Source organism: Varanus komodoensis, unplaced genomic scaffold, assembly GCF_004798865.1.
Source record: "Varanus komodoensis strain SLA01 unplaced genomic scaffold, ASM479886v1 scaffold15, whole genome shotgun sequence".
In the NCBI taxonomy this organism is placed as follows: Eukaryota; Metazoa; Chordata; class Lepidosauria; order Squamata; family Varanidae; genus Varanus; species Varanus komodoensis.
Genome location: NW_025335440.1, coordinates 3,603,821 through 3,664,155, shown reverse-complemented (window position 1 = coordinate 3,664,155; position 60,335 = coordinate 3,603,821). Strand labels below are relative to the sequence as shown.

At 49.7% G+C, this 60,335-nt stretch overlaps 1 protein-coding gene across 1 annotated transcript; it reads right to left on the bottom strand.

Moving 5' to 3' along the window:
- Positions 1-3,397: 3,397 nt before the first annotated feature.
- On the bottom strand, positions 3,398-48,517 carry DLGAP3 (DLG associated protein 3). Its single transcript, XM_044424998.1, has 10 exons — positions 47,492-48,517; positions 30,198-30,403; positions 28,550-28,664; positions 26,166-26,409; positions 21,150-21,490; positions 13,862-13,947; positions 10,435-10,859; positions 6,515-6,606; positions 5,912-6,055; positions 3,398-3,616 (listed from the first exon to the last, which is right to left on the bottom strand). Exons 1-10 carry the CDS (start codon positions 48,515-48,517, stop codon positions 3,398-3,400), a joined length of 2,898 nt encoding a protein of 965 aa, XP_044280933.1.
- Between the last annotated feature and the right edge of the window lie 11,818 nt (positions 48,518-60,335).

The window sequence follows — 60,335 nt, the reverse complement described above, 5'->3', positions numbered from 1 at the left end:
GCAGTTCTGACATTCAAGTGTCATCCTGGCCTTATATGAAGTCTGGTCATGCACACAAACCCATGCTGCTCGGATTGTTTGTCATGCTGTTATTTGTTTCCTTTCTTTTTTTCATCTCACCAAGTTGGCCCACGGAAAGATATCTACTTCACTTACTTCATGTTTCCTACCCACAGCAAGGTGCCAAGATGGTGGCTGGATGGGTAGACATGGGAAGCATGTGATGATCTGGCTGGATCAAGCCAACAACTTGTCTAGCTCCCTGTTTTCCGCGGTGTGCCTGGAAAACTCAGAAGCGGAAAGGTAGCAGGGCTTCTTCGCCTATTTTCCCTCACAACAGGCATTTAGGGGAATGCTGCCGAACGAGCCAGGAAATGCAGCTGTTTGTTTTTCCTGTGCTTTGTGCTAGTTTTAGAGTTGAAAGTTTGGAAGAGTCCACCCCATTCCCTGCTCGTCTATACTTCTCCCTAATTTTCCAAGCATCTGTCTTCAGGATCTCTTCCATCTTGTCCCACAATGCAAGTCCTAAACCACGGAGGGTGTGGCCAGCAGCCACGTGCCTTTGGGCCCGCTGGGGCAACCACCCCTTGAACAGGGACACGCTCTTCTTTTTTGGTCACATGATCTCACATGAGGTGGGAAAAATTAAAGCTGAAATGGTCCAGTGTCAGAACATCCGATCCCGCCAGGCCAGCCAGAGCGGCTGTGTCCAAATGGAAACTGGCAAAGACCTCGTGCCGTCTACCCCATAGCTGAAATTTGCATAGGGAGGATGGAACAGACCTAGCAATGGCTTTAGCTCTTACAGCTCACCCCTTTTTTAGCATTGTGAAATCAGCCCGAGTTTCTTTCCCCTCCCGCTAATGACTCTGAGGGGACTTCACTGCGCTCGGCTAGGCTGAGTGGTGCTAAGCTACCTTGACTGTGGCACTTGCTGTTTCCTCTTCCACTCTCCTTTTGAAAGCTTTCTCATGTCATGGCGGTCCTGATCTTGCCATGCATTGTGAAATCCTGCCCCTTCCTCCCAGAAACCATGCCTAGACTTGGGAGTCTCAGCTGACCACCCACGAGAGCTCCCCCTACCCCGAATGCCTCTAGAGATGTTGAAATGCAATTCCCATCTTCCCCCACAAACATGCTACTTGGCCAGGCATCATAATTGCCGTCCCGGTGAGGTCATTGCCATTCTGCCACCCCCCCGATGTGTCCTTTGCCTCCGCTGTGGTCTCTCCCACACTCCCCTCTCTTTCCATGGGGTTTCTGCATTGCCAAAGTGATGTGGGATGCACCAGCCATGCTGTTTTCACATTGTAAAAATCGGCCCCTCACTGCGAGATCTCCTCCACTGTCAAAATCCCAGGGAGGTGCCATCTGGGTTTTTTTGGAAAGCTCTACAACTGAGATCCCCCGACCGTCCTCAACAGCTTGCTTTTGCTGATGGCTTTTCCTACTTCTGTTCTCAGTGGAGAGGGTAAGAATTGTACTCTCTCCTTTCCCGTGGGCACCACCACCACTGCCACTCCTACGAATGCTCCCGTCCATGGACCAGGGCCTCCAGAACTGCCTCTTCACCTGGACCTTTGGGGTTTCTGGCTATGAACTGGGATTCCCACTTGCCCACCAGCACCACACCTTCTCTCTTGCAACATGGAAATGCTGGAGAGTGTTGAGCTTGTTCTAGCACAGCCTTTCCCAGCCTGACTGCCCTGGATGTGTTGGAGTGCAGCTCCCCAGGCAGTATGGCTCGTGGGTTCAGGAAGGCTGTATAGCACACACACTCCATTCCAGCGGGTGAAGCTGAAGCCTGGGGTCCCTTGCCTGTGTGAAATGAATGTGTCTGTGTACTCCGGAATCTGATCGGATGGGCAGGGGGTTCATTGGAAAGGTGAGAATGGAATGCTCCCTGACAGTTCGGGGTGTAAAACTCACTGCTCTAAGCTCAACATTTCTAGCAGCTCCTTTAGGCTCTTTTCAGCCCACTCATCTTGTAGAACAGGTAGGGTTGAATGTACTCCAGATATTTGGGACTTCAATGCCCCAAAGCCCCTCTCCACATCGTCTATGGTCAGGAATAGTGGAAACTGAAGTCCAAAACATCTGGCATTCTACCTTCTGTCCATCCATCCTGCTTTAGAAGACCGTGGTAGCTTTCCACCAAATCCCTGTCCTACTTCCAGACATCTTCCTTCTTGAATGGTGAAGCCCAAAGAGGAACATGTCAATCCAACATATTGAGCAGGGTGGAAAGAGTCTTCCCCAGCCCTGAGGATGATGCTCCTTGGATGCAATGCAAGGTGATGAGCCACTGACCATGGGAAACGTCCCTCGAACACTAGGCTCTGCGGAACGACACTCTCTGGGGCTCTTTCCACAGCAGCATGGTCTCCAGGACAGGGAAATCTGCGTTTGCGCTGCTCCATCCCAAAGCCACCTGGAACAACCCACCCAAAAGCCAACGGAGCGAAGTTACTAGGATGGTGGCCGACAGATTTTGGCAGCATTTGGAGGCTGCAGCAACAGCCTTCCAGACCTGTCCTGGAGCCGCATGTGTGCGCGCATGCATGTGCGCGCACATGTGTGTGTGTTTATGCAAGGGGCAGACCTTTCTATTTTTGTGCATGTGGGGTGTGGGGCATGGGGACTGCTGACATGGGATGGGGTGGTGGGGGGGGGTCTCCTGAGGAGACGAGAAGCCTCTCGCCATCAGAAACACAGCTGTGGTCTCAGGCAATTTCTGCCCTTTCAGCTATATTTATAGAAGTATATACATACATATATATATATATATATATTTATATATAAATATTAGTGGGCCTAGATCCCATGGAGGCAGAGTGACGGGGTTGTCAATGGGAGCCCCGAGCCTGCAGGACGGTGAGAAAGCTCGTGTGAAAGGGGGCAGACCAGTGGGGCACAGGCTAGCTCCAAGCAGAGCAGGGGACAAAGGGGATACAGCAGACAGAGGAATAGAAGGGGGACAGGTCTGGCTCAGCTTTCCCCGGCCTGGTGCCCTCCAGAGTCATCGGACTACAATTCCCCGCATGCCTCGATGGCTGGGGACGAGGGAGGAGGTGGTCCAACACTTGTGGAAGGCACCTGGCTTGGGAAGGCTCGTTCGGGGGGACAGGAGGAGAGCAACTGGTGGTGGTTGTTCACCACCAAGTCCTGCTGCAGAGATGGGTCAATGAGCCAGAAGCCCCGTTTGCGCATCTGCCTGGCGTGAGGTCCGCAGAGGGCAGGAGTTTCCTTTCCTTTCCTTTCCTTAAAAAAGTGGTTTCAAAGACTGTGGCTGGGCATCGAGTTGCCCTCCCTGGAGAGACGGTGGGGCAGAGCCTCGCGGTCACAGTGTGCTGTGTGTTCTGCACAGACAGGATGGTTAGAAAAGCTGGCCCCAGCCTCACAGTCTGGTCTGGGCCTCGGGGATGTAGATCTCAATGCTATCTGCGCTCTCGGTGGCGGAGCTCTGGCGGAAAGAGGCCGCCCGCTTGGCAGCCAGGAGCCTCTTGCGGGCCTCCTGCCGCTGCCGGTCCACAGAGTCCAAGGACCGGTCCTTCACCGGGTGCAGCCGGGAGCGCGACGGCTTCTTTGGTATCGGTGGAGGCACCTTCTTTTCCTCCTGCCAGGAAGACAGAGGGAGGGTGTTAGTGCCAGAGACCCCCTTGACCGAGAAAGAAGCGGGTTTGCTGGGGGAAGCCAGAGCATGGCCCTTCTCCTTGCCCGGGTATCTTCACAGCAACCCTGAGAGGTAGGCGAGGTGGAGAGTCTGTGACTGGCCCAAAGGGACCCAAGGGGTCTCGTGGCTGAGTAGGGACTAGAACCCAGGCCGCCTGAGTCTCAGTCTGACCCTCTGTGCCACACTGACTCTCCTCAATTGGAAAGATAGTCTTGATGTGTGCTTTATTAAAAACCTGTAAGAATAACAGCAATTATTTCATTTATATCCTAGCATAACCACAGGGTATGTTAAAACAGTGAACACAAGACGGGTTGCACAGAGCAATAACCTGTGGTCTATTTCATGCTAGGTTGGTCACGCTGCCCAAGATAACAGAACAAATGCATGTTGTTTACTCAGTCCACGAACTCTCCCTCATCCTTCACTCACACTCTCCTTGTTTATCAAACACCCCTTCAACGCTGCAGCACTGTCACGTAGAATTGTTTTTCTTTTTCTTTTAATCCACTCTTGCCTGCAGTCCCTGCAGTCTGCTAAGACACGCCACGAACAACACACAACTCTGGTTTCACACATAATGACAACCTATGGAGTTTATGACCCAAAAAGCCGTTGGTTTTCTTTCTGGCTTGTTCACAGTTTACAAACCAGTATCTGTTAGTGGGGTTGTGTTCCCACATCAAAACAACCTAGAATCCAACAGCCCATGTTGTAGGCTAGCAAGACGAGCGACCCGGGCCTGGTGCAAGCTCCTTGTTGCACGCACGCTCCTGCGGTCCAGTGCCTGCTTGCACATGATGGTTGGGCATGTCGTCTCCACTGACGTTCCCATACTGAAAGCACAGGGGGACTTTGATCGCATTTTCAAAGGGCCAGTTCTCATTCTTGGTGCTGAGCGGTACAGTACTGTCCTGAGGGTTACTGCATGAATGAAAAGGAAGGCTTAGGGAGAAGCTTCCAGTTTGGGTTCAACATTCATGCACTCTTGACATAGTCAGAGGCTAGTGTTCAGCTTGCTAAGTTGCACTGTCTTTTAGCTATGAAGTGACAATAAAGATCTGCATTGCAAAGCCTGCCTGATGTTTTGGAAGCCTAAAGGCAAGAAGGGAAAGGTCGGCTGGGACACAGGGAGGCAGGAGAGACTGTTGTGGGAGGAATGGAGGAAGGAATATTCCTTAGTGACATCTATTGCTGCTCATACACAGTTTGATTGGTGGATAAGCTAATCATGCTTACTGGAGGCACAAACCCCTTTCTTTAGTTGGTTTAGATTTTTTGCTTGCAATCCTCCCACCCAACTTTTCTTTTGGTTTGCTGTGATCATCTCATTATTATAAAGTATATAAAACAACAAAACACAGGAGAGAATCTTAAAACACACTGCTCCATTGCTAACTTTACCTTATCGTAATTATCATTATGCTATTTATACTGCTTTGAGTGATGGGGAGAATGTAGAAGAAGGGGGAAGGCAACATTTTGGCTGGGGAATTGTTACTGTATATTTACAAAGCGACTTTTATGTCCGGTCAAATCTTAAAATATGTAAAAGATGAAGAGCTTAATAAAAGCACACACCATGGTGAGTTTTTTAATTTTGCAGTTCTTTTTCAAGAATTGCTGAGGTCAAGCCTTTGAATATTGCTGCAAATTTATCTCCTTCCCACCCCCTGATGACAGAGGGGCCTTGCACATGATGCAGCAGGGAAGTGCAGGACTGGACCTCGGACTCCGGCTGAGCCGTGGGGTCATGGCTGCCATCAGTTCATCCAGGCCACATGGGAATTAAGTACCTTCCAGGAGGAGGCTGCGGTGGAAGGGTGCAATGAGGCACTGTGTGGGAATTCAGATTCCAGGTAAAGCCAACTTCCACTTTTAAGCAGGGCAACTGTCTAGTTCTTATGGCTGCTAATATGTCCCTGAAGGCGCCAGTCCTGCTGAATATTTTGGAAGAGTGCCTGAATAAAATTTCTTGTGCTTGAGGTCTCCCTGCATAACCCCTCCCCTCCCGACAAAATAGGAATAAAGTCAGCCATCACCAAGCATTGCAGAATAAATCAGACGACATGCCACTCAGATTTGCAGAATGCATTACAAGCTGCAGAAATAACTTATCTTGGTGCAGCACCTTGTTAGGCGAGGCCTGAAATTTTATGTATTGAAACTCTCTGTTATCATCCAGGCTACCTGGCAGCCCATTCCATTATCATCCCTGCCTGCCCTCCTTTCTCTTACCTTGGGCTCAATGGGTTTCCACCCATTGGCTTTGAGCTGGTGAAGTTCAGCAAACTTCATGCTGACGTCTTCAATGGAGAGCTGCAGAAGGTCCCAGAATCCAGCCAGGTCCTGGAAAGTTGGCATGGGAAAAGCATTGGGGTCCTGATGGGGAGCGGGTGGAGAAGGAAAGGAATAGGTGGTCAAAGGCCTCCTTTCGGGACTCAGGACGGATGTGGTCAAATTAACTTGGATAAGGATGGATAAGTAAGGCCTGAATTTTGTGGTGCCGAAGCAGATCTGAACACTTCTTTGAGTGACTTCTTCCATGAGAAGAGAGTAGAGACCATCAGGCCCATGGAAAGGTGTGAGTCTGTGTCACAAAGGGCATCCCCCTGCCAATTCCCCTCCTTCACATACTACACTGCTCTGTCCTGATGTGCTTCCATGCCCCACCAGTGATTGCCAGTCACTCAGATATGGTTTCATGCTGTGGAGAAATGCAGCATTTTGTCCCAAGGAAAAAGGCCAAACTCACAGGCAACATCAAAAAGCAACTTCATTTTAAACCTACTAAAATGGGTTTCAAAAGCATCTTATGCACACACAGAGAGATTTTCTCACCATATTCTGCTGGCAAAGTCGATAAAACTGCTGGACTTTCTGGGACATCAGAAGCTGGGCGCTACCCACTGCGCTACGGATCTTCTCAAGGACTGAGGAGATGCACAAAGAAAATGAGAACAACAGGGGTGAAATGACCTCTGGTGGAATCACTCCAAAGCCTACTCAAGACTGGAAAGTCTCTGTTGGTTCTCTCAGCTTGAAGGACAACCTGTGCCTTGTGTCTCCTGGAAGAATCCTTCTCCCCACCAGATGAGGGAAGCTTTGCTTCTGAGATGGAGGCTGGGTGATCACCTGGCCTTCCAGAGAGTTGTCCTCTCAAGAGGTAGGCCAGTAGGGTTCCAGTAAGAAGGTGTGCTTGGTTATAAAGGAGGATTCCTCACTAAAGCCAAACATGGGATTGGTATCTGGGTCCAGGAGGTCATCAATGCCTCACCGAGGCAGGGCCAGGTCCCTGCACCTTTAAAGGAAGCAGTGATCAGGCCCATCCTGAAGAAGGCATCCCTGGAACCAGAGGTGGCTGCCAATTATAGACTGGTGGCCAACATCCCGTTTCTGGGCAAGGTGTTAAAGCGGGTGGTGACGGGACAACTCCAGGCACTCTTGGATGAAACTGATTATCTGGACCTATTTCAATCCGGTTTTCAGACCTGGTTACTGTACCTAAATTTGCCTTGGTTGCCCTGTACAATGACCTGTGCAGGGAAAGGGACAGGAGGAGTGTGTCCCTGTTGGTTCCTCTGGACCTCTCAGTGGCTTTTGATACCATCGACCATGATATCCCTCTGGATAGGCTGACTGGGTTAGGAATAGGAGCCTCTGCTTGGCAGTGGTTCCGTTCCTACCTGGTTAGCCGATTCCAGGAGGTGGTGCTGGGGGACTATGGATCTGCGCCATGGCAACTCTGCCATGGAGTCCTGCAGAGTTCCATTTTGTCCCCTTTGCTATTTAACATCTACATGAAACCACTGGGAGAGGTCATCAGGAGCTTTGGGCTGTGGAGTCACCAGTATGCTGATGACACCCAGCTCTACCTCTCTTTTTCAACTAGTCCAGGTGAGGCAGTGGTTGCCCTGAACTGGTGCCTGGCCGAGGTAATGAGCTGGATGAGGGCCAACAAACTGAGACTCAATCCAGATAAGACAGAGGTCCTTTTGGTAGGTGGTCCAGGTTTTCAGGTAAGTGACTTTGGCCCTGTCCTGGATGGGATTGCACTCCCTTCTAAAGGACAGGGTCCGCAGCTTAGGAGTGCTTCTCGACCCAGAGCTGTCCCTGGAAGCCCAGGTGACGGCAGTGGCGAGTAGCACTTTCCTTCAGCTTCAGCTGATCCATCAGCTGCGTCCTTACCTAGACGAGAACTGCCTAGAAATGGTGACACATGCTCTGGTAACCTCCCGGTTACTCCCGGACTATTGTAACGCGCTCTACCTGGAGCTGCCCTTGAAGACAGTCTGGATACTTCAAATGGTGCAAAACAGAGCAGCCAGGTTGCTGTCAGGGGTCAGTCATTGCTCTCATATAACTCCAGTCCTCTATCAGCTTCACTGGCTTCCCACTGAATTCTGGGCCCAATTTAAGGTGCTGTTAATGACCTATAAAGCCCTAAATGGCTTGGGACCAGGATACCTAAAGGAACGTCTCTTTCCCTACATGCCCTCCTGCCCTTAAGATCTGCAGCAGAGGCCCTGCTCCAGGAACCCTCCTTGAAGGAGATCAGGAGACAGAGTACCCAGAGGAGGGCCTTCTCTGCAGTGGCGCCCCGGCTATGGAATGCACTCCCTAGAGAGGATTTCCTGGCTCCATCATTATATGCTTTTCGGCATCAGGTCAAGACCTTTTTATTTACCCAATATTTTAACATTTAAAGGATTTTAATTATTTTTTATTTCAGTTGTGGGTTATTAGTTTTATCTTTGTTGGGTTATTTATGATCTTTTATATCGTTGCATTTATTGAACCTGTTTTGTAAGCCGTCCAGAGACGCACAGTGATTGGACAGGTTAGAAATATCCCAAATAAATAAACAAATAATAAATAAATTCCTCAAGAAGAAAGGACTCAGAAGTAAGGCCCTCGTCATGAGTAGCAACATTGTTAAAAGAGCTCTAATGAATGGCAGCTGAGCCCTGGATGGGCATCCAGCCATACAAGCCTTTGGTATGAACCTGACGGTGGCCAGGTATGACACTCTGCCTTCAGCTTTGGTGCCTTGTCTTTGCCTGTGAACTGATCTGCTGCTTGACTCCAATCCTGCGTTTCGACCTTGGGTGAGTCCCAACTTGCTTCTGGGAGCAAGCTATTGGCCCAGCAATATTGGGATTGTCTATTGCCTCTGCCTTGGCTATTCCTGCCTTGAACTGATGCTATGCTGGACTGACACCTTTTGTGTGTAACTCTTTGCATGCCTACTGGGCTTGTCTCTGGCTTTCTTTAAGGCCGCAGAACCCAGACAGAGCAGCATAAACCACGTATGGCATTAACGGTGTTTCTGTTTGAACGCGCAGCCTCTTTTCCTTCTCAAACTGTGGGAAAATGACCCTGGAGTGGGGCTAGGTTGGGATTGTAGCAGGTGTGGAGGAGGTCTAACGTTCTGCTAATGTCATCCTGGCTGTTATCCCACTGGTAAGAAAAGCAGGGTGATGGAGATCAAGAGTTGTTAGGCGGAGCTGGAGATCTACACCATCAGCCACTCTTTCAGACAGCAGATCCTCTGGGATCTGGGGTGGGAATGTTCTCAGCACGAGACCTTTAACCCAATGCTTTACTGAGGCATGTTCTTACTTTTTTATGAGAAGAGTAGAGTGCCCCTTTTTCCTGGGGGTTTTCCTTTCCACCTTTCCATTCCTTGTATTACATAGCACAGGCTGCTGTGGTGTAGAGCAGACCTTACATAACGTTTCCATAGGGAATCATGGCAGTGCTCAGGATAACATGATGTTATTCTTGTTCTAAAAATTGTGAAAGTAGCTAGAAAAATGGGAGAAAGGCGGTATCATCTAACAGACCTGCAAAATTGCATGAGTGTGTAACCCTAGGAAATATTGGTGCAGCCCAAAAGGTTGGGGCAAAGGAAAAGCAGGACGGGAGGAGGTTTAAATCAAAAAGTGGGACAGCTGAAGAGGCAGGAACTGCTGTGGCCAGTAAGGCCCTTGCCAGCTTGGTGTAGGCATAATTCCTACGTTTGTGTTGCGAGGTGAATCCACATAGTGAATCCGTGCATGTACAATTGGATTGACATTTTTTTCCAGCATTTTGGAGATTCTCTGTGTGGAGCTGACTGTTTTGTGTTGGGGATACTCAGACCAGTTGAAGAGGGCATTTTGGATTCTTTTGTCTGATTCTGGATTTCAAAGGACACTGGACCTCTGCAGCTGTACAGGCAGTTTTTGTATTGGTGCTGTTGCCAGGGACTTGGGTACGCAGCTTGTAGCATTTTCCTATTACTGTAATGGTTTTGCTGTTTTTTAATATAATTCTTCATAAGAAGAGGTTCATTTTGAAGGTAAGATTGCGCTGCAATGTTCATTGGAGAGCAAATAGCCCCATAGCGTTTACCAGTGTCACCAGTGCCCACTAAATGCCTAGCATAGGAAAAGGCAGGTCTCTCTGAGCTGCAGGCTTCGGAGCTGCCACATATGGCCAAAACCCCGGGACTCTCCCTCGCCTCTTGCACTGCTTGGCCTGGAGCAAGTGGGACTGCTTAACCACATGTCTGTTTCCGGCTTAGCCTTGCTCAGAGCTCCCTGGAGCAATGCCTCCCTCCTAGTTTCTGACGGATTTCTACCTTGTCTGCTGCACCCTGAACTCTGTCTCACACCTGATCCACAGAAAGGCCCTGCAAAGCCAGAGCACAAAGCGTCGCGAGAACCCACAGCCCAGAGCGATGCGACCCGCAACCCACCATGTCCTCAGAGACTCACTCTCTTCCGGCAGGTCATAATCTTCAGCCTCCCGCTCCATCTGCTGGCACCAGCCTTCCATCTTTTCCACCTCTGCTTGCAGCAGCTTGATGAACCATTCGCCGTCCCGGTGGCAGGGCGATGCCCGGCCGGAATCGGGGAGGCTGCGCGAGCCTCTGTCCATCCAGGAATCCTGGCGTGGCACCTCCACCGTGTCATACTGCATCTGGTAGTCTTCCCGGTAGGCCCAACGGCCTTGCGTGTGCACCGTCTTGTAGACCGAGTACTGCCGGGTTGACTCTGGCTCCGACGCGTGTCGCTGGAAGGGGCGCCCGAACTGAAGGGCCTTGTCCTCTTTGGCCACGGCCAGCCCCGCCAGCCCCTCCAGCTCCAGGTCAGCCTGCACGCCGGCCGTCACGCTGTTGGACCGCTTGAAGCGAGCACGCCTGCCAGGAGGAGGGGGCAGGTTAGAACCCTCGAGTTGGACCCCTCCGTGGGGGACGCGGAGGGGCCTGGATGGGTGGAACAGCCTCGACTGTGGTCGGACATCGGCCCGCCCGCCCAGCTCAGCATGGCCTACTCTGGCTGGTAGCGGCTTTCCAGGTTTTCTTTCCCAGGCCGACTGAGAGATGCTGTTATGTGCCCTGAAGTCACCTCTGATTTATGGCAACCTTACAAATGGGAGCCCTCCAAAATGTCCCACCTGCTCAGTTCTTGCATGTTCCAGGCTGTGGCTTCCTTTATCCCGGGGGTTAACCTGAGACCTAGATGTCAGCCCCCCAAATCTTCTCTTTCCCCATATATATAACTGATGGGTCAGATCAAAGGCCGGTCTAGCCCAGCAGCAGCCCAGTGGCCAATGTGCCAGCGGGACGTGAGTGCCAGAACGCCCTCCTGCCCATGGACCCCAGCAGCTGGTGCAGTGCCTCTAAGAGTGGAGGCACCTACAGCCATCAAGTCTAGCAGCCTGGGGGGCCATCTTCATGGCTCTGCCCAGTCCCGTCTCAGGGATCCGCCCAAGATGTGAGCAAGGGGAGAGTTTCTGAAAGCAGTTGTTTAGACTGGGTTCAACAAACCACTCTGTGCATGCTCAGAGATAACATCCTGTGGTGACTGAGTTTATTGGGCATACTTTAGTGAATAAAGAGCTTTTTGCAAAGGAATGGTTTGCTGCCTTGAGTGTGTGAAGGTGGAAAATTCTCCTGACATGGTGGATTTGGGAGGAGTTTCTTGAACTAGCTCCCCCCAGTCCATTATTTCTTGACTTACGTAGCTTTATCTTCGCCATCTACCCTACAGGGGGGAAAAGCAGGAACTGCTTGCTCCTGAGGGGCTGTCAAGACTAGGAAATGAGTCCAGCCCTCCCTTTCCTGGCACAGTGGTTCTGACCCAACAGCACTTGCTCGTCTGGCAAATGTTAACTCTAAATGAGTGCCCAGTTGCTCTTGTAAACAGATCCCTCACTACTCAGCCTGCTTTTGCACAGCTTTACTCACCCTTAGGTCCCCCAGATGTGCTGGAATATAATTCCCAGCATCCCCAGCCACCCCGGCAATTACATGTTGTACTTGGAGAAAACTGGGAATTGTAGAAGGGAAGTTTTCCTCGGATTTCCAATGGGAGGCTTTTTTCTTCTTTTCTGTTACTAATTACAGCAAATGCAGGGGGAATTTTTGCTAGAATGGTGGCGGGGAAGGAGCTCCTCCATGCACTGCCATCCTGATCCAAAACAAACCGTATTTACAATTAAATAACTTCTTTAAAAAACCGGTATGATGCTGAGGGAGATGCCATTAATGTCAGGCATAGTTAGGCTTTTAGTATTCAGAAGGAAAGAGCCCAAGGGAACCAGCGGGGCTAATTAGCACAAGGAATTAGGCTCCGGGTGCGTGTTTGTTTATGTTTTGTTCCGATTCCAATCACCGAGCAGGAGTTAGCAAAGGGCTTGGCCCATGCCACTGTGCAGCTGGAACCCGTCTATGCGCAGGACTTGGGGAAAGGTCATTTGGGCCCCGGTACCTGTCCGTGCGCAAGAGCGACCACTGGGGTGGAGAGAGGAGCCCGCTCTCAGACCACCAGTCAGAAGCAGTGGCATCCGCACCCACATTCCCACGCCTTGCTCTCCCACCCTCCTTTTCCCAGCCTGTTTCTATGGCAACCCATTTTGGATGGATGCTGAAGGAGCAGAGCGCACTGCACAAGTGTGTGCGCAGGGGGAAATGTGCCAGCCAGCCCCTCCCTGAGCAGAGACAAGGGCCAGATGGGGGTTTGCCACCTCACGGCCCCCAAGATGGACGCATCCACGGGAGGAGGCACTGTGGGGAGCCCCAGTGGGCCTGGTGTTCGTGCGGATCAGGCCCCTGAGGCCCATCTTGTTCCTGACTACAGACCTCGTAGAGCCCTGCCTCCTCTCACACACTCCTGTCCTCCTGCATCTACTGGCAGTGTCTGAATGGCGATGACCAAAGTCTGATCCTACACATGACCCACACAACAATTTGACAGGTTCACGTTTGTAAATTTTGTTCTGTGATCTTGGAATGTGATGAACTTGAACTCAAACTGATTCTTCATTCCCGCAAGCTGCAGTGGAGGGAGACGAGCGGAGAGGCAAGGCCATTCCGCCTGTTCTGCTGGGACAGCCCTTGCTTTCCCCTTTTCCTTCTGCATATCATTTCCCTTTTGTGCTGTGTCTATTAAGACCGTTAACAGTGCAGTCCAGTGTGTCTGACCATGAGTCTTGGAACTGAAGGGGCATCTTATGGAGGGCAGGAGGAGTGCAGAGGGAAGACCTTCTCCCTGCCCTCCCTACCCTGCAGAAGGCCTAGACGGCTGGAATCAGAAGAGAAGAAAATGAAGATGAAGCACTATCGGGATACTGAAGCTTCCCTGCCACAGAAACAGGGACAGAATGCTGGCTTCAAGGTTGCTCCTCCAACTTCAGAGCCGCCAGCAGTGCCAGCTGGGAAGGTGAAGGGAGGCTGCTGTGGAGTCGGGGCCCCAGCTCTGACCTCACCGTGCATCTCTGAGGTCAGAGCTGGGCCTCCGCTCTCTCCTTGGCCAGATAGATGGTGTGGCTTCTCTTCCCTACCTCATGTGAGCTGGTAGCACCCTGAGTAGTTTGCCTCATGGTTCTGGGGCTGTTTCAAAGCTACCCCCGCTGCCCAGCTCACCATGTTTGGGTGATATGGGAAGCTACATGCCCTGCCAGCTGGTGACCCATGTGCCACGGGACCGCCTCGCATGGGGTGGGGAAAAGTTGCACGAACTGCTCTTGCTCGGATCTTTGTAGAAGGCATGTATTGTGCGTGTGAGTTTGGAAGCGAAATATTGCAGTCCGGGGGCAGCAGGCAATGTTGATGAGCAGCAACAGTGTGTAGGCAACAGAATGCGGACGCCCCAGCCTGGGACCCGAGTTATCCCCAGAGGGCCGTTGAACCAGCCATACCTTTTATCTTCTTCCACTTGCACCCCAATGGAGTGAAACTCTCGGCGGCTTCTGTTTTCTGTGTCGGAATCGGATATGGTTTCCACCTTTGGGAGAGAGAAAGGAGAAGGGATAAATCAGAGTTAGAGTGGGAGGAAAGCTAAATTGAGGAAGGGAGGGAGGGAGGGAGGGAGGAAGGAAGGAAGGAAGGAAGGAAGGAAGGAAGGAAGGAAGGAAGGAAGGATCCAGTAGTATCGAGCATAGTAGTGGGCTGAGAAGTAGAATGAAAAAAGAGAGCAGTGAGAATGAGATTGATAAAGAGGAAAGGGGAAAAAGTCAGAAGGAAGAAAGAATAAAAAGGATCAGAATGAAGCATGAGCAAAATAAATAAGAGTCTGAAAGGGAAAGATGTAAGAAACACAGAAAAAGAAAAGCAAGAAAGATGGGTAGATAGACATGGAAAGAATGAAAGAATATAAGGAAGAAGGAGAGGAGAAATTTGGAAGAATGGGAGGGAATCAGGAAAAAGGAATGAACCAAGGAAAGAAAGAATGGTAGAAAATAATCTACCCAATGAATGTACAGACAAGAACTAGCACAGGCAAGTGGTGGGTGGATGGGTGGTGGAGGAATCACCAGTCAGGTAAGCAGCAGAGCTTAGAAGCAAGAATGAGCAAACGAGAAAGATCTGCAGGTAGTTGGGATGCAGAAAGAACAGGGATGGAACTCACACAAGGGAACGAGCTGGAAGGGGGTTCCTGTGTTGCCTGAACGGAGCAGAGTGGCTAGGATGTGGCTAGAGGTGTCACACAACAGAGCAAGCCACCGTGGCTTCTGAGTCCCCATGGCTTACCGCATGGTGTCAAGTCAGTCACAGAATGCTCTTGCAAAACAGGCATGTGGATTTTAAATTCCCAGCACCAGATGCAAAAGCAAATCCAGATAATCTCTGTAAGTGTGGAACAGAGATCAGATGCAGCAGCCTGTGGGCCCTCCTGGAAAGCCCTTCTTCCCAAGGGATGCCATGCCAAGGACAAAGGCTTGGGCCCCAGTGCCCAGAGGCCCCAGCCTGCCAGCTGGGTGGGAAGGATCGCCCCCCATTCCAGGAGAGGCTCTTCATGGGCTCAACTGGCTCCTTGACCGACCGATTCACAACTCTGAGGCAACAGCAATTGGACTGTCAGACGGGGGAGCTCCAGGTTTGTGAGCAGACCGGCATGGGGTGTTTATGGTGCTCTCAGGGCTCCTCACTTGCTGCAGTTTGCAGATTCTTCAGAGACACCGCGATTTTCCAGTTCCGTTCCTGTTTTGTAACTGCACATTCTCGTGTTTCTTTTAGGAGCAGGGTGAATGGGGCATTATTTGGAAAGTGAAGGATCAACTTGTACGTGGTGCTGTTCTGCTACAGCACAGCGCCACCTAGACATGGTGTGGTGGAAAAGCGGGAAGGAAGAGCTCTGTGTATCGCTGGGGTTGCCATCCTGTGGCAATATCGCAAACAGAGAGTGGCTAACAGCCGCACACAGAAAAACACCAAATCTCTGCACAGTCATGAAACTCCCCTTGGACCATCTTTCAGCCTGTCCTGCCTGGCAGGGCTGTTGTGAAATAACCTGTGGGGAGAGGAGCCATATAGGCTGGCTTTTGCTTCCTGAAGGAAAGGTGAGGTGTAAACCCAATAGATAAATCAATCCAGATTTTACTGTGCATTTTCCATGGCCGCCTTCCCCAGCTCAGCAGGGGAGATAGCTGGAATATCATTCCCAGGGACCGGCAGGGCTGTCCTGCCCAATTTTACCTCATCTGAACTACTGCCCAGCAAGATTTAGCACAGAGAGACGGTCACCCGGTGCATATACAGGGCATCTGCTTGCACATCTGCGTACACAGGGCATCTGCTTGCACATCTGCGTACACAGGACACGTGCCACAGTGTGATGCATTGCACTTCTCTTATTGCTGCAGTTCCCTAAATGTGCATCTATGCTATTGACATAAGGCAATTTAATGCAGATTTATATCCTCTTTTGTCCTCTCTCCAGTGACGCATTTCCTCTTTTTAGGCAATTCAGATGTGTGTATGCTACCAACTGCATTTCCTGGGCTCTCAGCTGGGAAAATGCCAGGGAACGTGTGCATATGAAGCCCTCATTTCCATCTGACTCTGCCCCCGGGAAACACAGCTGAGACGCTGCCCTCTATGAGCAGATATTGCTTCTGCTCTTTGAAAGGTGATGGTGGAAGATTATAGAAGAGTAGAGCTGGAAGAGGCCTATAAGCCCATCAAGTTCAATCCCCCATTCAGTGCAGGACTCCAAGAGAAAGCATCCCTGACAGGTGACAGTCCACCTGCCTCTTGAATGCCTCCAAGGTGCCGAGCCCATGACCTCTCCTGGCTGTGGGCTCCATTGCCATCGTGCTCTAACAGCAGGTGCATCAGAAAAAACTGCTTACCTTGAGAGCCCGCTTCCTTGAATGCTGACCCTAACCTGAGCCCATTATCCTGTATCCCACACTCGGGGATGATGGAGAAGAGGTCCTGGCCCTCCTCAGTGTGATAGCCCTTCAAGCACTTGCAGAGTGTCTCCCCGCAGTCTTCTCTCCTGGAGGCTAGACTTGCCCAGCTCTTCCGGTCTCTCCTTGCAGGGCTTTGTCTCCAGTCCGCAGAGCATCCCTGTTGCCCCCCCCCCCCGAACCCTCCCCAGCTTGTCTGCCTCTTTCTTCAACTGTGGTGCCCAGAACTGGACACAGTCCGAGGGGGAAACATTTCCTGGCTTATTTATTTCTAAAATGTTGCTACTCTGTGCTCATCCGTACATCCCACCTTCCTAACCGCCCCCCCCAAACAAATCCAGGGTGGTCTGCAGAAAGCAGCCCATAGTGGCAATTTGATTGCCAGAAAATCAGGAGTAGCACTTTCCACAGTTTGGAGAACTTTCTGGTGACAAGCCAGGGAGCAGCCGCATGAGTCCTCCTGCAGCAACCTGCTCCCCACCCCCGGCCCCCAAGTCATGTATTATGGAGAGTTTTAGGTGGTCCATATAATCTGCCTGGCGGGGGTGGGGGGAGGGAATGATAGTTCACACAGAGGGAAGTTCAGAGAGCACGGATGGTGCCAATCCATTCATTTAGAGCGGCCATCCGCAGCTTTTCTCCATACGGAGAGAAATGTCACCGCCTTCTCTCAGATTGCGCAGACTGAGCTGACATTACAAAGGCCCATGAGCTGAGGCCAGTGGAACTTAGCAGCTCCTTCCTCCTGCCAGGAGAAAACTTCACCTACCGAATTTCTGTGCATCAAGGTGCTTTTAAAGCTGCTGGACAAACAACAAGGTGGAAATGGCGGATGGGCTCCAACGGCGTCTCTTGTGTTTGGAGGAGCCCCTTGCAGCATCTGGAGTAGAACGGAAAGGCTGGGCATCGAAAGCCCCCTAAACAGCACGCACACCGCTGCCTTCCATCTCCAGGCTTCTCATGCTGGACTTTTATGAAACAGTGGCAGCAGTTGAATGGCTTCGTTCTGTGTCAGCTTCTAGTGATTTGTTAAGAGCCGGGGACCCTGCTTTTAACATTTTTGACCTTGTCAAACAAGCAACCATGTGCCATGAAGTTGAATCAGACACTTCCTTTCCACCAACGTGCCCCCTTGGCTGATCTGCTCTGATACACTTGTCTGAACTTCATTTAACCTCTCCCCGCAACACCTGTGCTGATTCCAACTGACAAGGGACAGGCTGGCTAATGAAGCGGGAGTGAACGGCAGGCGGGAGAGATGCAGATCGAGGAGACTAATAAAATTAAAACTAGCAGCAGCAACGACCAACAGAAGGGAGATGGAGCAGGTGCCTGCCTTGGATTCCTTTTTGTTGCAAGTTTGAGGTCTCCATGAAAAATCAGATTCTTTGCTGCACCTGGGAAACAAAATCACGAAAGAGTGGGATTTTCCACTTCGGGATGGACATGTCGTCTGAATTTACCCCTTCAGGCCTTTCCATCAGCCAACATGACTTGAGAGCAAGCTTGTCATTCTGTATTCCTTTCTTAGAAGGTTTGAGGGCATATTTTCATTTTGACAAGGACGGTCTATCCAGCTCCATCTTTGCTCAAGAGGGCTGAAGTAAGGAAAGCTGCACAGTCGGCCTTGCTCCTCTAACAGTGGCTTCTCTGCCGTATAGCTAGGCTTTCTGTATTCCCAGTAATATGCAGATGGATCCAAATAAGGACATGTACACATTTTGCAAAGAATGTAAATGAAATTAAATGAACAGGGCCCACTTATTCCAATCACATCATAACCAGAAAAGTAATGCATAAGGAATAAATGAAAAGAAACAAATGAGTAACAAATGAATCCTGGATCTCTCCTTGTCTTTGGCTGCGTGTGGAGTGTGCGCGCACACACACGCGCACACACACACACACAGCTAGTTTTAACTGGCTATGGCTTTTTCATAATCCCTTCCTTGCTGTTTTCTGTTATTTCCAACTGCTGGGGCTGCATTTGCTCTTTTAGGGTGGAGACACAAAGGAGGTTTTAAATCTGTCTTTCCCAATGTGATGTCTCTCCAGGTGTTTTGGAGAGCAGTTCCCATCATTCTGAGCTCTCGTGCCTGTTGAGTAGGGCTGGTTGAAGTTGAAATCCCCAACATCAGGCCCACAAAGATGGTCATAAAGTGTTAATTCAGGGCTGTATCTTTGTTCTTCCAAAGAAAGGTGGAGTAGAAATATTTCAAATGAGTGCTGTTTCATGCTTTCCCCTGAGCATCCAGAAGAGATCAGAGGGACATTATGGGGAAGAGAAAGAGATTGCTGCTTGGATCGCAGTTTGCTTTCGTCAAGGCCACAGGACGCCACTCGGCTGTTCCCCGGCCTCCGGCCTCCAGGAGCAGTGGTGTACCTGGACCATTCCAGGCTTTGCATCCAGGTCTTGGGGGGGCCACCGCTTCTGGTGGCCACAGCTCAGCTCTTTCACTTGTGAAGCAGGCGAGCAACACTCCCCTTCCCTGAGTGCTTTCCCTTCTGTCACTCCACGCTGTACTGCTGCGCCCACATTCCTGCTCCATTTGAGTAAACGGAACTGATCGACCCGTAAAACGGTTGGCCAAACACGAAAAACGCCTCAAGCATTTTTAGTTTCACATTTTCAACACACTTAAATCCTAGCACCCTCATGACGATGACGATAGGAATGCCAAGGAGTTTGCTTCTGCCCTAATGCTGGAGCACTTCACTTTGGAATAAGCAGCATTTTAGTGCAGAAACAGGCGGTGCATTTTAAAAGGTGAAATAATGAAAGGAGCAGATGTTACTCTGTGCGCACCTGACAAGCTGCTTTCTGACTCTGTGTGTGTGTAAAGGAAGCATGGATGTTGTGTTGAGCCAGGACGGTTCCAGAAGGCCCATTCATGGCCCAGGTCCTGGTTGCCACTGCCACCCCTTTCCGCCACTTTCTAGGAGGTCAGCTGGACTCCCACAGGGCCAGACGGCGACCCTTGGTTCTCTTGGCCTCTCTAGTTTGTGCTGAGATTTTTGAGACAAAGCAAAAAATTGTGAAAGCAACTATCAGCATCTAGGATTTCAACTAAAAATGCACATAGCTAAACTATGGTTTATGTGAACCACGGCTTGCTCCTTTATCCATGATTGATCATGCTGATTAGCAATGCTTTCCCCTTTTCTGGTTTGTTTCTTTTGGCCCGCTTTTCCAGCCTGTGGAGTGTGGCTCTTGCGTGGGCATTTCTGTTTCACAGCAGACAGCAGAGTGGACAAGCCAGGAACATGCCATACTTGGAGGTCTAGACTTCAAGGGACCAACGGCACTAGGCATTCTTTCTGGCATTGCAGTGCCTGAGTCCCTGGTGTGGCAGGTGATGGGGTATTGGCCTGCTGCCTTTACCCTATGGGAGTAAGGAAAAGTGGTCATCTTTCCTTAACCAAGAAACACACAGAAACCCCAACAGTCTTGGTGCCTTGGGCAACACCAATGGGTTGAGAAAAAGAAGCCAGCTTCCTTTAAAGGGCCATTTCACTGCATGCATCCTCCTTTCCAGCTCTTCCTACTTCTCCCACAATTGTGAGACAGAGCATCACATTCCCAAGAGATTGAAAACGTTGCTGTATTCATGCGCATGTGCCCCAGCAGTGCTGCAACCTCTCTGCCTGATCAACGGCGAGGACTCCAGGGTGGATCCCTCTCCAAGACAAGCCAGACCCTGTAAGTCCACATCAATCCAAATGCTTCATTTGTGGTTTAAACCATGGTTCATGGGGATTGTTCGACAGGATGACAAGCCAGATTTCCACAAAGCAGTCCACGGTTCATTAGGAATGAGGCCTATGATTTAGATCAGGGTGAACAACCTAGAACCCTCCAGATGTTTTAGACTACAATTCCTGACCACTGGCAATGCTAGCTGGGGTTGATGGGAGTTATGGTTCAATGCAACTGGAAAATGCCAGGTTGTCTGTCCATCTCCGAGCAATGGCTGTGTGCATGTGGAATTGGAACACTTTTTGTTATGTTTCTGAAATTTGATAGGTCCTAGACCAGGATGAAACAAAAGTAATCCAACAGCACAAATTCCAGATGCAGAACAACAGGGTCTCCAACTGAAAGCAATAAAAAATTACAAGAAAAGGCACGGGATGTGATAATACAAGAAACATTTGCAGTTCTTTCATAACAAAAGCTCTTTATCCCATGATCTGCATTGCTAGCAAAGGATTATAGAGAGATTAATAGGATCAAGTGCTTAAACAAGATGCTCAAACCATATAGTTTGCCTTCATGCACACAGCCAGATCAAGTCATCTTTGATGTCTAATTCTTACCTCCTACTAAGTAATAACATGGAAGTTTGTCTACTGCAAAGTTTTGGTGACTATTGAACCAATGGGTGCTGAGTGGCACATGTATTGTTGGATTTTAATTTAATATTTATATTTTTAATTTATATTATAATTATTTTAACTGGATGATGTGAGCCGCCCCGAGGCTTCGGCGAATGGGGCGGCATAAAAATGTTTTGATAAATAAATAAATAAAATGTCTTCCTGGCTGCACCGAGACAAAGTGGCCTGGCTCACAGTGCCAACTCTTGGTTAATTTAAGCCACAGTTTCTTGTCCTACCCAGAGTTTGACTGGCAGATGATCATCCAGACCAGTCTTACATTGTTCTCGGAGTGGTTCAGATGAGAAGCAATGCAAGACACTGACTCTCTTCACGCATGCATGCAATTCTTCCACTGCCCTGATCCCTGTCTTTAGAAAGCAAATCTCCTGGAATGCCGAGCCCATTCTCAGCCTACCTGAACTCCGATAGATGGGCGCCATTTCCTCTGGCGGGCCAGACTTCGCAGTTCCTCCCTCCCTGGGATTGTCCGGATGATGAGGGTGGAGGGCTTGGGGGAAGTCCTGGGCTGGACGGAAGGCAGGTCCAGGGACATGGCAGTGATCTTGGTATTTTCCAGGCTCTCGGTGGAATTGCAGCGCTTGGCGGCCTCTTTGGACCAGGACGGGCTTCTGTTGACCTCTCTGGGCAGGAAGCTGTCGTGGGTGGACTCAGTGCTGCTCTGCGTTGTGACGGAAATGAGGGGCTTGGCTTTGATCCCTGAAGGGAGGGGAGGCGGTGCTTTTCGGTAGCTGAAGGCTGCATGGAGGTTGGGGGTGGGAAGGGAAGGGAAGGGAAGAAAGCCATAAGGGGTGGATTAAAAGGGAGGCTTTTACTCTCCTAGGCACCTATTGGAGTAGACCCATGGTGTCACATGTGGTGAGAGAACACCCCACCCCCTCATATTCACCACATTCTGGAAGGGTTTCCTTTTTTGACAACATTGGTTCAAGGCTGACAAAATGGCTGAAAGACTGTGCTGGAGCTGGGGGTTTTTGACTGCCGTGTACAAATGCAAGTTGCTTTCTGTTTATTCATCAAGGAAACTAGGGCTGGGCTGCAGTGAGGTGGAGCAGCGTCTCAGGAGTAGGGTGAGCTCTGGGTTCAATTCTCAACTTCTCCAGGCAGTTCTGGGAAACACCCAAAATGCAACCTTGGAGAGCTGCTGCGTAGTTGGACTAGACATCTCCAACCTGCTCACCTCCAGATCTTTTGGACATTGGCCCTTCACCAGCCCCAGCCGATGTGGACAAGGTCAGGGAATGCTGGGAGTTATCGTGTAGAACACCGGGAGATGGGGGCATGCGGTGCTGTGTGAAGGCTCATTGATCTTACTCGATAGAAAGGCTGCTTGTGCGACTTAAGGGCACACAGCAAAGTCCCAGAGCTCTTGCTTCATGTGCAGAAAGTCCCAGCTTCAAATCGCTGAGGAGGACCCTGTCTGAAATTTTGGAGAGCTGCTGCTCATCGGTGTGGACAATACTGACCAATGGTCTATGTCAGTGGTACCTGCATTAGAGGCCAGTGCCCTCTTTAGGGCCACATCTTAAATCACAATGTAACTAAATTATTAACCTACCAAATTAGAGCAAAAGAGGTTGATGAAGAAAGGTTAACTTGAATGCAATCCATTTGGAGCAATAGTTTACTGTGCAGCCCTTTTGCCTAGTCAGTGTGACGTTTGTGGCTGTTTGCTGTTGGCCAAGACATTCATGCCCAAGTCAAGGTTTTTACCAGACACCCTTAAAATATCTGGTAAACGGTCATCTGTAAGTCTTGACCTACACCTGGATTTCACAATTTTCATCTTGGAAAAACCCTTTTCACAGATGAATGTGGTGCCAAAGCCCGTGGACATGCCTACAGCAAATTGCTTTAGGTTGATAAATACATCAGGTGGACCAGACTGAAAGCTGACAGACTATTTTCTTTGTAAATGTCTCTGAGATGATCACTGATTTGCAAATCAATTAGTGCCATCTGAAGAAATTTACTTGCATCCTCCAGTGCTGCTTCAAATGGATTCTGCAAGTTGCTTATTTCATTTCCATGCTTATGGCAATCAGTGAATCTGTTCTGGTTTGCCACCTGTAATAGGGTCATTGCTTTGATGTGTCTTTTAACACTGAATTGTAAATTCCTGTCCTTCTCAAATTTTAGTTCACCGCAGCATGAGAAGTTTGAAAAGTTACTTTCACTAACTTGCTTCACAAAACGGTTTAGTTTTGTTTCAGAAGCTTTCAGTTCAGAATACATGTCACATGCAAGCTTTTCTTTTCCCTGCAACCTCAGAGTCAATGTGTTCAGATGCTCTGTGCCATCAGGTAAGAAAGCCAAATCAAAAATCCATCCAGGGCCAGAAAGTGCTTCTTGACCTTTTCCTTTCTCATTGAGAAAGACATCAAGTTCATGAGGGAGACCAGAAAATAAATAAAAATAAAAATTTGAGGACTTTTCCTCCGCTAAGCCACCTGACTTGTAAATGGTACAGTATATTTACAATGCATCGGTTTCTGAGACAGCATTTTGAATCTGACGATATGCAAGGCCACAATGACCAATGCAATTAATGCTGGCTACAAAAATACGCATTACACTTTCCCACTGAAGAATCTTATTACACAAGGCTTGCTGATGGAGGATGTAGTCTAATTGCATGGACGTGTACCATTCAATTTCAACATCTCTTCATTTATTCTAGCAAATACAGCAGTTTTACTTCCCACCATATTTCTTGCACCATCATCACTTGTGATGCTTTTCCATTTATCCCAACTTAGACCAGGATTTTCTACTGACTCATACACCGTCAAGAATATTGTTTTCTGAGTTTAGTGCCTTCAAAACTCTGCAGTGCACACAATTCTCCTGCAATCCTGAAATTGGAATCTATTGCCCTGATCAATATTAGTCGTTGAGCTGTGTCTATAATGTCATTGCTCTTTCCTAATTCCCAAGGAAAAAAATCAGAGCTTTCTGCCTTGACAATCAGTGACGTATGCAGCTCTTCTCCTGCTCTTCCACATGCCTGGTGGTCATAGATGCAGACAAACTGGTACAACGAACACAAGACACCTTTCCGCCATTACTTTAACCGTGCACTTCTTAGCAAATTCACCACCGGTGAATGGCTGCCCTCTCAGCAATACGTCTGGGAACATGATAGCCGGCCCTCACAGTCAACAGGTTCTCCTCAATGTGCTTTCTAAAACTATTTTGCTGCAAAAACATGGATTTTTAAAGAGAATTGATCTTGTTCACTTACACCTCTCTGATACATTGAGTAGCTCTTGTGACAGGATTCAAAGTGCCTTTTAACATTGTACTCCTTTAATACTGACTTCGTTTCAAGACGTATTGGGAAAACTGCTTTATCCTTGTTTAAAATGAAGAAATACTCAATTTGCCATTAAAGACATGGTGCTCATCTGCAATGTTTCATTTCTTCGAAACAGCACTTTCTTTTGCAGGCATCTTACGGAATTCTTTTAGCAAAGCGGCAGCTGCAGAAATTCAATATTATCCTTGGATAAATTTAAAAATGTGGGAAGTATGGTTTTAGGGGTCTAACTCTTCCTTTTCCCATCAAATCCACCCCACTCTGGCTGTTCTTAGCTGGGGATTTTCATTTTGACCATGGCAAGGAAGAGAAGATATTTGATATTTATACTGTTATATTAATTGTATTATTGTTGTAAGCCATCCAGAGACATGAAGTGATTGAACGGGTTAGAAATACCCCAACTAAAGAAATAAAGAAAGAAATAAGAGACTCCTGCCTCTACAGTTCTCAGGAATATTGGCCCATAGACACAGGCTGGAAAGAATAAAAATGGATTATGAATCTGACCTACCAGATGGCAGATTGCAATCCCAAGTACACTGAATACTATTTATTTATTTAGAAAATTTCTAGGCCGCCTCATTCGCCGAAGCCTCAGGGTGGCTTACAAATAAATAAATTAAAATACATAAATAACAATATAAAATACACATAACTGTATAAAATAATGAGAGTTCTTTCTTAATAAACACCCTGCCTTGCAGTTGAAATCTACATATGCTAGTGCTTTAAAAATGGGCGGGGGGGGGGTGTCCAAAAAAGGAAGGAAGAATCTCACTGGTAACCTTAGAAGCTGCTTGCAGGAGCCTTGATGGGTGAAACCCTTGGAAATGCTCAGTATGTGAAGCATTTTGTATCCTGTTTGCAAAAATACCTGGCCTTTTACTCCCCCTTTCCTGCCTCTTTTGCAAAAGCGAGGCAGACATCTGCTGTATGCATCCGTGCAGCTGCTTTATCTTCCAGACACACACCTATCGCCTCCAACATGGTAATGCGTGGAGAGGGGGAGTGAAAGAGCTGAGTGGTACCTGAGCTCTCCTGGCTCACAAAGTGCCCAGAATGGCCAAAATGCTAGTAAGGAGCTGACAGAAGAAACCATGGAGACCAGAGGAAACAATTGTGCTATTGTGTTTTTTGTAAGAAATGGGCAAGAAAAACAGCAGTAGCTGCTTGAGTTGGGAAGAGCAGTGTGGATCTGATGGAAAATGCCTTGTGGGTGATCGCAGCAAACAAGCAAGTTGGAGGGCTGCACAGAAAGAGCTTGGGGGCCACGTGCGACCCACCGGCCACGGGATGGGGACCCCTGGTCTACAGACGTGGTGCAATAGTAATTATTTCAGTTTAGTTTTATTTATTCTGTTTCTCTGCTGCTTAATAGCTAAATCCCTTTTGGGTGGCTCATAAAACCAGTCTTCAAGCCAGAAAATGTCCTGGTGTAATAAAGGATATTATAAAAACATTAGCAAATTTGAAACACTAAAACTGGAGTTAAAAGTCAAAGTAAAGGCAGTAGCAATGGAAGATCTGGAAAAACAACATTTCATTAAAAAAATATAAGCAAAAAAGACTTAAAAACCTGGGGGGGGGGGGAGTGTTTTCAACGAGTGCCAAACAGGCCACAATATAGGCACCAAGCAAGCCTCTCTGGGCAGTGCCTTTTGCAACTGGGGTGCCGCCACCGAAAAGGCCTGGCCATCCGTAGTCACCTAGGGATGGTTGAATGAGGGATACGCAAGGGATGCTCACTTTTCCTCCTCTGATTGAGTTCCGAGAGCAAATTTGTATAACTTGAAACTGGGGAGGAGGCAAGCGTGAGCACACGGTTTGGGAATATTGTGTGCTTGGGCCGGGTGTTTCAAATGGGACATGCTTGCTTGTTTCACAAGCAAAACTGAAATGCTCCTGCACCCCTAAAGCCGGCCATCTCACCTCATTTGGCAGGGGGCCTGGCAGGTGACCTCTGCAGCTGCTCTTAGGGTCCAGCCAGGTGCATACAGAGGAGACTTCCCTGCAGATAACGTGATTGCAATCCTTTTGGGGTCTCAGATTCAAAGCCAGCAGCAGGAGGAACCTTCCTGGGTTGATACTTACAGGTGCTTGGCTTGAGGATGCTGCTGGTGAGGGGTTGGCCGGGCTGGTGGGTGGTTGTGGCCATGGTGAAGAGAGAGAGGCAGTCGTCATCCTGGGAGCAGCCGGCCTGGATGGCCCTCAGGTAGCTGTGGCTGCGCATGCGGAAGCAACCCGGAAGGTCCAAGGCCTCCACCGCCTGGGACTCCACCTCACCAAACACGGACTCGCACACGGCCTCAAACTGATGGTTGAGCTCGTCATTGATCTGGGGAAAGGGGAAGACCACGGGAGGGCTGTCAGTGTGCTCGGAGCTGTGCAAAGCAAGACCATCAGTACCTGGGCTTGGCTAGTTTGACTCGGTTGAATCAGAAGGTCAATCGACAGACGCCTGAGCTGAGCTGGGGGAGCTCCAAAATAGAAGGAAATGTAACCACAAGACTGACTGAAGCCCAAGTGGGATCTAAATGTGATGAAGCTTATCTTGGCTTCCACTCAGTGGATTGGCTTGGGTTGGTTAAACCAAAATTTATGTCAGAAAGGCATCCAAAATTAAGGCTTTGGTAGCCAGCAGGCTGATTTAAACCATGACCGCTTGTCACAAACCGTTCCCTCAATGAAGAGACCCCACCTGTTCCTTCTGCTGGTTTGTTTTTGCTCTGGAGTCCTCCAGCTCAGCCACCACGTCTGGCAGCAGTGGGTTTCATGGGCCAATTGTGGATTTGGTGAATTGGGTTTCTCCGCCCTTCACTTGTCGCAAGTCCGAGGATGCTGCCAGGTATCCTCAGGATCCCCACCCAAGCCAGGCCTGCTGCTTTGCATGCTTCAAAGAACCCCTAGAACAGCCTTTGCCAAGCTAGTGCCTTCCAAGTGTGTTGGATGCTGACTGGGAATGATGGGAATTGGAGGCCAACACCTCTAGAGGGCGCCAGGTTGAAGAAAAATCTGGTAGTGAGTTGTGTGCACACAATTTGAACCCGTGTCACACTTTTTAGTGGGAGTTTTTTGTCAGAAGTATGTTAAGACAATGTAGCTTCCAGTGAACCAATGTTTTCTGTGCTTTGCATCTCACTTCCCCACTTCCTGCCTTGTTGCAGGTCTAGCAATAGCAGGAGAAAGTGCAGACGAACCCGGAGAAATGAATTTGGGTTCTGGAGTCTTCGAAATTCCATTTCAGCTGCTCAAAAAGCTCACATGAAACAAAACATCTTACCATCGGTAGATGCGGATTTGGCTGTATACATCCAGGTGCACAGATAATGACTAGGATGCATTTAGATTTGATAGGAGGCCAGCCCAGCCAATTCATTGCTTGTCCAAATAATGTCAAATAAAACAAATTCTTCAGTTAATTTGCACCTTACCCAAGATCATTCCAAACCAATGGAAAATGTGTCCCCTCCCCCCACAGCTTAATTGCATTGCAGGAAGTGGGGAATGGGACATCAGGGGAGAATTAACTCTTCCCTCCCCAGTCAGAATGAAGAACACTCCCTGACTGATAATGAAATTAAGAATATATCCCATTAGCACCAAAGGACAGTCAGGACTCCTGGGAATAATTTCAGGCTGAGTCTTTGCTCTAGTCTGAATAAATTGGGTGCAGGAGGCCTTTCCAAGAGTTGGCAGCTCTGTACAACCCTTAAAAGGCACATAGAAATGAGCATAGGTTCTCTGTGAAAGCAAAGCATGGGGAATCAAGGAGAAATCCGCCAATTGTGGGGAGGGTGTGCGAAGGCCATGCGCCAGGCTAACCATTAGTTATCAAGGCATCTCCATCTCTGTGCTGCTCAGCTGACACATTTCAAGTGCCTGATTGCATTCAGCCATGCCAACTGCTGTAAAGGACTTGCACGATAAAAAGGTGTGGGTAAAGCAAGTTTCTGATTTGCACCATGGCCCAGTGTCCAGATGTGCCTTTTCAGTTTGGTCTCAGATGCAAGGCCTTAATGCTGTTCTATGTTTTCTTAGCTCTATGGTGGCAGTAGCACTGCTCACTCCATGCTTCACAAAGGAGGGGGAATGCTCCCCTGCCGCCCCCCCCCCCCGCAGCACTAAGTCTCCTGGATGAGCGGAGGAGGAATGGCGATTTTTGCACTCAAGTACATCATCTACAAGCACTCTGCAGGGACAAAGATACGCAAGCAAAGTCCACCAAAGAGAGAGAGAAAAAGCAGTCTTTCCCTTTGTTTCCCCATGATGTGCTCTCTTTTCTTTCCACACCTGCACCACTCTCAAGAGAAAAATCCCCAGGTGGAGATTCAGGTGAGCTTTCAACTTTCACCTTTAGAGATGCATGAAGTGATTGCTCTGGGAGTCACATCCCACCTGCACCCCCACCCCCACCCCCACATCCTGGGTCCTGTCCCCCTTCTGCAATGCAGCAGCTAAAGACCGAAGCACCTCACCTGCCCAGTGGTGAAGGAGCGTCCATACCCTTGTCCCCGTTGCCGGATTCGGGGTGATGTGCAGCAGCTGGGACAGTTACAGATATATGAGTCAGAATAGTGTCTACTTGCAAACCTAATGAGAGACATGGGGAAGAAAGGCTTCTGAACAGATCCCAAAGCACGATGTGAGCACAACAGATGGACATGAGGTGGGTTGATTCACTTGGTCTTTAGGAATGAAAGGACCCTGGTTTCTCTTTCCTAGAAACTGGCACCCGGAGGCAACGTGGAGATAATACATAGCCATTCGGCAGGGTGCTCCATGGAGTCGAACATATTTTGGAATGCAGTTCAGCGCCATGAAGCTCCAGATAAAAGCGGCAATGGATGAGGCACCCTGTTGACCCAAGAGCCTCCATTTCCCCACGGCTGAGACTGCTAGTAGCTCTTGTTAGGCTTATCCACCTCCACGAATCTGTAAAATCCCCTTTTAAAGTCATGCAAGCTGGTGGCCATCCCAGTGTTTCATGGATGTCCATGGCTGAACTATCCATGATATGAAGAGCTGCTTCCTGTGACATGTCGTCCAGCTCCTACCATTCAGCCACATGGGATGCCCCCATTGGGCTCTGATATTCTGAAAGAGGGAGAAAACAACTCCTCAGCCACTTGAGGCATGACATGGAAACATGTTGTATTCTATCACCGCTTTTCCTGACCTTGTACCCTTTAGATGTTTTGGAGTTCAGCTCCAACTAGCATAGCCCATGGCCAGGAATGCTGGAAACTGCAGCCCAAAACATCTGGAGGGTGCCGAGTTGGGAAAGTCTCCTCCACCACATTTTCCCTTACTGGCCCCCTTTCCCTCTAAGTAAACAAGCCTTTGCAAACTCTCAGCCTCCATCCAAGAGGCCATAGTCTTTGCCGCCAAGATTCTAGAGAGAGAGAGATGGGTGGGTGGCTCTTGGATGCAACTAGACCCTATGGCATGGCTCTGATCCTAAGCAGTGGGCGGGCTCTGGCATACAGAAAGAAAACCAGCTGGATCAGGAAGATGAGTGATGTGAGTTAAGAAGTGGCAGGCCTCCCAGCCCTGCCACCTGGAGCCTCATGCAGCAGAGCTGCTGGGACCAGGACCACGGAATGCAGCACCTGCCTATGCAGACTTCCCTCCCAGGGACTAGAACCTTTACTTCCAGGGTCTAATTGCACCCCTGTGCAGGCAACACACAAGGCGGGAGCTGTCTGTGAAAGGATGAAGAGTTAGGCTCCAGGACAGAGGCCTGCTTCTTCAAGAGTCTCCACCATCAGGAAGGGAGAGGTGTCTGCAAGGTGCTAGTTTGGTCCAAGAGGGATAAAAGGTCTTGGTGGAGTGCCAGAGCTCACGGAAGCCATTGGTCTTCTGGAGCTGTCCAAGGTCCTGCAGCTCAAGCCTGGCCCTATTTGCATTGCTCAGTCACCCCCGACCATCCCACATACCCTGTGGGCTCCCACTTACCTTCATCATAAGAGACCCCCCACTTATTGAGTGCAGCCCTCAAAACAAAACAAAACAAAACAAAACAAAACAAAACAAAACAAAACAAAACACAACTAGTCCATTTTTGTCCCTTTCCCTAAGCACTGTTCCAGTGAGTTCTGAGCAACTCTTTTCTTAGTTTCTTACTTGGTTCTGGCCTGGTCTACACTGGAGGAACGGCGGTACCCATCACGCCGGGTCACCCCCTTTGGGGACACCTTGGTGCTGGTATCCGAGTCCCCGCTGTCATCATCTCCCATGGCCTTGATGTAACTGCCACTCCGCATCCGCCGACAGGGTATCTCACCATCCTTCCCGGATGCTGGGTATCCTCCCCAGTCATCCTGTGGTACCTGGAGGAAGAAGAGCCTTTGGGCAGCACGTGCGCCAGATCTGCTGGAGTTGGTGGAACAGTCCGTGGGAGATCCCGCCTCTGGATTAAGGTAATTTCTGCAGCATAAGCACTGAACTGCTTTTCAGATGAGGGCTGAACTCCTTTCTGGGTGGGCCACAGAGAAAGGGGCGTGGCAAAAAGCAGCTCCCTTTTGTAGCTTAAAGCTCTCACTGCCAGTAATTAAGCCTTCAGAGAAGCATTTCAACCTTTTAGGAGCGGGAAGAAATTGCACAAAAGCTAGGAAAGAACCAGCTACTCAGACGTCTTGGAGCGGGTGGGCACAAGGGCAACGTGTATTGTGTCCTGGGAACCTTGAAGAGTCAGACTGGGACCCCAGGCAGCCTGGATCGGGTCCCTGAAACTCACGTTCTGCACCTGCCCTCCAGAGGTGAGCCAGCTGCAGCCCTTGGCTTAATGTCAGTGTGATTTAAAAGCCTCCTGCAGGCAATCAGTTCAGAACTTTGGCTAGTGGGATCTGTCCCTTCCCTGGCAGGTCCCTTATTCTCGGTCCCTTCACAAAGGTGGGAGCCATTGAGATCCAGGCACAAGTACTCCAACACACCTGCTGGCACCAGCTTGTCAGAGGCTGCAGTAACTCAACCAATCTGGCCTGCAAATGAAGGATCCCTCAAGAGAGCTCCATTCCTGTTCCTCTTCAGTACAGGCTCCTCTGGGTATGCTCAGCCTTTCCCCATTCTGGGGCACTGCCCCCCACCCAGTGGAAGTCCCTCCACTGTGCCTTGTGCCTCAGAGTACCTGGAATCTCAGCCCCACCGCTCCCCTGGCAGCTGAGTCCTGGCTACTCTTACCCAGGACTGGAGCTGTGCCCGAGGCTGGTGACACTGGCTTGTCCCTCCAATGTTCTTACCATGCTGCGGTGGCGGGCTGGCATCCCTCGGGGTATCCAGGGGGTGGCAAAACCTCTTCCCGAGAGCAGAAGGCCTGCACAGATGCAGCAGCTTCTGTGTCTTCTCAGAGGCAAAGCTGAAGAGTGCTTTTCACCCTCGTCTTGCCCCTCTTGTGTCCCTGCTGGACTGGGCGATGGACCGGGGCTGTGATGGGGAGAGTCTGAATGGGGACTGGAGAGGTGGAGTCTTCCTATCCCGGCACCCCCTCCTGCCCCCCAACTCTGGATGAGCAATGAACTAAGTGTCATTCAATCTCTCCTTCCCCCAGGAAAAACAGAACGGGAGAGCGAGAAGAGTTAATTAGCTTTTAATTGGAAAAGAACAACCCCAGCATGGAATGGCCTGGCTGGCGAGGTCTCCAAGGGTTTAATGCCTGTAGACAAGGTGGGGTCAATGGTTGTGTGTGTGTCCCAGCAGGGAGCAGAGAGGGGTTTGGTTGGAAGCACAAGGGGAAGGCTCTCCTTTTCAAGCATTTCCAGGCTGCCGGAGAGGGGGCATCCTTGCTCCTGAGTAACAAAGAGGGATCTCTCCTCTGTGTTGCCCCAGGCCGGTACCTGTCTCAAGACAGTAACTGGAGCCTTCAGTCTGGGGCTCTGACAGTGGATCTGGCTGTATCTCCCGCATCAGTTCCTGCCCTCCTTTTCCAGAGTTGCAGCTCTGAAATGGATGCCAGAAGGCTCACATCTGTCTATCAAAATAGCTTCATATTCCACCTTTTCCTTTTTTTAGAGAACTCAAGGCAGCTTACATAATTTGCCATCTTATTGTCACAACAACATTCCTGTGAGGTAGGCTGGGCTGAGAGTCTGTGACTGGCCCAAAGTCACCCAGCTGGTTCCATGGCTGAGTGGGGACTAGAACCCAGGTTGCCTCCGACACACACTCTTAACTTTTGTGCCACATGGTTCTATATTTAACATGATCCCAGCTCTCATTTTAGTGAGGGATGATGGGAGTTATGATCTGAACCATTTGGAAATGCTGGATTGGGGAACAGTGGTCTCTATGCACATGAATGAACCCTGAGGAGCTTGTGACCCATCCCCAAATGAGGGAAACCCTCTAGCCTAGAATTGCGGACTGCCAGATGGTGAACTATCACATGGCCTCTTTTGACAGGCAGCAGAACCCGGGAGGACTGAATTCAGCTCAGCAAGCCCAATGGCATGCAGCTTTCCTCTCTTCTCAATTCAGTCACAGTATGGGATGCACAATGTGTAAATTATCTTTGTGTTTTAGCCAACTTGTTCAACAGCTCAGGGCTGCCATTGTGTGAGTGCAGGAATGGGGGCCCCCTGGTGGGCAACGTGTGTGGGGTACCGGCTTCCAAAAAGTAGCCAGTACCATCCATGGACATTGACCCCAAGGGAGTCTAAATAGGTTCCCCATCCCCACAGTTTCCCTCGAGAACGGTCAAAGAGCACACTGTCAAGAGCAAGTGAAGGCATGCGTGATCTTAGGCCCTGAAAATGGGGTGGTGGGATCTGTATTCCCTTCATGGTGGGAGCCTCTCCTTTTCCCATGAAGGCCGTTGGGGGGAGGCACCGCTTACACTTTTCCCTAAGACTGTAGTGCACAGGCAAGTGCAAATCCACACTCTACCCCTCCTCCCCACCCCTTTGACTGGGACATATACAGCCATATGCCACCCACTGACTGTCAAAACACCCTTTTAAAGCGGACCCAGCATTTTGTCAGCTGGCTGTCAGAGAAAAGGGGGTGGGAGACACTTTCTCAAGCAGCTGCAGTCTTGGGGGAAAGTGCAAACAGCGCATCACTCTGGGACTCTCATGCTGGTGGGGGTGCTGTGGGGGGGATTTCACCGTGAAGTGGGCATAAATCTCACTGAGATCACTTGTACCTTTCTTTTTCCTTGACAGCAGTTTTTGACAGCTGTCAAGAGAAGCCAAAGGTCATCGTAGCTACTGCACTGTGACACCTTCCCCCCAACCAAGGGTCTGTGGTCTTCCACTCATGCAATTGCAGTCCTGCCGTTATGCCAGTAATACTTCTATTAATACTATGTTCCATCCACTGACACTTGGGCATTTTGGAAGGGCTCTATTAACCTGGAGCCTGTGAAAGCTGTCAAACTGGATTTTGTACTTTCTGGTGTAAAAAAAGCTCCAGCAGGCCAAAATTGACTTGTTGTCACAGCAGGGGAGGAGAGGCAAGCTGGTTCTAGTGCAGGTTCCCCCAACAAACCTATGGGAAGGCAAGGCTGCCTGTGCAAAACCCACAGTGAGTCCAATCACCTGTCAAGTGCACCATGAGTTGTTTCCACCAGAAGCAACCCACCTTATCCCCATGGTGGGTTGTTGTGACTGGCACATGGGCTTCCAGGGCTGGTGAAGGAGAAGTCCTGTCTGTGTTAGATGGTCAGAAGACAGGTCCATTAAACACCATTGTGCCATTTCCGCTAACTGTCATGCAACCCAAGAGTGGTCCCCTGAGATGAGCAACCCAGGTACAGGCAGAGCGGAAGCATGACCAGTGTGCACGTTTTTCAGTCACAGCTCATCAACCAGCAGCTGAGATTATGAGTCCCTTGTACCTTCCCAAGAGAAGATGCTGGTGTCTGTTGGTTGCTTCTCTTAAAATTACATTTATTTTTAAACAAGTCCTTGCCATGATTTTACACAGAAAACTGGGAGAGGCGAGGGAGGGGAGATGCTGCCACTGCATTCCTTGAAACGTGGCCTTACAGGTGCATGCTGTGCGGGGTGGGCTGGAGAGAAGGACGGCAGGAGGCAGGCAGGTCAGGGACCACTGCAAAGGTCTGTGAGGTGCATGTTAAGGAGCAAGCCTGGAGGACCTGATGCAAGAGGAAACCAAGGGCAGCGGGGCTGCATGACAATGTTCAAAGCAAGCCACAACCTGGTCTTGGGAGAGCGGCCAAGGGAGCATGCAGCTGAGAGACCACAGGACTCCCATCCTGTTGTTTGCTGCGTAACGCATATCCTCAGTACAGGGCAGGGATTGAAGGGGAGACTCGGCAGCGGTGGAAGCTGGTGATGCCTCTGCCAGTGGGGCTCCTTATCCACTGCAGCTTTTATTAGGAACTTGATAGGAGCTATCCATGGTGCTCCACAATTGTGAACATATTCTGGGCTGGAGTTCAGCACCACAGACAGTTCCCATCAAGCCCAGAAGAGCAGCTGAAATGGATGAGGCACCCCAATGCCTCAGGAGGCACCACCTTAGCCGCCTGGAGGGGTGTTTAGCCCTTGGTTCCACCCTCAATATTCCCCTGTGCACGGACTTTCCAGGGGTCATTTTAATCCTGCTTCTCTTTCCTAGCCCTGCATCCACTCCTATTCTGGAACCAGGGGCTGAGAATGGAAGCAATAATTGTCCAGTGGAAAAGAGCTCTCCATGTTGACCTGCTTGCATTTTGAGCACTTCAGGGAAATGGCGGGGGCCATATTTCCATGTAGGCGGGCAGAAGGCGAAAGGAGCAGGCCCAAAGCCGCAAGGGTAAGGCCAGTTTCTCCCCAGTAGCAGCCTGTTGTAACTGAATGCTCTTACTGGCCCACAAGCCTTAGGAGGGGTGTGAGACTGGAGGGAAAGCTGCCCCAAAGTGGGGAAGCCACCAAATGAGCGCCAAGAGGGGGCAGGAGCCAGTGGCATGGCCGTCTGGGGCACCCTGGAGGATGCTGGGGGGTTGCGACCATTTCAGGCTGCAGGAATGGCTGGTGGATCCTCCCATGCAAACCTGCCCCTTTGACTAGTTCCTTCAAGAACAAAGAGATCGAGCCCGGAGTGCGGTGCGTGGCCTTTGCAAAGGAGAATTAGCCCGACAGAGTTCGCAGGGGAACCCGTGCGCGGAGGAGAGGAGAGCGCCTGCATTCCCACTCGTTCTCCCCTGCACACACCTAATTCCATTTTTATGGGCTCCCTTCAGTAAAACTGCAAGACTGGGAGCAATACCGCTGCAGGTGAAAACAAGCTGGTGGGAGACACTTGAAGGAGAAGATCTGCATGCAGGAAGGGTTGCCGAGCCCTTCCCGCGATTCTCAAAGAGGCCCTCCTTCCATATTTCCCCAGATCTCTCTGCAGGCAGCCTCTGGCCTGGGCCTGGGCATTTGCAGGGTGGAGCTGGCCAGCAGGAGAAGGGCAAAGCACCCCTCTCATGCGTGCTGATTTCCTGCCTGCATTATTCACAGGCCCCGCAAGAGCTGACAGGTGCTTCTGTGTGCTCATAAAACTCCTACTTGCCTCATGCCAAGAATCACTGTCTAAGCAAACCCCAATGCCAAAAAATCAGACATTCCGAAGGCTCTTCTCCGCTTGCTGTATACAGTATCCATTTATTTTGCAACAGCTTGTTCTGCATTGGCTTCAGGAACAGAATTATGTTAGCAAACAGGCCATAAATATTACCTTAAAATGCATACATACCATGGAATCATGTGCATAGTGGGACTGGCTGTTCTCATTACAGTGTGGCAGCAATCCAACCCAGTCCAGCAAGTCTTACTGCAGACTTGCCCAGCTCCAGAAGTTTTGAACTACGGTTGCTATCATCCCCAGCTGACAAGGTCAATAGCCCTCTGGGGTGGCCAAAGCTGATGTACCATCTGGAAGGACAGGGAAGGAACACTTTTTGGGCACACACAGGCATGCGCTAACCTGTGGATGTGCCCAATACGTTTTCGCCCTGCTGCTCCTTCAGATACTTTGCTTCTAGATCCTGAAGGAGGAAGACTGAACCCTAAATGGCGGCATCGGTAGCAATGCACCCCCGTCTGGGGTGCATGACTTAATCTGCTCTTGGGTGTACACTTCTATTTGGTGAGGGGGTCTGAGAGTGTCAGAGAAGCAAAGAGCAATGCAGCCAGAAGGCCAGGTTCTCACAGGCTGGTCTCCTTGCAGAACCAATCAAGGTGAAATAGTCAAAGCAGAGAGGGAGAGGTGTCCACCAATCAAGGAGTAACAGCCCCATCAGCAGAAGAGAACTGATCCTTCCAATGGTGATGGGGCAGAGAAAATCCCAAAGGGCAGCAGAGGTAGTTGAAGGCCAGATTCAAGGGGGATTCCCCACAGACAAAGGCAGTGACACTCAAGCTAACTGGTGAGTTCAGGGCAGAAGAAGGCAATGAAAACCATTTCCGACTCTCCCTACCTTGTAAACCCTGTGATGAAACAATCCAAAATGAAACAAGGGATAGTGCAGGAAGGCACTCGACTAGTTACTGGGGAAGAGCAAAGGACAAGTACAAACAGTGCTGTCACTAATGACACAAAAGGAAGTCTAGCAGTTGGGACGCACAGAGGCAAAAGGGATACCTGGTGCTGTGCAATGCATACAATTGGAACTTGGAATGTGAGAAGCACAAACTAAGGCAAGCTAGAAATTGTAAAGCCAGAAATGGAATGGTCAAATATTGTAGTACTTGGTGTGAACAAACTAAATGGACTACAATGGACATTTTCAGTCAGACAAGAACGCAAAGTTTTTTAATTCTGGAAATGACAAACTCGGAAGAAATGGAGCAGCTCTAAAACTGAGGGAAGATGCAGCACAGGCAGTGAGGGGTTGTAATGCAACATCCTACTGAATAATATCAATCAACATTCTTGAAGACCTATCAACATAACTATAATTCAAGTATACACTCTAACAACAAAAGCTGAAGATGAAATCGAAAAATTTTATATAGGCCTTCAAGAGGAAATTGATAACACACCAAGGCATGCTGTTAATTGTAGGTGACTAGAATGCAAAGGTAGGAAACAGAGCAGAATGCAATATTGTGTGAGAACAAAGAAGGAGGACAATTCAAAGGAGCCTGTGAAGCTGCTATCTGTTTATCACAAATGCGTACATCAAGCAATCGATCACACAACTACATACATGGCCAATACAGAAGTCAAATAGACTATGCAACTGGAAGTGGGAAATGGAGAATCTGTACACTCACTGCCAGAAGGAAACTGTGGGCATGGCCAAAACCAAAACAACATTCCCAAGGAATTCAAAGCCCACCTAAAGAATGGATTTGCGTCTCTGAAGTCAATTGATCTGCGCCCTCTCCCTCCCTGGAACACCTGCCACGCTGCCGCTGCTGCCACCACCCGCCGCCGAGGAAGACCTGAGGTGCACCACTGGGCCCAGGGGGCAGCTGACGCCGCTCCCGCATCCACCGCTGGACCATCCCGGGGCTGGAGGACACCAGGGCCACCGCCGCCGTTGAGGAGGGCGCTGCCATCTTGCCAGCCGGCGAGTTCCCCGGGTCCATCCTTGCACCCCCCGTGCTGGAGTCAGTGAGAGCAATGCCGGACTGGGGGCAGGGCGTGGGGGTGGGGGCCGGCTTAACTCGCCGGACGTGACTAGGGATGGAGCTGATCTGAGCCCCCTCCCTCCCTGGAACACCTGCTGCTCTGCCACTGCTGCCGATGATGACGCTGCCGAGGAAGACCTGAGGTGCACCGTCGGGTCCGGGGGACCATCCTGGGGCTGGAGGACACCAGGGCCATCGCTGCCATTGAGGAGGGCGCCGCCATCTTGCTGGCGAGTGAGTTCCCCGCATTTGTCCTTGCACCCCCCTGCCGGCGTCGGTGAGAGCAGTGCCAGATTGGGGGCGGGGGGCGGGGGCGGGCGCCAGCTTAACTCGCCAGATGCGGCCGGGGCCAGCAGCCTCGGGCTGGCAGCCAAAGGGCGATTGCGCCATTTGTGACCGTTCGTGGCTGTGCAGGGGCTGGGCTGGCGAGGGATTCTTTCAGTGGGTGGAACTTCATATTGTGGGTAGACGGGGACTTTTTATATTGTTTTAACGTTTTCATTGTATTTTAACTTGTTTTTATGGATTCGTTCCTGACCATGTCGATGGTTGGGTTCCCTGGGGAGCATGTGGGTGCCACCATTGGGGTGGTTTTGGGCAATGGACGTTACAGCGGAGGGGGTTTAACATGTCCACATAGAAGAAGGAGGGATAGATGACTGACACCCGTCCCTCCTTCTGGTTCTACCCCCAGCCAGAGGGTTCCAGGTAGTCTTGTCAACCGCCCCTCAGGCCTGACGGTGCTGCTGCTTAATGCCAGGTCGGTCCACAACAAATCATCCCTCATCCACGACCTGATTGTGGAAGAGGAGGCCAACCTGGCTTGCATAAAAGAGACCTGGGCGGGAGGGGGGGATGTTGCCCTCTCTCAAATGTGCCCACCCGGGTATCTAGTTCAGCACCGTCCACGCCTGGAGGGGAGGGGGGGTTGCTTTGGTTTTCTGAGCCTCCATCTCCCTCACGGGGCTTCCAGTCTCCTTGAGGCCAGGGCTAGAGTGCCTCTACTTGGTGTTGGGCGACTGAGACAGATTGGGGATTCTGTTGGTGCACCCTTCTACCTAACAGACTCCCTGACTGAGCTGATGGAGATCGTCTCAGACCTGGTGTTGAGGACTCCCAGGATGTTGGTCCTGGGGGACCAAACTCCATGCCGAGACTGTTCTGACTGGGGTGGCTCAGGACTTCATGGCCTCCATGGTGGCCATGGGGCTGTCTTAACATGTCATAGGCCTGACCCATGAACGTGGACACACTCTGGACCTGGTTTTCTCGACGGGGCAGGAAGAGGGTGGTCAGAGGGTGAGGAATTTGTGTCTGACACCCCTGTCATGGTCAGATCACTTCCTTGTGCTTGAGAGCAACCTTTCCTTCTGTAAGAGTGTGAACCCGATTGTGTGGGTCCGCCCCCGGAGCCGGATGGATCCAGACGGATTCCTGAAGACCCTGGGGGAGTTTCTGGTTGACAAGACTGGTGCTCCTGTCGATGCTCTGGTCGTACTATGGAATGGGGAAATGACCAGGGCTATTGACACGATTGCTCCCAAGTGTCCTCTCCCACCGGGCAGAGCCCACTCTTCCCCTTGGTGTACACCTGAATTGCGGGCGATGAAGCGGGTTGGAAGACGTCTAGAGCGTAGGTGGAGGAAATCACGGGATGAATCTGACCAAACACACTTAAGAGCCCATTATTGGGCCTATGCTGTGGTGGTGAGGGTGGCGAAAAAGAAATTCTTCTCCGTTTCCATTGCCTCCTCCCAATGCCGTCTGGTGGAGCTTTTTTGGGTGGTACAAGGGCTGATTCATCCTAGTCCAAAGAAAGATCCTGTACCACCCTCAAAGGCCCGCTGTGATGATTTTGCCAAGCATTTTAGGGAGAAAATTGCTCAGATTCATCACAAGCTGGACTCCACTAGTGACTCAGAGGCTTCTGGGGAGATACCAATGTCGCCGTCTGGTCCAAAATTGATGGATGAGTTTCAGTTATTGCGGCCCGATGATGTGGACAAGGTGCTTGGATGAGTACATCCCGCCACTTGCCTATTGGATCCTTGCCCATCTTGGCCAATTAACAACGCCAAGCATGGGATAGGAACCTGGATCCTGGAAGTGGTTAACACCTCTCTGAGGGACTGCTGGGTACCTGTCCCTTTAAAGGAGGCGGTAGTCCGACCAGTCCTGAAGAAGGCTTCCCTGGATCCAGAGATGGCCACTAATTATAGACCAGTGGCCAACATCCCGTTTTTGGGCAAGGTGTTGGAGCGGGTGGTGGTGGGACAACTCCAAGCACTCTTGGATGAAACTGATTATCTGGACCCATTTCAGTCCAGCTTCAGACCCAGGTACAGTACTGAATCTGCCTTGGTCGCCCTGTATGGTGACCTGTGAAGGGAGAGAGACAGGGGGAGTGCGTCCCTGTTGGTTCTCCTGGACCTCTCAGAAGCTTTCGATACCATCAACCATGGTATCCTTCTGGATAGGTTAGCAGGATTGGGAGTTGGAGGCACTGCTTTGCAGTGGTTCCGCTCCTATCTCAACGGCCGATTCCAGAAGGTGATGCTGGGGGACTATGGCTCTGTGCCATGGCAGTTATGCCATGGAGTACCACAGGGATCCATTTTGTCCCCTTTGCTATTTAACATCTACATGAAACCGCTGGGAGAGGTCATTAGGAGGTGTGGGCTGAGGAATCATCAGTACGCTGATGATACCCAGCTCTACCTCTCGTTTTCCACCAATCCAGGTGAGGCAGTGGCTGTACTGAACTGGCGCCTGGCCGAGGTAATGGGCTGGATGAGGGCCAACAAACTGAAGCTCAATCCAGACAAGATGGAGGTCTTTTTGGTTGGCGGATCGGGCTTCAGGAAAGGGGACCTTGACCTTGTCCTGAATGGGGTTGCACTCCCTCTGAAGGACAAGGTCCGCAGCTTGGGAGTGCTCCTCGATCCAGAGCTTTTGCTGGAAGCTCAAGTATCAGCGGTGGTGAGGAACGCTTTCTTTCAGCTTCGGCTGATTCACCAGCTGCGTTCCTACCTGGAGAAAGACTGCCTGGCGACGGTGACACAAACATTGGTAACTTACTGACTAGACCTCTGTAACGTGCTCTACATGGGGCTGCCCTTGAAGACAGTCCGGATACTTCAATTGGTGCAAAACAGAGCTGCCAGGTTGCTGATGGGGACTGGGCATTGTGCTCACATAACTCCAGTCCTCCATCAGCTTCACTGGCTCCCCACTGAAGTCCAGGACCAATTCAAGGTGCTGGTTATCACCTATAAAGCTCTTAACGGCTTGGGTCCTCGTTACCTAAAGGAGCACTTGTGTCCATATCTGCCCTCCCGCCCCTTGAGATTGGTGGCAGAGGCCCTTCTCCGGGAGCCCTCCATGAAAGACTTTAGGAGGGTGAGTACCCGGAGGAGGGCTTTCTCTGCGGTAGCGCCCAATCTATGGAATGCGCTACCCCGAGAGGTCTGCCTGGTGCCATCATTATTTGCTTTTTGGCGCCAGACCAAGACCTTTTTATTTAAACATCATTTTAATTGTTAATATTATTTATTGATTTTATATTTTAGGCCAGGATGTCTCCAATTATACTGTTTTATATGGTTAATTGTGTATTTATTTATTTATTGTTGTGAGCCGCCCCGAGGCTTTGGCAAATGAGGCGGCATAGAAGTTTGCTAAATAAAATAATAAATTGACTGAACCAGAAGAACTGTGGACTGAAACCAGATATATTAATAGGAAAGAATGTAAAAAGACAATTCTGGAGGCAATAGCAAAAAAAATGCTTAGCTAGATAACAGAAGAAATACTCAAAATTGCTAAGGACAGGTGAGAAGCAAATGGTGATAGAAATAGGGTCAGAATCCTGAATGCGGAATTTCAGTGACTATCACATACAGACAAAAACCCTATTACAATGGTAAGTGTAAAGAAATAGGAGAGAAAAACAAAAGATGAAAAACAAGAGACCTCTTCCAGAAGACCCAAGAAATCAAAGCAAAATTCAAACCTAGATTAGGAATGCTGAAAGACCAATAAGGGAACAGACCATCTTACCAAGATAAAATAAAGAGTACAATATACATAAGAAGTAAACGGAAGAAATAAAAAGATGACAGATTCCTTTGAAGAGGGATCCTGTGTGGAAGAGTCTGCTATATTAGAAAGTGAAGTGAAGCTGCTCTGAAATCACATGGAAGGAATAAAGCACCCAGATTAAACAGGGTACCAAGAGAACTATTCCAAGCTGCAGAGAGCGAATCTGTCCAGATTGTAACATGGATATGTCAATAAATATGGAAAACAAAGCAATGGCACACAGACTGGAAACATTCGATATACATTCTAATCAAGAGATGCAGCAGAGTGCAGCAACTGTAGGACCATTATACCAATTTCCCATGCAAGCAAAGCGAGCCTCAAAGTGTTGCAACAGAGAATTTAATCCTATATGGAGTGAGTAAAGCCTGATGTTCAAATTGGGTTCTGAAAAGGAAGAGGAACTTGAGATCATATTGCAAATATATGTTGACTGCTGGAGTGCCCCCAAAAGTTCCAGAAGATCAGTCTATGCTTTCTATGCTACAGCAATCTTTTGACTGTGTGGATTGTGAGAAGCTGTGGATGGTCCTAAAAGAAATGGGTGTGCCTCAGCGCTTGATTGTCCTTATGTATATATCACTTGTATTGTGGGCAGAAATTCCTGTTAGGACAGGATGGGTACCCATAGGCAAAGGTGTCAGACAAAGGTGCATTTTAGCTCCCTATCTATCCAAAATGCATGCAGAACAGATAAAGAAAGCTGCATTATGCTCAGAGGAAGGAGGAGTGAACATTGGTGGAAGATGCATCAATAATTTAAGGTATGTGGATGGTCCTATATTGCTTGCAAAGTGGGCCAAGCAGCAGTGAACTGAAATGTCTCCTGATGAAAGACAGAAGAAAGTGCTAAAGCAGGACAGCAGCAGATCATGACTACAGAAGGATCATAGAACTTCAATGTCAGCAATGAAGAAATTGAAATGGTGAAAGATTTGCATCTCTGGATTCAATTACCAATTCAACAGGATACTGCAGCCAAGAAACTGGAAGAAGACTAAGACTTGGAAGGACAGCAAGGAAGGAAATAGAAAAGATCACGCAGTGTAAAAATGTTTCATTGGAGACCTGGACCAAGATTATCCACACTATTGCATTCTTGAAGATTATGTGTGGGTGTGAAAGCTAGACAGTGAATCAACCTGACAGGAGAAAATTGATGCATTTGAAACATGGGGGTGGGGGGGGGAGCTTTGCAAATACCCTGGACTGCAGAAAGACAAACAAGTGGCTCCTAGAGCAAATCAAGTCAAAACTTGGCCTGGAAGCAAAAATGATGAAACTGAAGCTTGTACTTTGGACACATCATAAGAAGGCAGAACTTTTTGTAGAATACAATCATGTTAGGGAAAGTCAAAGGCAGAAGAAGAAAAGGAAGGCCAAATAAAAGAAGGACAATAAAGGAAGCCACAGCCTTGAATTTGCAAGCACTAAACATTCATTCATAGGGTTGCTGTGAGTCACAGATGACTTAGCAGCAAATAACAACAACAAGGCAATTCAAGTTAATGACTTAGACAAAAGAAACATGCTCTGAGTCTCTTCAAAGTACAAAACAGGTAATTTTAAAGAGGGACTGGCTCCACTCAGCAGAGACAGCTATCTTCAGCTCTCTTCGTCCATGTATGACGGGACGCTTAGCAGCCCAGTTCTGATGATCTGCCTCCTCTGCCATGGGACCTTGTGGGGCTTGCCTGGTGTTGGTGCACAATGCCGGTACACAGTAGTCACTGCCAGGCGGTGGCCATTTTCATTTCCCACAGGGGTCTAAAGCAGGGGTCCTCGAAGTTTTCCACCAGGGGCCAGTGCTGGGTGCGGGCCGGAAAGGTGGGTGCGGGCTGGGGCAGGGGCGGGGCGCGAGGGGAGGCGAGGCGAGGCGAGGCGGGCGCACAAGGCAGCGGCTTGCTCGCTTGGAGATCATCGTTTTCTCCGGGTGAGCAAATCACTGCCTCCCTGCGCACCCTGGGGCGAGGTGGGCAGTGGTGGGCACGCACATGGGTGCGCGCGTGGCGGGTCCAAATGGGCATGGCTGGCCGGATCTGGCCCCTGGGCCATAGTTTTAGGACCCATGACCTAAAATGATGCCGTGCCTGAGGCATTGTGGGAAATTAAAATATGGCCATTGCTGATCAGATTGCTGGGTCGAAAGTGGGGGCATGTTGGTGCGTCCTGCAGGAAAGCGATGCCTCCAGGAGCTTTTCTAGTAGGCCCAGCGGGAGCAAGTGCAACGCGGCACCGCGCGTCTTGCTGGCTGGCAAACACTCTGGACAGCCATCGTCACTCTGAGGAGCTAGAAAGGGCTGGGTTCCAGTTCAGAGGTGCTCTTGGAAGCCACATTCCAGAAGTGGGCAGGGCCACAGTCTGAAGGGGCAGGGCCCAAAAAGCCCAAACTTCTAATCATATTTTAGTTCACAACTATTTCTGCCAGCAACTAAACCTCAGGACCAGGGAAATGCAGACTCTATTCCATCACTCGCTCATTGACAGAATCAGATTCTGTGCAGCTGTATGGATTTGTGCAAAAGACCCCGAGGGTGTGGAATGGGCTTCCACGAGAGGTCATTGAGGCCCCATCGGTGAGGGTGTTCAAGGACAGGCTAGACATGCACATGGTGGGCATGTCATGAGTGGACCCAGCTGGAGCCAGAGGTCAGACTAGATAGCCTGGGAGCCCCCTTCTAACTCGCCCTCTTTCTGTGCTTCTATGTTCTATGTTTCTAAATTTGCACTTCTGAAAACATGCAGATTGTCAAAATTAGTTTATAGACTAAATGTGTGTAAAATTACAGAAGGAAAACCAAAAGGTTCATGATTCTGAGGTTTTTCTCCATAGGTAAATGTGCAACCCCCTAAAAGCTGCTCTGTCAGAGAGAAACCCTGTTTTACTCCATGGACTTGTGGGTTTAATTGATACACTTTTCTTACAGTGTTTCTCATTTAGATAATTATTCAAATCCATTCCTGATGGGCTTTTGGTCAAGTTGGCTGTCAGAAATGGTCCCGGTGGCCTTGGTGGATGGCCTGCCCCAGGAGATGACCTGTTCCAGGGATGAGCCTGTCTTGAGCTTCCCAGACATTCCAGACTCTTTGGGTGTAATCGATCATGCTGTCCTTGGGGTGGAGGTGGGGGATTCTGCAGGAAAGGGCTAGGCGATGATCTACTTCAGTGGCTCTGCTCCATCCCAGAAGATAGAACCAGAAGGCTGTGCTGGGAGATCCCTGGTCTGCCCTCTGGTCTTTGGACTGTGGTTCCCAGTGTTCTACCTCCTCTCAGAAGCACATTGACTCCCAAATGAAACTACTAGGTGCAGCTGTCCAGATGTTGGTCTGGAATGTCATCTATATTTGGGCACTGTTTCATTTTGTTTTTTACAACAATGTCTGTTTTCATTGCTGATTAAAATGACTGCTTTTGTGTCCTTTTGAACTGAGTATTTTGAAATATAATCTATATATAATCAATATAATTGGTATATAAATTGAGCCACTTAGTCTAGCCTCAATTTTAAAAGCTTAGCAATCCAAGCTTGAGAAGTGGCATAGCTGCAAAGCACTATGCAGTTGAGTCAATGCTCTTCCATCAACCTGACATGGACTCCTCTTGGCTTCACCATCAAATAACACGGGCGGAGCAAGTTCTTTGCATGCCCACGGCCCAAGACCTGCTCTGGGTTAGAAGGAGAACGTGGTAAAGTCTTTCTGGTGGAGTCCCTCCTCTGCTGTTGGATGCCGGAGGGCTTACTCAGCAGTGATGCAGATGGAAACATCACTTTCAGGTGACTGAAGGCTGCCACTTGGATTTCCCACAATGGCCCAGGGTTATACAACACCAGGGGCATTGTGGGGAATTAAAATTAACTTGGTCCGTCCACCTTGGGGGTGGGGGGATATTAAAGGAGGCAAGGGCAGGCCTCAGTGGTGGGTCCAGCAGGGGAGGAACTGTGGTGCCAGCTGATCCCAATAGCCAAGAAGCTGCCAAGCCACCTTCAAATAAATGGCCCAGTGATGGAATGGAGAAGCTCTAGACTGGAAATTTAGACAACTGTTGCCAAAGATCGATGGCTTAAGGCAGCTTCATAGGATTTCAGGTCCAGGGTCAAATCTAGACCCCAGTTTTGCACAAATCTAAAACACACAACTGCAAAATTCAAAGTAGCCAGGACAGAGTGTATACTGATATATAGAGAGGTGGATACTTCCATGTTAAGTTCTACAGTGAGAACAATAAGAATATCCAAAATCCAGTGAGTCAGCCCTGCTTTCTGCAAATGCACACAAATTACACTAGAGGTGTGCAGTTCTTGGCTCAACATTTGCAGAAATCTTTCAAGCCATTTCACAGAAGCTGCCTCCTGCCCCCCCAACTCAGCCTGCTCTCAGCCATTGGATTGCAAATATGCCGAAAGTCTGCTGAGCTCAAAAGGAACAAGTTACTCAGTTGTCACATGTACCTACATGGCACTGGCTAGCTCCCAATGTTAGTCCTACCAAGAGTAGACCCATTTAAATGAACAGAACGCAGGTTAGACTAGCAGTGGATATAAGCTATGGTCTCAGGCATGATCCACGAGAACATTTCTCAACCTGATGACATCCAGATGTGTTGGACTTCACTCCCGGACTGTTGGGGAAGGATGTTCTGCAATTTGGCCTCAGGTTCCCCCTCTTATGGGAAGGCCCTTGCAGCCCAGGCTCAGTTGTGTGGCTGTTTCCCCACCTTGCATACTTGGTCCCTCGAGGTTTTCTTTCTCCCCTTTCCAGGGAGACAAGTCTTCGTGTGACCACCCGCCCCCAGCACACATCTTCTCTCTTGCCCTGGCCATGGCTTCCTCGTCATTAAGGAGACCATTGATCAGGCCTGAGACAAAGAAGGCAGCTTTCCTAATGATTTGTTTGGGCATTATTCGAGCAAGCGATAAGGCACTTGGAGGTGCCTCTGCACCTTGGGAAGCAGACACAGCCAGCTCTTCAGAGATCTTGGGCCTTTTAAACTCAACAGCTGCCTCGCTCGCTCGCTCGCTCGCTCGCTCGCTTTGTGCTTTTCTGTCAGGAGAGGCTATTATGCTCTTGACATTTCTCTAATCACCAACATCAAGGGGAATGGCTGCAGTGCATCATGGAAACATGGAGGAGAGCAAAGGCAATGCAGAGCAAATCTGCAAAGGGCGGCAGCTTTCTGAACCAGTGGGAAGGAGCTGTGGGAGAACTTCTGAACGAGGCCCCATCTCCAGGGCGGGCCTCGGCAAGATCAGCTGAGCTGCCAGAAAACTTCGCTCCTTCACACTGCATCTGGCCAGTGGGAAGGGACTTATTCCCAGTATGCCCCATTATTTCAATCCTCTAGAAAACTAACTTGCAGTTGTGGAACTGAATCCTTTAACTGGTTTGAGTCAGGGAACTGTCCCGTTGGAACTGGTGGTGCAGCCCATCAGGCTCAGGGTCAAAACTAGCTCTTCTGGGCTCCCAGTCCAGCCCTACAGGGATGCCCAGATAGATGACACCTGACCCTCCCTATCACAAGGGTCACTCCCGAGTTTTTCCAGTTTTTGTGACATTTTATCCTATTCTTAAAGGTTGAAATGGCACTGCTGGGGCATAACTATTGGCACGATGAGTTCCGAGCTGGGATTCTTGGCCCATCCCTTTTACCTTTGGTTCCGCCTTCTTTGTCTTTGGCCCCACTCACCACAGGCGTGTGACCCCCAAGTGTTTCCCTGCAAATTTGGTCCAGAATTCTAAAGTGGGACCTCTTACCTGAAGGTAATGGTAGGACCGGTCCTTGACCTTGGCCTCTTGGAGCATCAAGGCCTTCTCCGAGCCCCCTCCTGAGCTGGGGTAGGCCTCCCGTGCTTGGCTGACTGTCATGGTGTGCCAGGAGCTCCTCTTGAGGGTCTGGCCATCCAGGGACATGGACATCCCAGCACAGGCCAGGCACTTTCCTTCCCCACCTCCGCTCTTCAGGCTCTTCAAGGTCAAGTCTCTGAAGGCACTTTCTGGGGTGTCCGCGCAGTACTGGGTGGCTTGGTCCACGGCATGCTGCCTCCCGGACATCATGTAGCTGCTGTCACTATCCAAATTGTCGTCTGAGCTCCACCAGCCCATCATCTTGTTCCGGTGGCGAGACGAGGAAGAGGAGGAGTCTGGCTTGCGGTCTTTGCTTTTGCTGCGCTTGCCGTGGCGGGACTGGCGGTGGTGGTGGTGCGGGTGGTGGTGGTGGTACCCGGCCTCCCCTCCCCGGCCATCCATCTTGGTGCCGTTGTACTCCCGCTTGGAGGGCGCCTCCAGGGAGTGCGACTTGGCGAAGAGCTTCTGGACCGAGTGGACAAGGTGCCGGATGCGGCTGGGGCTCTCGCTGCGCGGCTGCTCCGCGCTGCTGGCCCGCTGGTACTGCAGGGTATGGAAGCCCTCGTGGTGCAGGGGCAGCTGCTTCTCGAACTGGTCGAGGAGCGTTGGGGGCAGCCGGTTGATCTTGCCAGAGGGGTGGGCTGCCGCCATGCACTCGTCGCAGGAGTCGTGCTGCTGCAGCATGTGGTGCATTCTAGGGAAGGTGCTGCTGCTGCTGGTGGTGGAGAGGGGCTCCGTTAGGCTGAGCAGGGGCTCAGCGGAGCTCCGGGATGGGCAGTAGCGGTCCAAGGAACAGGGCTCACTGGGGCTGAGGAGGTATGGCTGGCGAGGTTCCTGGCTGTGGTGGGCGAATTCCATCGGCTGGTCGCAGGCCTCTGGCACGCAGTGGCAGGGGTGTTCCCGTGATTGGCTGCGCCCCCCATGATAGCTCTTCATGGTGTCATAACCAGGCACATGGGATGCTCATCCTGCCATCCATCGGGGGCAGAGGACCACCACGCGGCACCTGCAAAAATCCCAACAACACCACCGGTGAGTTTGCAGTGAGGGAAGGGGCTGCAGTTCAGCGGCCGGGCAGAGGGTTCACTGAAGGGAAAAAAGGACCATCGGTCTGGCCCTTGCCCCTGGACAAGCTCCCCACAGGAAGCCCTGCAGAGCTGCGGTCAGGCAGTCTGGACACCCCTTAGATTAGTGGTGAGGAAACTCTGGCCAGCGTGCTCCAGGGGTCCCGGTCCGGCTCTTTGAGGTTCTGTGGCTGGCCCTGCCCTCTGCCCTGGTTCCCTCTCCCTTATCTCAGCCACTAGTTGTTTGCTTGTTTCCTGGCTTTGCCCCTGCTTCCCAAAAATTGTAGCCCCAACCATTTTAAGACTGCAGAGGGAATGGGCTTACCCAAATCCAAACATCCCCAATTGGAAGGCTTAGCTGCCCAAGCAATGAACCTGCCACCACGGTCCTCTTGCACATGGAAAAACCCTCGCATGCCAGGCTGTATAACTCATCCGCCACATCCCACTTCTGATTTTCCCCATCCACATGACTCTCACACTTCCTGGACTCCTCCAGCTTGCAATCCTGATATGCCAAGCTCTGGTCTGACTCTGCAGTGTGTCCCTGCAGAAGAACTGGGTGGCCAGCTTTAATTTCCAAGATGTATTTGAATGGGACCAGAGCCTGACAAGTGAGGGCAGGGCATGGCTGCTGTCTGAGTGGAAAACAGTGCGATGTGGCTGGAGCCTTATTTAATCCGGCCACGAAATTTATGCCCTGCTTTTTTTCCTGCAAAGCAACCTGCTTGGTTCTCTTCATTCTTTGCTCACAACAACCCTACAAAGTAGAATAGGCTGGGGATCCATGGCTGGCCCAAATTCACCCAATGGATTTCGTGGCCAAGTGGGCCCTAGAACCCAGATCTCCCAAGTCCTAGTTCAGCATTCTTACCACTACACCAAACTGGCTCACCATAATGGTTGCAACATAGTTGGTCACAGGTGATGCTAGAGCATAATTTTTACAGGGGACTCAGGGTTGGAAACCACTAAGCAGGAAATTCCTGCACTTGAAGATAGACGTTGACCAATCTAGCTGTGAGTGAGAGATTTGTGTTAGTACTTTCCCCTCCTGCGATAAAATGATATGGTAGCCATTGAGTAGAAGCTGAACTGCTTTTAAGCCACCGCAGAAAGTTTTTCCTTTCATCACTTCAATTTTTCTTTAAAAAAGTAGGAAGAAAGTATAGTTTCATTTTTAGCTGTTCATAAAAAATGCAAGAATGAATGAAGGGAGGAAGGAAGGAAAAAAAGACAGTGGAGACCAGAGGAAAAGAAAAAAGGCCAGGGGAGGGGAGAGTACAGCCCTTCTAAGAAGGAGAGGCACAAGGTCACTCCATTCCTGGAGTGGATTTATTGGGGCTTCACGCACACCAGCTCCTCCGAGCCACAAATCACACTTTAATTATTCATAAATCTATAACTGCAGCATTCAAAACAGGAGGGGAAGCAACTGCGGCATTGCGCACTCTTGTCTGTTAAAGGTGGACAGGATGTTTCCAGGGCTGTGAATCAAGCACCCAGGTCAGGGACCTCAGCACCTCATGCCCTCGTAAACAGGCATGGGAGATCAAGCCACTCCAAGTCTTCTCTCCCTTCCACCTCACCCCTGTTAGAGCAGCAGCGCTCTGAGACCTCTTGAAACAGCACTGGGAGCAAATAGCAAGCCAGCTTCTGCCCACCTGGTGCCATATAGGTGGGCTGGGCTATAACCCCCACCATGCACAAGCCAGCAGGGCTTCTCTGCTGGGGAGAGTTGTAGTCCAACAAAACTGCATCAGGCTACAATTCTCATCATCCACCAGATGGCATAGGATACTGGTGGCAGCAGCAATGACAGGAGCTGATGTCCAACCCATATGGAAGGCACTGGATTAGGGAAGGCTGTGCTGTACCACTGTAACACACACACACACACACACACACACACACACACACACACAGAGGGGGAGAGAGAGAGAGAGAGAGATTTTCATCAATCAGTCTTCGCTTATTGTGGATTGCTCGTCCTCATTTTTGGATCCTGAATATAGCCTAAGTGCCGGGCAACACATGTTGATCCGCAAGCTATATTTAGGTTCCTAGAATGGCCACCCACTTTTTAAGACATTTGGATGGCTGGAAGCAAGTTGCTGATTAGGAAAGCATTGTCCAACTTTCGCAATGAGGCAAGTGTCTCGTTGAGGGTTGGCCCTAGCAGTAGCCACAGCGAGGCAATGCCTCAGGCAGCACATGCTCAGAGGTGGCAGCAAGGTGCAGAAGGAGACCTCCGTGCCGTGAGAGCTGGCCAGCGCTCGAAGTTAGCCTTTTCTCTTCATGGGCTGTGGCAGATGCTGCACCACCCTCAGTGTTGAAGACGGAGGCATCTACCAGCCAGCTGGCTTTTGTGCATGGAATGGGAGAGGTGCCAGCTCATTCTTTGCCTCAGGCAGCAAGATGGCCTGGCTAGCTCTGGTCTGGATCAAATTGGCCTTAACTGTCACTGAGCCACAAACTCCAGCACACATCTTTCCTGCCTTCTCTTCTCCTGAGGTTGCCAGTCTTTGATTTCAGAAGTGAATCCCAAAGAACAGTCCTGTTCAATTGCAGGTAGGGCCAGGATGAATCTAGAAAGTCAGGGCTGAATTGCGCAGAATGGGTCGGAGCCTGTCAAAGCCCTGCTGGTTTGGGTGTGGCCTGACGCAGTCTGTCAAGGCAAGAGGGAGGAGCCCAGATGGTGAGAAAAGTGAATGGCATCCGCTGACTTATGGGGAAAATGGTCAGTCATTTATTTTGCTTTTGGTTTCTGAGACCATCTTTAGGCAACAGATCTCCAGCCCAGGACCAATTCCAGCCTATCTAGTTCCTAATACAGCAGTCTGGTGTTTCCCGGCTTTTGTGTACTCCCCTGCCCATTCTAAAAGGTTGAAATGCCTCCTCTAAAGCTCAGCTACTGGGACTTAAAATATGCTGGTATTTTGGCTTGGCCCCTTATGCTTTTGGCCCCTCCAACCACTAAAATATGGCCTCTCTGAGCTTCAAAATGGTATTCAGCTTTTGGGCTGAAAAAGACTCCACATGGCTATTTTGCACAGTATCTTTTGTGTAAGTAACTCCATTTTGCCATGCATTTTCCCTATTCTGGAATTGACTTCTTTTGCTTATGCATGTTTTGGATGGAGTCCAGCAACCATGAGCTTTTCAGAGTCAGACTGAGAGAGAGCTGTTCCCAGGGAGGTTTATGAGGACAGAGCTGAAGGGTGGTCTTCCAAGTCCACAATCATAATTGTGTGGTCTGCATGACACTGTTTTTCCAATATGGCATTGTTCAGCCCAGCAGCAGAGACTCACCTCTGGATGGGATTGAAATGTGACTGCCAGCACAGCAGAATCTGATCAGGTTGAAGGCAACATTACAAGCTCTCTATGAACTGACCAGAGGCCATGCCAGGCATAGGGAACCAGAGACCTGGGCATCAAATCCAGCCTTCTGTGGTTCCAGTCTGGCTTGCCTGATTTCCACAGATGGCCACATCTCCCCTAAACCAGGACCACATCCCTCTTTCTCCTGACCAGTGATCTTTTTGTGGCTTCCTAACTTTTCTGCAGACCTCCTCATTCCATTCTAAAAAGTCAAATGCCCTTCCAAGGGTTTGTGCAGGTAGTAAGAGCTTTAAGCTACAATATGGTGGTTTTTCAGCCCCACCACATCCACAACAGGGATGTAGCCCCCAAGATCTTGAAAAAAGACCTTCGTCAAATTCCATTTGGAATTTGGTTCTCATGTTTAAAGCGGTTCTGCACCTCTGCTTTATGCATTTGTTCTGGCTGCAACATTGGGGTGAGCTTGGCCTCCAACTGGCATCTGCTTAGGCTGGCTTCTCATGGAGCAGAATCAGATGATGGAGTTCTGAGGTATGTAAATGGATTTGGACACCTAAAAAGGCAGGTAAGGGATCTCATTCTTTTGGTTAGTTACTTCTCTATTTCCGGGATGTCTGGTGCTATTATTTTCCCACATGGGGAGCATATGAAGTGTTCCAGTCTGAGTTGAGGGGCTACCCTTCCACCTCACAAGGACTCTGCCAGCAATTTCTGCTGTGAGTGTAACATACAGTATAGGCTGCATTGCTACAATTCAATGGGACAGGCTGGAACTCGGTGGAGAGCGGATGCTCCCGTACAACAGACCGCAGCTCCACGCCTTCTTCACCCAGAGGGGGCTGGGAAAGGCTCTTTGCCAAAACTCCAGGAACCTGATGCCAGTCACTGTAGGCCAGAGGCGAGGAATCTGTGGACTGCTGCATGTTCTTGGGCTGCAGCTTTCATTTTCCCCAACTATTGACCGTGCTGGATATGGCTGATAGAAAAATGGTGTCTGGGACTTGGAGGGCTGAAATATTTGGGTTGGCCTCTGCCATGGCATGTGCTTAGGTCTGCTGAGCATGGGTGAGGTTTGGGTTACACAATTCCACTATCCAACGGCTCTTTACCAAGGTTTTAAAGCAGACAGCCTTCTCGGGGAAACAGTTCAGCACCAAGGACAGTTCCATGGAAGGGTGTCCTTCTGTTGCTCCAGCAAACAGGAGCTTAAGTCTGAGCCCTAACTGCATGCATGGGTGTGGTGGCTCCCTTTAGGTTGGCTCATCCCAGCTCCACACTGACTGAGGCCTTTTCCTTTAAAGGGACTTAGACGGTTTTCGCATTCTCAGGCTGCACTGACATTGTGGTCATGGCTAGAGTCCTGTGAGAGCAATGAGGCTTCCTCTGGTCAGAGGAGGACTGGATTCTGGAGTCTTCCTGGTAAAGTGATTGCAAAAGAGAAGGAAGTCTCATGATGCCTTTCTATAGCCATGCCCTCTTCTTCTGAGGATAAGGGTTTGAGATCAGGGTTGCTATATCTGGAGCCACAAGGTCCCCATCCTCATCTCTGTACTGAGACTGATGGACCAGTGATCTCACTCATAAATTGTAAGGGAGTCCGGAAGAGCTTCACGCAGTACTGGTGCTGGAAGCCAGAAGAGCTTTTCTGCTCCAACAAGCAGGAGACCGAGACTGAGCCTTAAGCAGGAGGCCTGCGCACTGACATAATACTGCCTGAAGCCTGTATTATGATAGACTCTTTTGCCTTTGGGTCCACACACCACTGGAATGCAGCCCTTGAGAGCTTCTCCAAACTGGAATGTGGCCTTTGGATTCCCATACTTGCCTTGTGTCAAATGATGGGCTGTCCCAGGATCCCTTGCAGCAGAGCATGGGACTCATCCATATCTAGATTTCCACTCATCCATTTTTATCTCAGTGGGAGAAGGAACTTATTGAGCCCAATTTGGCCAATTCTGATCAAAATTCACCTGAAATGAAAGTCCAGCATGGACAGGATGCAGTGCACCTTCCTGCCATATCTCTGTTAAAGCTGAGCTTGTCTGAAAAAGGAACTAGCAACCCTAATTACATGCTAATAGGGTTGAACACACAGGGACACTGATGAGCTAAGCACTAAAAGCCCTAGGCCAGGATGAACAAATTGGTCTGTTTTGCTATCTCCCATATTTACATTTTCAAAACCTCAAGTTCTTTTTGCCCGGAGTATGGAGCATGTGGAGCAAATTCTGGACAATTCTGATTGAAACCAAGCTGAATAATTCCTTTCTTCTTAAAAGTATGAAATTTAAAATATATAAAATAATGGAGGAGGAGGAGGAGGAAGATTGCATAAAGGTTACAGGCTTAATCCTATTTGCTAGCAGGACTGTGTTACTAACCTTTAGTGAAAACAGGAGAAAGCACCAAGTGTCACAATACTCCCCCCTGCCCCCGTCCCACAAGACAGAATAAACTAAGGTTGCATGAACAATGGACCAAAGAGACTCCACAGAGGGAGTGACCTGCAACAGCTGTGCAATGTTTGTTTTCTTACCTGAGTGCAAAGTGACTCGAACATGCAACAGTTACATAGAACCATAGAAACAGAAACAGAAGGGGCCTCCTGGGACATCTAGTCTGACCCCCAGCTGGCTCCACTCATGACATGCCCATCTTGTGCATGTCTAGCCTATCCTTGAACACCCTCAGCAATGGGGCCTCAACCACCTCCTATGGAAGCCCATTCCATACCCTTGGGGTCCTGACTGTCAGGAAGTACTTTCTGGCATCCAAACTGAACCTTGGCTCCCTGAGCTTTGCTCCGTTGGAGCGTGTCCTGCCTTCCTCTGCAGGGGAGAACAGGTCTCTACCCACCTGTGTGGCACCCCCTCATATATCTATATGTCTCCAACAGATCCCCTCTGAGTCTCCTCTTTTCCAGGCTGAAAAGACCCGGTTCCTTCAGTCTCGCCTCATACCCCATCCCCTGCAAAATGGCCACCAACCTTGTGGCCCTACGCTGCACTGACTCTAACCTGGCTATATCCATCCTGTAATGAGGGGTCCAAAACTGAGCACAATACTTCAGTTGCAGGCACACCAGAGTCATATAGAGTGGTAGTAATACCTCTCTCGATCTAGAAGCCACACTTCTGGCTATGCAACCAAGGCTGGCATTCACCCTCTTGACCACTGCATCACACCACTGACTCATGTTTAGCCTGCAGTCAACCAGCACCCCAAGATCCCTTTCACAAGTGCTGCTCTCCAGCCACTTGTCCCCTAACCTGTACTTATAACACCCATTCCTATGCCCCAGGTGCAAGTTTTTGACATAGTGCCCCATGACATTCTGATAAGCAAATCAGCAAAATGTGGACTAGATAGAAAAATGTGGACAAGATAGAGATTGGCGGCAGAGACCCTTCTCCGGTAACCCTCTATGAAGGATATTAGGATGGTGAGAACTCAGAGGAGGGCTTTCTCTGTGATGGCACCCAACCTATGGAATGTGCTCCCCAGAAAGGTCTGCCTGGCACTGTCGTTATTTGTTTTTCGGCGCCAGGCCAAGACCTTTTTATTTAAATGCTATTTTAACTGTTAATGGTTTATTTGTTGAATATAAATTGACCAGGCTGTTCCCACTATTTTATTTTATGTATTTTATTTATTTGATTAATTTTTTGCATTTTATATGGGATTTTAATGATTGTAAGCTGCTCCAAGGCTCATGCAATGGGGCGGCATATAAGTTGTCTAAATAAATAAATAAAAACTGGTAGGTGTATCCAAATTGCTTCTAAATCAGACACAAAGAGTGCTCATCAATGGCACCTTCTCAAACTGGATGGAGGTAACCAGTGGGGTGCCACAGAGTTCAGTCCTGGGCCCAGTGCTCTTCAACATCTCTATTAATGATTTAGATGAGGAAGTACAAGGAAAGATAATCAGATAATAGCAAACACCCTAGAATACAGAATGAAGATCCAGGGTGATCTTGATGAACTTGAAAGCTGGGATGAGAGCAACAGAATAAGATTCAACAGGGATAAGTGCCAAGTCCTCCATCTAGGAAAAAGAATCCAAATGCATCAATACAAGATGGGAAATACATGGCTCAACAGGACTGGCAAAGAAAAAGACCTCGGAATAATTGTAGACAGCAGGCTAAATATAAGCCAGCAATGTGATGCAGCTGCAAAGAGAGCAAATGCTCTTTTGGGATGCATTGATAGAAGTATTACTTCCAAATCATGAGAAGTAGTAGTTCCCCTATACTTCTCACTAGTCAGACCCTATATGGAATGCTGTGTCCAGTTCTGGGCAATAAGATTTAAGAAAGATGCAAAAAATTGAGAAAGGATCCAGAGGAGGGCAACAAAAATGATCCAGGGTTTGGAAACACTGCCCTGTGAGGAGAGACAGAGAAATGGGCATGTTCAGCCTCGAGAAGAGAAGACTGAGGTGGGACATGGTATCCCTCTATAAGTACCTCAATGGCTGTCATAATGAGGAAGATCAAGATCTCTTATTGCTGATACCAGATTGTAGGACACAGAATAATCAATTCAAGGTGCACCAACCCAGATTTAAGCTAGATATCAGGAAAAGCTTCCTCACTGTCAGAGCAATACGACAGTGGGACCAGCTGCCTGGAGAGGTGGTGGGCTCTCCCACACTAGAGACATTAAAAAAGCATCTGGACTGCCCTCTGAGTGGGATGGTGTAACTTGGTGTCCTGCAACAGCAGGGGGTTGGACCCAATGGCCTTCATGGCCCCTTCCTGCTCTACTATTCTATGATTGTATAATTGTATGATTCTATGGCCCCCAGTGCTGGCTGGAAGCCATAGGATTATTATGAGATCTCAGAGCTGGGACTCTAAGAGCCAAGCCCCCTTGAGTCAGTGCAGAAAGAACCACCCTGTCTATTTTTCTAGTGGCCAATCAGGGCACAGAAGAAGCAGAAGAGGGATAAGAGGAGCCTGAGACTGACAGCTTATACTGATTCCAGCTGAAAAGACCCATCTAGATAAAATGCATGTCTTGAGATCCAGCGGTGGTGAAGGCCACACTGCCGTGCCTCAGTCTGTTCTCCAGGTTTGGCACTTACATGCGTCCAAACTGGGAAACACTGCATTGCACCCTCAATGCATCAGTCGCTGAATGTGCACAAGGCATTTATCCAACTCTGCACTGCAAAAATACACCACCATTAGCACAAATCGTTACGCATAAGTTTCAAAAAGGGCCAGCCAAATATCTGTATGCATCTAAATTCCACCCATTCAAAGGATGAATGAGGCCATAAATCCCCAGTCCATTACGCTACGCAGGGTGGCCATTTGCCCATAAAAAGCACCTCCCATCCATCTGTGTTGCTACTGTCTGTGATCAACAGTTCAGAGGTGATCCCAGCAGCTGGGTGAAATGGCCGACCACACAGTGCGTGGCACCTTTGTGTCCATGTGTGCCCAGTGCATTTCTAGGCAAGCATCCTTGTGATTCAGCCGCATGCACCATGGTTAAAAGTTCAGTTTGTAGGTACTGGTGAGATGGGCAATGGAAATAATCACGCCAACTTTAGCCCCCCCAAAGGCCAAAACCAATTTTCACTGACACTTTATGAAGAACAATGTACTCAGAAAGCACTATTATATGGGGACTGCTGGAAGACATGGGAATTCCATTCCCCCATGTCCTTTGGTGCCCTTGCCCTGCTGGGCTGCAGTAGGGTACCTCAAAAGCTGAAGCCAGTCCTGTATGCAGCTGTCTGTGCAGCTGATGTGTGAAGAGGAATTTGTCTTAACCTCATTAGGACCCTTCAGAAAGTGGCTTTACAACAAGGAAATAACTTATTCTCCTGTGTAGCTTGACTAATTAGCAGGCGTCATTAGCAATCTTGTTAGCATATTAAGTGAGGGCGCCATAGGCTACCTGGTGTGGCTGTCGCATCTGGAAAGGTAAATTGTACCAGGGAAAAAGGTATCTGCAGAGTTATGCTTTTTTGGGTTCCATGCTGGAATCAGGTCAAAAATGTGAGCCATGGAGGAAATTCTTGAACTTCAGATTCTCCATATTCAGTAGCACTCATGCCAGCCTTTCCAAACTTGATGCACTGCAAGTGTGTTGGGCCGGAGCTTCCAGTCAGCATGGGCATCCTGGCAAGGCTGCTGTGCACCACGCCAAGCAGCCACCCTTCCTGGTGACGGCTTTGCTCAGCACCTGGCACTCTCAAGGGGCCCCTGCACCCTGTGCGATACAGCTCAGCTGCATCTTCCTGATGCTCTCTGCTCATGCATCAGGGGAAGACAACCCCAAGACATGGGGTCTCTCCCTGGGTCTTTCACTCTTCCCAAGCCCGGGTCCTGGCATGACTCAGGGTCTTTAGAAGTGATGGGGAGATGAACCCCCTTGCCATCTCCAAGCTCAGGTGAGAGATGACAAAGGGATTCTCCCAGGCAGCACTTCTCCTTTCTCTGGAGCTGGAGCAGCAATCCCTGGGTATCTCTGCTTGGAGACAGCAAGGGGATTTGTGGAGTGGTCCCTCCACCACTTGCTGGAGTTCATGGAAGTGGCAGAGGGTCAGCTTTACTCGACATTTGGCCTCACCTCATGTGGGAAAGGGTATTTCCAAGAGGAGCCAAGAGGGAGTGTGAGGAACTTCAAAAGGATTTTCCTGAATGAACATGGGCAACATGATGCGCAGTGGGACAACTGCCCCACCCCCGCTCCATTCAAGTGTGGCTTTATGAAAGTCCCCACCCAGTGAGTAGCTGCTGTGAAGAAGGCAAACGTCTTGTTAGGCAGTGTGGTGCAGTGATTCAGAGTGCTGGGCTGGGACTTAGGCAATCTCAGTTCACTCAGCCATGGAGCTAGGTGGGTGACTTTGGGCCAGGCACAGGCTCTCCGTCCATCCTGCTGCCTTACAGAGGACAAGATGAAGAGCAGGTGGAGGAGAATGATGTAAGCTGCTCTGAGATCTTTGTAAGAAAAAAGGCAGAATAGAAATCTAACAAATAGTAAAGGAACTGAAACTATAGCTGGCAAATGTCGTATTGGTACGTACAGCAACCTGGGTGGGAGAAGTGGGAGGCATGGTGCTTACCCAGCCGTGCCCGCCTGGGAATCTGGTGCAGCGCCAACCTCACCTGAAGGGCTGGGCTGGGGTTATGGCCATAGCCCATAGAGATGCAATCTCCCATGAAGCTTTTTGTCCACTCAGACAGGTCTTGAGTATTTGTACCTTCTGTTGTGTGATTGAGACAGATTAGGGATTCTGTGGGTGTATCATGCACCCTTCTGCCCAACAGATTCCCTGTCTGAGCTGAGACAGATCATCTTGGACCAGGACCTGTATGATGACCTGTGCAGGGAGAGGGACGGGGGAGTGCGTCCCTGTTGGTTCTCCTGGACCTCTCGGCAGCTTTCGATACCATCGACCATGGTATCCTTCTGGATAGGCTGGCTGAGTTGGGGATCGGAGGCAGTGCTCTTCAGGGGTTCCACTACTTCTTGGTTGGCTGATTCCAGAAGGTGGTGCTGGGGGATTATGGCTCTGTGCCGTGGCAGCTATGCCATGGAGTCCCCACAGGGTTCCATTTTATTCCCTGGGCTGTTTAACATCTACATGAAACTGCTGTAGGAGGTCATTTGGTGGTTTGGGCTGAGGAGTCACTGGAATGCTGATCACAGTCAGTTCCACCTCTCTTTTGCATCTAATCTTGTGAGGCACTGACTGTCTTGAACCAGTGTCTGGCTGGTGTGATGGGCTGGAAGAGGGCAAATCAATTGAGACTTAATTCAGATAAGACGGAGGTTTGGCTGGCAGGAGGCTCAGCTTTCCGAATAAGTGGTTTTTGCCCTCTTCTGGTCAGGGTTGCACTCTCCCTATGGGACAGGGATCATAGTTTGGGAGTGCTGCTCAACCCTTTCTGATCGCTGTAAGCAAAGCAGGATATTGCAGAGTTAGAAAAAGTGCTGAAAAGGGCAAATTAAATGATCAAGGGGCCGGAGCAACTCCCTTAGGAGGAAAGGCTGTTACATCTGTGAATAGGGAGACATTTTCCTTCCTCTCCTGTTATACTAGAACCCAAAGAGGTCATCCCATGAAGCTGACTGGTGGATAGATAAAAGGAAGTTGTCCTCACACAGTGCCACACTGAACTTTGGACTTCACTTCCACGCGATAGCAGCTGCCCTTTTGGCTGACGTTAAAAGGGGATTCAATATGTAGAAAAGGTTATCAAGGGCTACCTGAGAGACTTCTTTCTACCTCCAGCATCAGAGGTAGTATGCCTCTACAGAGCTGTTGCTGGGGAACATGGGCAAGAAAGTGCTGTTGCCTCCAGCTTGAGATGTTCC

Excerpts from the sequence above, each read along its gene's own strand:
- DLGAP3 (XM_044424998.1), bottom strand. The coding sequence starts at position 48,517 with ATGAAGAGCTATCATGGGGGGCGCAGCCAATCACGGGAACACCCCTGC. Across the intron at positions 28,665-30,197 it reads GTAGACCAGGCCAGAACCAA|GTTTGCAAGTAGACACTATT; the intron begins GTAAGAAACTAA and ends GTCTCTCATTAG. Across the intron at positions 10,860-13,861 it reads CAAGTGGAAGAAGATAAAAG|GCGTGCTCGCTTCAAGCGGT; the intron begins GTATGGCTGGTT and ends TCCTCCTGGCAG.